The sequence below is a fragment of the Phyllobates terribilis genome, unplaced genomic scaffold (assembly GCF_046119375.1).
Source record: "Phyllobates terribilis strain yellow unplaced genomic scaffold, ASM4611937v1 Scaffold_405__1_contigs__length_1709751, whole genome shotgun sequence".
Lineage (NCBI taxonomy): Eukaryota > Metazoa > Chordata > Amphibia > Anura > Dendrobatidae > Phyllobates > Phyllobates terribilis.
Window position 1 is genome coordinate 1,637,467 of NW_027363165.1, and position 72,089 is coordinate 1,709,555.

Genomic DNA, 72,089 nt, shown 5'->3' on the forward strand with positions numbered 1-72,089 from the left:
ATAAATACAATTTAATAAAGCATAGGATAAAACAACATAAATACAATTTAATAAAGCATGGGTTAAAACAACATAAATACAATTTAATAAAGCATAGTACAAAACAACATAAATACAATTTAATAAAGCATAGGATAAAACAACATAAATACAATTTAATAAAGCATAGGATAAAACAACATAAATACAATTTAATAAAGCATGGGTTAAAACAACATAAATACAATTTAATAAAGCATAGGATAAAACAACATAAACACAATTTAATAAAGCATAGGATAAAACAACATAAATACAATTTAATAAAGCATAGGATAAAGCAACATAAATGCAGTTTAATAAAGCATACGATAAAACAACATAAATACAATTTAATAAAGCATAGGATAAAACAACATGAATACAATTTAATTAAGCATAGGATAAAACATAAATACAATTTAATAAAGCATAGGATAAAACAACATTAATACAATTTAATAAAGCATAGGATAAAACAACATAAATACAATTTAATAAAGCATAGGATAAAACAACATAAATACAATTTATTAAAGCATAGGATAAAACAACATAAATACAATTTAATAAAGCATAGGATAAAACAACATAAATACAATTTAATAAAGCATGGGTTAAAACAACATAAATACAATATAATAAAGCATAGGACGAAACTACATAAATACAATTTAATAAAGCATAGGATAAAACAACATAAATACAATTTAATAAAGCATCGGATAAAACCACATAAATACAATTTAATAAAGCATAGGATAAAACAACATAAATACAATTTAATAAAGCATAGGTTAAAACAACATAAATACAATTTAATAAAGCATAGGATAAAACAACATAAATACAATTTAATAAAGCATAGGTTAAAACAACATAAATACAATTTAATAAAGCATAGGATAAAACAACATAAATACAATTTAATGAAGCATAGGATAAAACAACATAAATACAATTTAATAAAGCATAGGAGAAAACAACATAAATACAATTTAATAAAGCATAGGATAAAATAAAATAAATACAATTTAATGAAGCATAGGATAAAACAACATAAATACAATTTAATAAAGCATAGGAGAAAACAACATTAATACAATTTAATAAAGCATAGGATAAAACAACATAAATACAATTTAATAAAGCATGGGATAAAACAACATAAATACAATTTAATAAAGCAAAGGATAAAACAACATAAATACAATTTAATAAATCATAGGTTAAAACAACATAAATACAATTTAATAAAGCATAGGATAAAACAACATAAATACAATTTAATAAATCTTAGGTTAAAACAACATAAATACAATTTAATAAAGCATAGGATAAAACAACATAAATACAATTTAATAAATCATAGGTTAAAACAACATAAATACAATTTAATAAAGCATAAGACAAAACAAAATGAATACAATTTAATAAAGCATAGGATAAAACAACATAAATACAATTTAATAAAGCATGGGTTAAAACAACATAATTACAATTTAATAAAGCATAGTACAAAACAACATAAATACAATTTAATAAATCATAGGTTAAAACAACATAAATACAATTTAATAAAGCATGGGATAAAACAACATCAATAAAATTTAATAAAGCATAGGATAAAACAACATAAATACAATTTAATAAAGCATAGGATAAAACAACATAAATACAATTTAATAAAGCATAGGATAAAACAACATAAATACAATTTAATAAAGCATAGGATAAAACAACATAAATACAATTTAATAAAGCATGGGTTAAGACAACACAAATACAACTTAATAAAGCATAGGTTAAAACAACATAAATACAATTTAATAAAGCATAGGACAAAACAAAATAAATACAATTTAATAAAGCATAGGATAAAACAACATAAATACATTTTAATAAATCATAGGTTAAAACAACATAAATACAATTTAATAAAGCATAGGACAAAACAGAATAAATACAATTTAATAAAGCATAGGATAAAACAACATAAATACAATTTAATAAAGCATGGGTTAAAACAACATAAATACAATTTAATAAAGCATAGTACAAAACAACATAAATACAATTTAATAAATCATAGGTTAAAACAACATAAATACAATTTAATAAAGCATGGGATAAAACAACATCAATACAATTTAATAAAGCATAGGATAAAACAACATAAATACAATTTAATAAAGCATAGGATAAAACAACATAAATACAATTTAATAAAGCATAGGATAAAAAAACATAAATACAATTTAATAAAGCATGGGTTAAAACAACACAAATACAACTTAATAAAGCATAGGTTAAAACAACATAAATACAATTTAATAAAGCATAGGACAAAACAAAATAAATACAATTTAATAAAGCATAGGATAAAACAACATAAATACAATTCAATAAAGCATGGGTTAAAACAACATAAATACAATTTAATAAAGCATAGTACAAAACAACATAAATACAATTTAATAAAGCATAGGATAAAACAACATAAATACAATTTAATAAAGCATAGGATAAAACAACATAAATACAATTTAATAAAGCATGGGTTAAAACAACATAAATACAATTTAATAAAGCATAGGATAAAACAACATAAACACCATTTAATAAAGCATAGGATAAAACAACATAAATAAAATTTAATAAAGCATAGGATAAAGCAACATAAATGCAGTTTAATAAAGCATACGATAAAACAACATAAATACAATTTAATAAAGCATAGGATAAAACAACATGAATACAATTTAATAAAGCATAGGATAAAACATAAATACAATTTAATAAAGCATAGGATAAAACAACATAAATACAATTTAATAAAGCATACGATAAAACAACATAAATACAATTTAATAAAGCATAGGATAAAACAACATAAATACAATTTATTAAAGCATAGGATAAAACAACATAAATACAATTTAATAAAGCATAGGATAAAACAACATAAATACAATTTAATAAAGCATGGGTTAAAACAACATAAATACAATTTAATAAAGCATAGGACGAAACTACATAAATACAATCTAATAAAGCATAGGATAAAACAACATAAATACAATTTAATAAAGCATCGGATAAAACCACATAAATACAATTTAATAAAGCATAGGATAAAACAACATAAATACAATTTAATAAAGCATAGGTTAAAACAACATACATACAATTTAATAAAGCATAGGATAAAACAACATAAATACAATTTAATAAAGCATAGGATAAAACAACATAAATACAATTTAATAAAGCATAGGAGAAAACAACATAAATACAATTTAATAAAGCATAGGATAAAATAAAATAAATACAATTTAATGAAGCATAGGATAAAACAACATAAATACAATTTAATAAAGCATAGGAGAAAACAACATTAATACAATTTAATAAAGCAAAGGATAAAACAACATAAATACAATTTAATAAAGCATGGGATAAAACAACATAAACAAAATTTAATAAAGCATAGGATAAAACAACATAAATACAATTTAATAAATCATAGGTTAAAACAACATAAATACAATTTAATAAAGCATAGGATAAAACAACATAAATACAATTTAATAAATCTTAGGTTAAAACAACATAAATACAATTTAATAAAGCATAGGATAAAACAACATAAATACAATTTAATAAATCATAGGTTAAAACAACATAAATACAATTTAATAAAGCATAAGACAAAACAAAATAAATACAATTTAATAAAGCATAGGATAAAACAACATAAATACAATTTAATAAAGCATGGGTTAAAACAACATAATTACAATTTAATAAAGCATAGTACAAAACAACATAAATACAATTTAATAAATCATAGGTTAAAACAACATAAATACAATTTAATAAAGCATGGGATAATACAACATCAATAAAATTTAATAAAGCATAGGATAAAACAACATAAATACAATTTAATAAAGCATAGGATAAAACAACATAAATACAATTTAATAAAGCATAGGATAAAACAACATAAATACAATTTAATAAATCTTAGGTTAAAACAACATAAATACAATTTATTAAAGCATAGGATAAAACAACATAAATACAATTTAATAAATCATAGGTTAAAACAACATAAATACAATTTAATAAAGCATAAGACAAAACAAAATAAATACAATTTAATAAAGCATAGGATAAAACAACATAAATACAATTTAATAAAGCATGGGTTAAAACACCATAAATACAATTTAATAAAGCATAGTACAAAACAACATAAATACAATTTAATAAATCATAGGTTAAAACAACATAAATACAATTTAATAAAGCATGGGATAAAACAACATCAATAAAATTTAATAAAGCATAGGATAAAACAACATAAATACAATTTAATAAAGCATAGGATAAAACAACATAAATACAATTTAATAAAGCATAGGATAAAACAACATAAATACAATTTAATAAAGCATGGGTTAAGACAACACAAATACAATTTAATAAAGCATAGGATAAAACAACATAATACAATTTAATAAAGCATAGGATAAAGCAACATAATACAATTTAATAAAGCATAGGATAAAACAACATAAAAACAATTTAATAAAGCATAGGAAAAAACCAGATAAATACAATTTAATAAAGCATAGGATAAAACAACATAAATACAATTTAATAAAGCATAGGATAAAACAACATAAATACAATTTAATAAAGCATAATATAAAACAACATAAATGCAATTTAATGAAGCATGGGTTAAAACAACATAAATACAATTTAATAAAGCATAGGACAAAACAACATAAATACAATTTAATAAAGCATAGGATAAAACAACATAAATACAATTTAATAAAGCATAGGATAAAACCACATAATTACAATTTAATAAAGCATGGGATAAAACAACATAAATACATTTTAATAAAGCATAGGATAAAACAAGATAAATACAATTTAATAAAGCATAGGATAAAACAACATAAATACAATTTAATAAAGCAAAGGATAAAACAACATAAATACAATTTAATAAATCTTAGGTTAAAACAACATAAATACAATTTATTAAAGCATAGGATAAAACAACATAAATACAATTTAATAAATCATAGGAGAAAACAACATTAATACAATTTAATAAAGCATAGGATAAAACAACATAAATACAATTTAATAAAGCATGGGATAAAACAACATAAACAAAATTTAATAAAGCATAGGATAAAACAACATAAATACAATTTAATAAATCATAGGTTAAAACAACATAAATACAATTTAATAAAGCATAGGATAAAACAACATAAATACAATTTAATAAATCTTAGGTTAAAACAACATAAATACAATTTAATAAAGCATAGGATAAAACAACATAATTACAATTTAATAAATCATAGCTTAAAACAACATAAATACAATTTAATAAAGCATAAGACAAAACAAAATAAATACAATTTAATAAAGCATAGGATAAAACAACATAAATACAATTTAATAAAGCATGGGTTAAAACAACATAAATACAATTTAATAAAGCATAGTACAAAACAACATAAATACAATTTAATAAATCATAGGTTAAAACAACATAAATACAATTTAATAAAGCATGGGATAAAACAACATCAATAAAATTTAATAAAGCATAGGATAAAAAAACATAAATACAATTTAATAAAGCATAGGATAAAACAACATAAATACAATTTAATAAAGCATAGGATAAAACAACATAAATACATTTTAATAAATCATAGGTTAAAACAACATAAATACAATTTAATAAAGCATAGGACAAAACAGAATAAATACAATTTAATAAAGCATAGGATAAAACAACATAAATATAATTTAATAAAGCATGGGTTAAAACAACATAAATACAATTTAATAAAGCATAGTACAAAACAACATAAATACAATTTAATAAATCATAGGTTAAAACAACATAAATACAATTTAATAAAGCATGGGATAAAACAACATCAATACAATTTAATAAAGCATAGGATAAAACAAAATAAATTCAATTTAATAAAGCATAGGATAAAACAACATAAATACAATTTAATAAAGCATAGGATAAAAAAACATAAATACAATTTAATAAAGCATGGGTTAAAACAACACAAATACAACTTAATAAAGCATAGGTTAAAACAACATAAATACAATTTAATAAAGCATAGGACAAAACAAAATAAATACAATTTAATAAAGCATAGGATAAAACAACATAAATACAATTTAATAAAGCATAGGATAAAAAAACATAAATACAATTTAATAAAGCATGGGTTAAAACAACACAAATACAACTTAATAAAGCATAGGTTAAAACAACATAAATACAATTTAATAAAGCATAGGACAAAACAAAATAAATACAATTTAATAAAGCATAGGACAAAACAAAATAAATGCAATTTAATAAAGCATAGGATAAAACAACATAAATACAATTTAATAAAGCATGGGTTAAAACAACATAAATACAATTTAATAAAGCATAGTACAAAACAACATAAATACAATTTAATAAAGCATAGGATAAAACAACATAAATACAATTTAATAAAGCATAGGATAAAACAACATAAATACAATTTAATAAAGCATGGGTTAAAACAACATAAATACAATTTAATAAAGCATAGGATAAAACAACATAAACACAATTTAATAAAGCATAGGATAAAACAACATAAATACAATTTATTAAAGCATAGGATAAAACAACATAAATACAATTTAATAAAGCATAGGATAAAACAACATAAATACAATTTAATAAAGCATGGGTTAAAACAACATAAATACAATATAATAAAGCATAGGACGAAACTACATAAATACAATTTAATAAAGCATAGGATAAAACAACATAAATACAATTTAATAAATCTTAGGTTAAAACAACATAAATACAATTTAATAAAGCATAGGATAAAACAACATAAATACAATTTAATAAATCATAGGTTAAAACAACATAAATACAATTTAATAAAGCATAAGACAAAACAAAATAAATACAATTTAATAAAGCATAGGATAAAACAACATAAATACAATTTAATAAAGCATGGGTTAAAACAACATAATTACAATTTAATAAAGCATAGTACAAAACAACATAAATACAATTTAATAAATCATAGGTTAAAACAACATAAATACAATTTAATAAAGCATGGGATAATACAACATCAATAAAATTTAATAAAGCATAGGATAAAACAACATAAATACAATTTAATAAAGCATAGGATAAAACAACATAAATACAATTTAATAAAGCATAGGATAAAACAACATAAATACAATTTAATAAATCTTAGGTTAAAACAACATAAATACAATTTATTAAAGCATAGGATAAAACAACATAAATACAATTTAATAAATCATAGGTTAAAACAACATAAATACAATTTAATAAAGCATAAGACAAAACAAAATAAATACAATTTAATAAAGCATAGGATAAAACAACATAAATACAATTTAATAAAGCATGGGTTAAAACACCATAAATACAATTTAATAAAGCATAGTACAAAACAACATAAATACAATTTAATAAATCATAGGTTAAAACAACATAAATACAATTTAATAAAGCATGGGATAAAACAACATCAATAAAATTTAATAAAGCATAGGATAAAACAACATAAATACAATTTAATAAAGCATAGGATAAAACAACATAAATACAATTTAATAAAGCATAGGATAAAACAACATAAATACAATTTAATAAAGCATGGGTTAAGACAACACAAATACAATTTAATAAAGCATAGGATAAAACAACATAATACAATTTAATAAAGCATAGGATAAAGCAACATAATACAATTTAATAAAGCATAGGATAAAACAACATAAAAACAATTTAATAAAGCATAGGAAAAAACCAGATAAATACAATTTAATAAAGCATAGGATAAAACAACATAAATACAATTTAATAAAGCATAGGATAAAACAACATAAATACAATTTAATAAAGCATAATATAAAACAACATAAATGCAATTTAATGAAGCATGGGTTAAAACAACATAAATACAATTTAATAAAGCATAGGACAAAACAACATAAATACAATTTAATAAAGCATAGGATAAAACAACATAAATACAATTTAATAAAGCATAGGATAAAACCACATAATTACAATTTAATAAAGCATGGGATAAAACAACATAAATACATTTTAATAAAGCATAGGATAAAACAAGATAAATACAATTTAATAAAGCATAGGATAAAACAACATAAATACAATTTAATAAAGCAAAGGATAAAACAACATAAATACAATTTAATAAATCTTAGGTTAAAACAACATAAATACAATTTATTAAAGCATAGGATAAAACAACATAAATACAATTTAATAAATCATAGGAGAAAACAACATTAATACAATTTAATAAAGCATAGGATAAAACAACATAAATACAATTTAATAAAGCATGGGATAAAACAACATAAACAAAATTTAATAAAGCATAGGATAAAACAACATAAATACAATTTAATAAATCATAGGTTAAAACAACATAAATACAATTTAATAAAGCATAGGATAAAACAACATAAATACAATTTAATAAATCTTAGGTTAAAACAACATAAATACAATTTAATAAAGCATAGGATAAAACAACATAAATACAATTTAATAAAGCATGGGTTAAAACAACATAAATACAATTTAATAAAGCATAGTACAAAACAACATAAATACAATTTAATAAATCATAGGTTAAAACAACATAAATACAATTTAATAAAGCATGGGATAAAACAACATCAATAAAATTTAATAAAGCATAGGATAAAAAAACATAAATACAATTTAATAAAGCATAGGATAAAACAACATAAATACAATTTAATAAAGCATAGGATAAAACAACATAAATACAATTTAATAAAGCAAAGGATAAAACAACATAAATACAATTTAATAAATCTTAGGTTAAAACAACATAAATACAATTTAATAAAGCATAGGATAAAACAACATAAATACATTTTAATAAATCATAGGTTAAAACAACATAAATACAATTTAATAAAGCATAGGACAAAACAGAATAAATACAATTTAATAAAGCATAGGATAAAACAACATAAATATAATTTAATAAAGCATGGGTTAAAACAACATAAATACAATTTAATAAAGCATAGTACAAAACAACATAAATACAATTTAATAAATCATAGGTTAAAACAACATAAATACAATTTAATAAAGCATGGGATAAAACAACATCAATACAATTTAATAAAGCATAGGATAAAACAAAATAAATTCAATTTAATAAAGCATAGGATAAAACAACATAAATACAATTTAATAAAGCATAGGATAAAAAAACATAAATACAATTTAATAAAGCATGGGTTAAAACAACACAAATACAACTTAATAAAGCATAGGTTAAAACAACATAAATACAATTTAATAAAGCATAGGACAAAACAAAATAAATACAATTTAATAAAGCATAGGATAAAACAACATAAATACAATTTAATAAAGCATAGGATAAAAAAACATAAATACAATTTAATAAAGCATGGGTTAAAACAACACAAATACAACTTAATAAAGCATAGGTTAAAACAACATAAATACAATTTAATAAAGCATAGGACAAAACAAAATAAATACAATTTAATAAAGCATAGGACAAAACAAAATAAATGCAATTTAATAAAGCATAGGATAAAACAACATAAATACAATTTAATAAAGCATGGGTTAAAACAACATAAATACAATTTAATAAAGCATAGTACAAAACAACATAAATACAATTTAATAAAGCATAGGATAAAACAACATAAATACAATTTAATAAAGCATAGGATAAAACAACATAAATACAATTTAATAAAGCATGGGTTAAAACAACATAAATACAATTTAATAAAGCATAGGATAAAACAACATAAACACAATTTAATAAAGCATAGGATAAAACAACATAAATACAATTTATTAAAGCATAGGATAAAACAACATAAATACAATTTAATAAAGCATAGGATAAAACAACATAAATACAATTTAATAAAGCATGGGTTAAAACAACATAAATACAATATAATAAAGCATAGGACGAAACTACATAAATACAATTTAATAAAGCATAGGATAAAACAACATAAATACAATTTAATAAAGCATCGGATAAAACCACATAAATACAATTTAATAAAGCATAGGATAAAACAACATAAATACAATTTAATAAAGCATAGGTTAAAACAACATAAATACAATTTAATAAAGCATAGGATAAAACAACATAAATACAATTAAATAAAGCATAGGTTAAAACAACATAAATACAATTTAATAAAGCATAGGATAAAACAACATAAATACAATTTAATGAAGCATAGGATAAAACAACATAAATACAATTTAATAAAGCATAGGAGAAAACAACATAAATACAATTTAATAAAGCATAGGATAAAATAAAATAAATACAATTTAATGAAGCATAGGATAAAACAACATAAATACAATTTAATAAAGCATAGGAGAAAACAACATTAATACAATTTAATAAAGCATAGGATAAAACAACATAAATACAATTTAATAAAGCATGGGATAAAACAACATAAATACAATTTAATAAAGCATAGGATAAAACAACATAAATACAATTTAATAAATCATAGGTTAAAACAACATAAATACAATTTAATAAAGCATAGGATAAAACAACATAAATACAATTTAATAAATCTTAGGTTAAAACAACATAAATACAATTTAATAAAGCATAGGATAAAACAACATAAATACAATTTAATAAATCATAGGTTAAAACAACATAAATACAATTTAATAAAGCATAAGACAAAACAAAATAAATACAATTTAATAAAGCATAGGATAAAACAACATAAATACAATTTAATAAAGCATGGGTTAAAATAACATAATTACAATTTAATAAAGCATAGTACAAAACAACATAAATACAATTTAATAAATCATAGGTTAAAACAACATAAATACAATTTAATAAAGCATGGGATAAAACAACATCAATAAAATTTAATAAAGCATAGGATAAAACAACATAAATACAATTTAATAAAGGATAGGATAAAACAACATAAATACAATTTAATAAAGCATAGGATAAAACAACATAAATACAATTTAATAAAGCATAGGATAAAACAACATAAATACAATTTAATAAAGCATGGGTTAAGACAACACAAATACAATTTAATAAAGCATAGGTTAAAACAACATAAATACAATTTAATAAAGCATAGGACAAAACAAAATAAATACAATTTAATAAAGCATAGGATAAAACAACATAAATACATTTTAATAAATCATAGGTTAAAATAACATAAATACAATTTAATAAAGCATAGGACAAAACAGAATAAATACAATTTAATAAAGCATAGGATAAAACAACATAAATACAATTTAATAAAGCATGGGTTAAAACAACATAAATACAATTTAATAAAGCATAGTACAAAACAACATAAATACAATTTAATAAATCATAGGTTAAAACAACATAAATACAATTTAATAAAGCATGGGATAAAACAACATCAATACAATTTAATAAAGCATAGGATAAAACAACATAAATACAATTTAATAAAGCATAGGATAAAACAACATAAAAACAATTTAATAAAGCATAGGATAAAAAAACATAAATACAATTTAATAAAGCATGGGTTAAAACAACACAAATACAACTTAATAAAGCATAGGTTAAAACAACATAAATACAATTTAATAAAGCATAGGACAAAACAAAATAAATACAATTTAATAAAGCATAGGATAAAACAACATAAATACAATTCAATAAAGCATGGGTTAAAACAACATAAATACAATTTAATAAAGCATAGTACAAAACAACATAAATACAATTTAATAAAGCATAGGATAAAACAACATAAATACAATTTAATAAAGCATAGGATAAAACAACATAAATACAATTTAATAAAGCATGGGTTAAAACAACATAAATACAATTTAATAAAGCATAGGATAAAACAACATAAACACAATTTAATAAAGCATAGGATAAAACAACATAAATACAATTTAATAAAGCATAGGATAAAGCAACATAAATGCAGTTTAATAAAGCATACGATAAAACAACATAAATACAATTTAATAAAGCATAGGATAAAACAACATGAATACAATTTAATAAAGCATAGGATAAAACATAAATACAATTTAATAAAGCATAGGATAAAACAACATAAATACAATTTAATAAAGCATACGATAAAACAACATAAATACAATTTAATAAAGCATAGGATAAAACAACATAAATACAATTTATTAAAGCATAGGATAAAACAACATAAATACAATTTAATAAAGCATAGGATAAAACAACATAAATACAATTTAATAAAGCATGGGTTAAAACAACATAAATACAATTTAATAAAGCATAGGACGAAACTACATAAATACAATCTAATAAAGCATAGGATAAAACAACATAAATACAATTTAATAAAGCATCGGATAAAACCACATAAATACAATTTAATAAAGCATAGGATAAAACAACATAAATACAATTTAATAAAGCATAGGTTAAAACAACATAAATACAATTTAATAAAGCATAGGATAAAACAACATAAATACAATTTAATAAAGCATAGGATAAAACAACATAAATACAATTTAATAAAGCATAGGAGAAAACAACATAAATACAATTTAATAAAGCATAGGATAAAATAAAATAAATACAATTTAATGAAGCATAGGATAAAACAACATAAATACAATTTAATAAAGCATAGGAGAAAACAACATTAATACAATTTAATAAAGCAAAGGATAAAACAACATAAATACAATTTAATAAAGCATGGGATAAAACAACATAAACAAAATTTAATAAAGCATAGGATAAAACAACATAAATACAATTTAATAAATCATAGGTTAAAACAACATAAATACAATTTAATAAAGCATAGGATAAAACAACATAAATACAATTTAATAAATCTTAGGTTAAAACAACATAAATACAATTTAATAAAGCATAGGATAAAACAACATAAATACAATTTAATAAATCATAGGTTAAAACAACATAAATACAATTTAATAAAGCATAAGACAAAACAAAATAAATACAATTTAATAAAGCATAGGATAAAACAACATAAATACAATTTAATAAAGCATGGGTTAAAACAACATAATTACAATTTAATAAAGCATAGTACAAAACAACATAAATACAATTTAATAAATCATAGGTTAAAACAACATAAATACAATTTAATAAAGCATGGGATAAAACAACATCAATAAAATTTAATAAAGCATAGGATAAAACAACATAAATACAATTTAATAAAGCATAGGATAAAACAACATAAATACAATTTAATAAAGCATAGGATAAAACAACATAAATACAATTTAATAAATCTTAGGTTAAAACAACATAAATACAATTTATTAAAGCATAGGATAAAACAACATAAATACAATTTAATAAATCATAGGTTAAAACAACATAAATACAATTTAATAAAGCATAAGACAAAACAAAATAAATACAATTTAATAAAGCATAGGATAAAACAACATAAATACAATTTAATAAAGCATGGGTTAAAACACCATAAATACAATTTAATAAAGCATAGTACAAAACAACATAAATACAATTTAATAAATCATAGGTTAAAACAACATAAATACAATTTAATAAAGCATGGGATAAAACAACATCAATAAAATTTAATAAAGCATAGGATAAAACAACATAAATACAATTTAATAAAGCATAGGATAAAACAACATAAATACAATTTAATAAAGCATAGGATAAAACAACATAAATACAATTTAATAAAGCATAGGATAAAACAACATAAATACAATTTAATAAAGCATGGGTTAAGACAACACAAATACAATTTAATAAAGCATAGGATAAAACAACATAATACAATTTAATAAAGCATAGGATAAAACAACATAATACAATTTAATAAAGCATAGGATAAAACAACATAAAAACAATTTAATAAAGCATAGGATAAAACCAGATAAATACAATTTAATAAAGCATAGGATAAAACAACATAAATACAATTTAATAAAGCATAGGATAAAACAACATAAATACAATTTAATAAAGCATAAGATAAAACAACATAAATGCAATTTAATGAAGCATGGGTTAAAACAACATAAATACAATTTAATAAAGCATAGGACAAAACAACATAAATACAATTTAATAAAGCATAGGATAAAACAACATAAATACAATTTAATAAAGCATAGGATAAAACCACATAAATACAATTTAATAAAGCATGGGATAAAACAACATAAATACATTTTAATAAAGCATAGGATAAAACAAGATAAATACAATTTAATAAAGCATAGGATAAAACAACATAAATACAATTTAATAAAGCAAAGGATAAAACAACATAAATACAATTTAATAAATCTTAGGTTAAAACAACATAAATACAATTTATTAAAGCATAGGATAAAACAACATAAATACAATTTAATAAATCATAGGAGAAAACAACATTAATACAATTTAATAAAGCATAGGATAAAACAACATAAATACAATTTAATAAAGCATGGGATAAAACAACATAAACAAAATTTAATAAAGCATAGGATAAAACAACATAAATACAATTTAATAAATCATAGGTTAAAACAACATAAATACAATTTAATAAAGCATAGGATAAAACAACATAAATACAATTTAATAAATCTTAGGTTAAAACAACATAAATACAATTTAATAAAGCAGAGGATAAAACAACATAATTACAATTTAATAAATCATAGCTTAAAACAACATAAATACAATTTAATAAAGCATAAGACAAAACAAAATAAATACAATTTAATAAAGCATAGGATAAAACAACATAAATACAATTTAATAAAGCATGGGTTAAAACAACATAAATACAATTTAATAAAGCATAGTACAAAACAACATAAATACAATTTAATAAATCATAGGTTAAAACAACATAAATACAATTTAATAAAGCATGGGATAAAACAACATCAATAAAATTTAATAAAGCATAGGATAAAAAAACATAAATACAATTTAATAAAGCATAGGATAAAACAACATAAATACAATTTAATAAAGCATAGGATAAAACAACATAAATACAATTTAATAAAGCAAAGGATAAAACAACATAAATACAATTTAATAAATCTTAGGTTAAAACAACATAAATACAATTTAATAAAGCATAGGATAAAACAACATAAATACATTTTAATAAATCATAGGTTAAAACAACATAAATACAATTTAATAAAGCATAGGACAAAACAGAATAAATACAATTTAATAAAGCATAGGATAAAACAACATAAATATAATTTAATAAAGCATGGGTTAAAACAACATAAATACAATTTAATAAAGCATAGTACAAAACAACATAAATACAATTTAATAAATCATAGGTTAAAACAACATAAATACAATTTAATAAAGCATGGGATAAAATAACATCAATACAATTTAATAAAGCATAGGATAAAACAAAATAAATTCAATTTAATAAAGCATAGGATAAAACAACATAAATACAATTTAATAAAGCATAGGATAAAAAAACATAAATACAATTTAATAAAGCATGGGTTAAAACAACACAAATACAACTTAATAAAGCATAGGTTAAAACAACATAAATACAATTTAATAAAGCATAGGACAAAACAAAATAAATACAATTTAATAAAGCATAGGATAAAACAACATAAATACAATTTAATAAAGCATAGGATAAAAAAACATAAATACAATTTAATAAAGCATGGGTTAAAACAACACAAATACAACTTAATAAAGCATAGGTTAAAACAACATAAATACAATTTAATAAAGCATAGGACAAAACAAAATAAATACAATTTAATAAAGCATAGGACAAAACAAAATAAATACAATTTAATAAAGCATAGGATAAAACAACATAAATACAATTTAATAAAGCATGGGTTAAAACAACATAAATACAATTTAATAAAGCATAGTACAAAACAACATAAATACAATTTAATAAAGCATAGGATAAAACAACATAAATACAATTTAATAAAGCATAGGATAAAACAACATAAATACAATTTAATAAAGCATGGGTTAAAACAACATAAATACAATTTAATAAAGCATAGGATAAAACAACATAAACACAATTTAATAAAGCATAGGATAAAACAACATAAATACAATTTAATAAAGCATAGGATAAAGCAACATAAATGCAGTTTAATAAAGCATACGATAAAACAACATAAATACAATTTAATAAAGCATAGGATAAAACAACATGAATACAATTTAATTAAGCATAGGATAAAACATAAATACAATTTAATAAAGCATAGGATAAAACAACATAAATACAATTTAATAAAGCATACGATAAAACAACATAAATACAATTTAATAAAGCATAGGATAAAATAACATAAATACAATTTATTAAAGCATAGGATAAAACAACATAAATACAATTTAATAAAGCATAGGTTAAAACAACATAAATACAATTTAATAAAGCATAGGATAAAACAACATAAATACAATTTAATGAAGCATAGGATAAAACAACATAAATACAATTTAATAAAGCATAGGAGAAAACAACATAAATACAATTTAATAAAGCATAGGATAAAATAAAATAAATACAATTTAATGAAGCATAGGATAAAACAACATAAATACAATTTAATAAAGCATAGGAGAAAACAACATTAATACAATTTAATAAAGCATAGGATAAAACAACATAAATACAATTTAATAAAGCATGGGATAAAACAACATAAATACAATTTAATAAAGCATAGGATAAAACAACATAAATACAATTTAATAAATCATAGGTTAAAACATCATAAATACAATTTAATAAAGCATAGGATAAAACAACATAAATACAATTTAATAAATCTTAGGTTAAAACAACATAAATACAATTTAATAAAGCATAGGATAAAACAACATAAATACAATTTAATAAATCATAGGTTAAAACAACATAAATACAATTTAATAAAGCATAAGACAAAACAAAATAAATACAATTTAATAAAGCATAGGATAAAACAACATAAATACAATTTAATAAAGCATGGGTTAAAACAACATAATTACAATTTAATAAAGCATAGTACAAAACAACATAAATACAATTTAATAAATCATAGGTTAAAACAACATAAATACAATTTAATAAAGCATGGGATAAAACAACATCAATAAAATTTAATAAAGCATAGGATAAAACAACATAAATACAATTTAATAAAGCATAGGATAAAACAACATAAATACAATTTAATAAAGCATAGGATAAAACAACATAAATACAATTTAATAAAGCATAGGATAAAACAACATAAATACAATTTAATAAAGCATGGGTTAAGACAACACAAATACAATTTAATAAAGCATAGGTTAAAACAACATAAATACAATTTAATAAAGCATAGGACAAAACAAAATAAATACAATTTAATAAAGCATAGGATAAAACAACATAAATACATTTTAATTAATCATAGGTTAAAACAACATAAATACAATTTAATAAAGCATAGGACAAAACAGAATAAATACAATTTAATAAAGCATAGGATAAAACAACATAAATACAATTTAATAAAGCATGGGTTAAAACAACATAAATACAATTTAATAAAGCATAGTACAAAACAACATAAATACAATTTAATAAATCATAGGTTAAAACAACATAAATACAATTTAATAAAGCATGGGATAAAACAACATCAATACAATTTAATAAAGCATAGGATAAAACAACATAAATACAATTTAATAAAGCATAGGATAAAACAACATAAATACAATTTAATAAAGCATAGGATAAAACAACATAAATACAATTTAATAAAGCATGGGTTAAAACAACACAAATACAACTTAATAAAGCATAGGTTAAAACAACATAAATACAATTTAATAAAGCATAGGACAAAACAAAATAAATACAATTTAATAAAGCATAGGATAAAACAACATAAATACAATTTAATAAAGCATAGGATAAAAAAACATAAATACAATTTAATAAAGCATGGGTTAAAACAACACAAATACAACTTAATAAAGCATAGGTTAAAACAACATAAATACAATTTAATAAAGCATAGGACAAAACAAAATAAATACAATTTAATAAAGCATAGGACAAAACAAAATAAATACAATTTAATAAAGCATAGGATAAAACAACATAAATACAATTTAATAAAGCATGGGTTAAAACAACATAAATACAATTTAATAAAGCATAGTACAAAACAACATAAATACAATTTAATAAAGCATAGGATAAAACAACATAAATACAATTTAATAAAGCATAGGATAAAACAACATAAATACAATTTAATAAAGCATGGGTTAAAACAACATAAATACAATTTAATAAAGCATAGGATAAAACAACATAAACACAATTTAATAAAGCATAGGATAAAACAACATAAATACAATTTAATAAAGCATAGGATAAAGCAACATAAATGCAGTTTAATAAAGCATACGATAAAACAACATAAATACAATTTAATAAAGCATAGGATAAAACAACATGAATACAATTTAATTAAGCATAGGATAAAACATAAATACAATTTAATAAAGCATAGGATAAAACAACATAAATACAATTTAATAAAGCATACGATAAAACAACATAAATACAATTTAATAAAGCATAGGATAAAATAACATAAATACAATTTATTAAAGCATAGGATAAAACAACATAAATACAATTTAATAAAGCATAGGTTAAAACAACATAAATACAATTTAATAAAGCATAGGATAAAACAACATAAATACAATTTAATGAAGCATAGGATAAAACAACATAAATACAATTTAATAAAGCATAGGAGAAAACAACATAAATACAATTTAATAAAGCATAGGATAAAATAAAATAAATACAATTTAATGAAGCATAGGATAAAACAACATAAATACAATTTAATAAAGCATAGGAGAAAACAACATTAATACAATTTAATAAAGCATAGGATAAAACAACATAAATACAATTTAATAAAGCATGGGATAAAACAACATAAATACAATTTAATAAAGCATAGGATAAAACAACATAAATACAATTTAATAAATCATAGGTTAAAACATCATAAATACAATTTAATAAAGCATAGGATAAAACAACATAAATACAATTTAATAAATCTTAGGTTAAAACAACATAAATACAATTTAATAAAGCATAGGATAAAACAACATAAATACAATTTAATAAATCATAGGTTAAAACAACATAAATACAATTTAATAAAGCATAAGACAAAACAAAATAAATACAATTTAATAAAGCATAGGATAAAACAACATAAATACAATTTAATAAAGCATGGGTTAAAACAACATAATTACAATTTAATAAAGCATAGTACAAAACAACATAAATACAATTTAATAAATCATAGGTTAAAACAACATAAATACAATTTAATAAAGCATGGGATAAAACAACATCAATAAAATTTAATAAAGCATAGGATAAAACAACATAAATACAATTTAATAAAGCATAGGATAAAACAACATAAATACAATTTAATAAAGCATAGGATAAAACAACATAAATACAATTTAATAAAGCATAGGATAAAACAACATAAATACAATTTAATAAAGCATGGGTTAAGACAACACAAATACAATTTAATAAAGCATAGGTTAAAACAACATAAATACAATTTAATAAAGCATAGGACAAAACAAAATAAATACAATTTAATAAAGCATAGGATAAAACAACATAAATACATTTTAATTAATCATAGGTTAAAACAACATAAATACAATTTAATAAAGCATAGGACAAAACAGAATAAATACAATTTAATAAAGCATAGGATAAAACAACATAAATACAATTTAATAAAGCATGGGTTAAAACAACATAAATACAATTTAATAAAGCATAGTACAAAACAACATAAATACAATTTAATAAATCATAGGTTAAAACAACATAAATACAATTTAATAAAGCATGGGATAAAACAACATCAATACAATTTAATAAAGCATAGGATAAAACAACATAAATACAATTTAATAAAGCATAGGATAAAACAACATAAATACAATTTAATAAAGCATAGGATAAAACAACATAAATACAATTTAATAAAGCATGGGTTAAAACAACACAAATACAACTTAATAAAGCATAGGTTAAAACAACATAAATACAATTTAATAAAGCATAGGACAAAACAAAATAAATACAATTTAATAAAGCATAGGATAAAACAACATAAATACAATTCAATAAAGCATGGGTTAAAACAACATAAATACAATTTAATAAAGCATAGTACAAAACAACATAAATACAATTTAATAAAGCATAGGATAAAACAACATAAATACAATTTAATAAAGCATAGGATAAAACAACATAAATACAATTTAATAAAGCATGGGTTAAAACAACATAAATACAATTTAATAAAGCATAGGATAAAACAACATAAATACAATTTAATAAAGCATAGGACAAAACAAAATAAATACAATTTAATAAAGCATAGGATAAAACAACATAAATACAATTCAATAAAGCATGGGTTAAAACAACATAAATACAATTTAATAAAGCATAGTACAAAACAACATAAATACAATTTAATAAAGCATAGGATAAAACAACATAAATACAATTTAATAAAGCATAGGATAAAACAACATAAACACAATTTAATAAAGCATAGGATAAAACAACATAAATACAATTTAATAAAGCATAGGATAAAGCAACATAAATGCAGTTTAATAAAGCATACGATAAAACAACATAAATACAATTTAATAAAGCATAGGATAAAACAACATGAATACAATTTAATAAAGCATAGGATAAAACATAAATACAATTTAATAAAGCATAGGATAAAACAACATAAATACAATTTAATAAAGCATACGATAAAACAACATAAATACAATTTAATAAAGCATAGGATAAAACAACATAAATACAATTTATTAAAGCATAGGATAAAACAACATAAATACAATTTAATAAAGCATAGGATAAAACAACATAAATACAATTTAATAAAGCATGGGTTAAAACAACATAAATACAATTTAATAAAGCATAGGACGAAACTACATAAATACAATCTAATAAAGCATAGGATAAAACAACATAAATACAATTTAATAAAGCATCGGATAAAACCACATAAATACAATTTAATAAAGCATAGGATAAAACAACATAAATACAATTTAATAAAGCATAGGTTAAAACAACATAAATACAATTTAATAAAGCATAGGATAAAACAACATAAATACAATTTAATAAAGCATAGGATAAAACAACATAAATACAATTTAATAAAGCATAGGAGAAAACAACATAAATACAATTTAATAAAGCATAGGATAAAATAAAATAAATACAATTTAATGAAGCATAGGATAAAACAACATAAATACAATTTAATAAAGCATAGGAGAAAACAACATTAATACAATTTAATAAAGCATAGGATAAAACAACATAAATACAATTTAATAAAGCATGGGATAAAACAACATAAATACAATTTAATAAAGCATAGGATAAAACAACATAAATACAATTTAATAAATCATAGGTTAAAACATCATAAATACAATTTAATAAAGCATAGGATAAAACAACATAAATACAATTTAATAAATCTTAGGTTAAAACAACATAAATACAATTTAATAAAGCATAGGATAAAACAACATAAATACAATTTAATAAATCATAGGTTAAAACAACATAAATACAATTTAATAAAGCATAAGACAAAACAAAATAAATACAATTTAATAAAGCATAGGATAAAACAACATAAATACAATTTAATAAAGCATGGGTTAAAACAACATAATTACAATTTAATAAAGCATAGTACAAAACAACATAAATACAATTTAATAAATCATAGGTTAAAACAACATAAATACAATTTAATAAAGCATGGGATAAAACAACATCAATAAAATTTAATAAAGCATAGGATAAAACAACATAAATACAATTTAATAAAGCATAGGATAAAACAACATAAATACAATTTAATAAAGCATAGGATAAAACAACATAAATACAATTTAATAAAGCATAGGATAAAACAACATAAATACAATTTAATAAAGCATGGGTTAAGACAACACAAATACAATTTAATAAAGCATAGGTTAAAACAACATAAATACAATTTAATAAAGCATAGGACAAAACAAAATAAATACAATTTAATAAAGCATAGGATAAAACAACATAAATACATTTTAATTAATCATAGGTTAAAACAACATAAATACAATTTAATAAAGCATAGGACAAAACAGAATAAATACAATTTAATAAAGCATAGGATAAAACAACATAAATACAATTTAATAAAGCATGGGTTAAAACAACATAAATACAATTTAATAAAGCATAGTACAAAACAACATAAATACAATTTAATAAATCATAGGTTAAAACAACATAAATACAATTTAATAAAGCATGGGATAAAACAACATCAATACAATTTAATAAAGCATAGGATAAAACAACATAAATACAATTTAATAAAGCATAGGATAAAACAACATAAATACAATTTAATAAAGCATAGGATAAAACAACATAAATACAATTTAATAAAGCATGGGTTAAAACAACACAAATACAACTTAATAAAGCATAGGTTAAAACAACATAAATACAATTTAATAAAGCATAGGACAAAACAAAATAAATACAATTTAATAAAGCATAGGATAAAACAACATAAATACAATTCAATAAAGCATGGGTTAAAACAACATAAATACAATTTAATAAAGCATAGTACAAAACAACATAAATACAATTTAATAAAGCATAGGATAAAACAACATAAATACAATTTAATAAAGCATAGGATAAAACAACATAAATACAATTTAATAAAGCATGGGTTAAAACAACATAAATACAATTTAATAAAGCATAGGATAAAACAACATAAATACAATTTAATAAAGCATAGGACAAAACAAAATAAATACAATTTAATAAAGCATAGGATAAAACAACATAAATACAATTCAATAAAGCATGGGTTAAAACAACATAAATACAATTTAATAAAGCATAGTACAAAACAACATAAATACAATTTAATAAAGCATAGGATAAAACAACATAAATACAATTTAATAAAGCATAGGATAAAACAACATAAACACAATTTAATAAAGCATAGGATAAAACAACATAAATACAATTTAATAAAGCATAGGATAAAGCAACATAAATGCAGTTTAATAAAGCATACGATAAAACAACATAAATACAATTTAATAAAGCATAGGATAAAACAACATGAATACAATTTAATAAAGCATAGGATAAAACATAAATACAATTTAATAAAGCATAGGATAAAACAACATAAATACAATTTAATAAAGCATACGATAAAACAACATAAATACAATTTAATAAAGCATAGGATAAAACAACATAAATACAATTTATTAAAGCATAGGATAAAACAACATAAATACAATTTAATAAAGCATAGGATAAAACAACATAAATACAATTTAATAAAGCATGGGTTAAAACAACATAAATACAATTTAATAAAGCATAGGACGAAACTACATAAATACAATCTAATAAAGCATAGGATAAAACAACATAAATACAATTTAATAAAGCATCGGATAAAACCACATAAATACAATTTAATAAAGCATAGGATAAAACAACATAAATACAATTTAATAAAGCATAGGTTAAAACAACATAAATACAATTTAATAAAGCATAGGATAAAACAACATAAATACAATTTAATAAAGCATAGGATAAAACAACATAAATACAATTTAATAAAGCATAGGAGAAAACAACATAAATACAATTTAATAAAGCATAGGATAAAATAAAATAAATACAATTTAATGAAGCATAGGATAAAACAACATAAATACAATTTAATAAAGCATAGGAGAAAACAACATTAATACAATTTAATAAAGCAAAGGATAAAACAACATAAATACAATTTAATAAAGCATGGGATAAAACAACATAAACAAAATTTAATAAAGCATAGGATAAAACAACATAAATACAATTTAATAAATCATAGGTTAAAACAACATAAATACAATTTAATAAAGCATAGGATAAAACAACATAAATACAATTTAATAAATCTTAGGTTAAAACAACATAAATACAATTTAATAAAGCATAGGATAAAACAACATAAATACAATTTAATAAATCATAGGTTAAAACAACATAAATACAATTTAATAAAGCATAAGACAAAACAAAATAAATACAATTTAATAAAGCATAGGATAAAACAACATAAATACAATTTAATAAAGCATGGGTTAAAACAACATAATTACAATTTAATAAAGCATAGTACAAAACAACATAAATACAATTTAATAAATCATAGGTTAAAACAACATAAATACAATTTAATAAAGCATGGGATAAAACAACATCAATAAAATTTAATAAAGCATAGGATAAAACAACATAAATACAATTTAATAAAGCATAGGATAAAACAACATAAATACAATTTAATAAAGCATAGGATAAAACAACATAAATACAATTTAATAAAGCATAGGATAAAACAACATAAATACAATTTAATAAAGCATGGGTTAAGACAACACAAATACAATTTAATAAAGCATAGGTTAAAACAACATAAATACAATTTAATAAAGCATAGGACAAAACAAAATAAATACAATTTAATAAAGCATAGGATAAAACAACATAAATACAATTTAAGAAAGCATGGGTTAAAACAACATAAATACAATTTATTAAAGCATAGTACAAAACAACATAAATACATTTTAATAAAGCATAGGATAAAACAACATAAATACAATTTAATAAAGCATAGGATAAAACAACATAAATACAATTTAATAAAGCATAGGATAAAACAACATAAATACAATTTAATAAAGCAAAGGATAAAACAACATAAATGCAATTTAATGAAGCATGGGTTAAAACAACATAAATACAATTTAATAAAGCATAGGACAAAACAACATAAATACAATTTAATAAAGCATAGGATAAAACAACATAAATACAATTTAATAAAGCATAGGATAAAACCACATAAATACAATTTAATAAAGCATAGGATAAAACAACATAAATACAATTTAATAAAGCATAGGTTAAAACAACATAAATACAATTTAATAAAGCATAGGATAAAACAACATAAATACAATTTAATAAAGCATAGGTTAAAACAACATAAATACAATTTAATAAAGCATAGGATAAAACAACATAAATACAATTTAATAAAGCATAGGATAAACAACATAAATACAATTTAATGAAGCATAGGATAAAACAACATAAATACAATTAAATAAAGCATAGGAGAAAACAACATAAATACAATTTATTAAAGCATAGGATTAAATAACATAAATACAATTTAATGAAGCATAGGATAATACAACATAAATACAATTTAATAAAGCATAGGAGAAAACAACATAAATACAATTTAATAAAGCATAGGATAAAACAACATAAATACAATTTAATAAAGCATGGGATAAAACAACATAAACAAAATTTAATAAAGCATAGGATAAAACAACATAAATACAATTTAATAAATCATAGGTTAAAACAACATAAATACAATTTAATAAAGCATAGGATAAAACAACATAAATACAATTTAATAAATCATAGGTTAAAACAACATAAATACAATTTAATAAAGCATAGGATAAAACAATATAAATACAATTTAATAAATCATAGGTTAAAACAACATAAATACAATTTAATAAAGCATAGGACAAAACAAAATAAATACAATTTAATAAAGCATAGGATAAAACAACATAAATACAATTTAATAAAGCATGGGTTAAAACAACATAAATACAATTTAATAAAGCATAGTACAAAACAACATAAATACAATTTAATAAATCATAGGTTAAAACAACCTAAATACAATATAATAAAGCATGGGATAAAACAACATAAATCCAATTTAATAAAGCATAGGATAAAACAACATACATAAAATTTAATAAAGCATACGATAAAACAACATAAATACAATTTAATAAAACATAGGATAAAACAACATAAATACAATTTAATAAAGCATAGGGTAAAACAACATAAATACAATTTAATAAAGCATAGCTTAAAACAACATCAATGCAATTTAATAAAGCATAGGATAAAACAACATAAACACAATTTAATAAAGCATAGGATAAAACAACATAAATACAATTTAATAAAGCATACGATAAAACAACATAAATACAATTTAATAAAGCATAGGATAAAATAACATAAATACAATTTATTAAAGCATAGGATAAAACAACATAAATACAATTTAATAAAGCATAGGTTAAAACAACATAAATACAATTTAATAAAGCATAGGATAAAACAACATAAATACAATTTAATGAAGCATAGGATAAAACAACATAAATACAATTTAATAAAGCATAGGAGAAAACAACATAAATACAATTTAATAAAGCATAGGATAAAATAAAATAAATACAATTTAATGAAGCATAGGATAAAACAACATAAATACAATTTAATAAAGCATGGGTTAAAACAACATAAATACAATTTAATAAAGCATAGGATAAAACAACATAAATACAATTTAATAAAGCATAGGATAAAACAACATAAATACAATTTAATAAAGCATAGGATAAAACAACATAAATACAATTTAATAAAGCATAGGATAAAACAACATAAATACAATTTAATAAAGCATGGGTTAAGACAACACAAATACAATTTAATAAAGCATAGGATAAAACAACATAATACAATTTAATAAAGCATAGGATAAAACAACATAATACAATTTAATAAAGCATAGGATAAAACAACATAAAAACAATTTAATAAAGCATAGGATAAAACCAGATAAATACAATTTAATAAAGCATAGGATAAAACAACATAAATACAATTTAATAAAGCATAGGATAAAACAACATAAATACAATTTAATAAAGCATAAGATAAAACAACATAAATGCAATTTAATGAAGCATGGGTTAAAACAACATAAATACAATTTAATAAAGCATAGGACAAAACAACATAAATACAATTTAATAAAGCATAGGATAAAACAACATAAATACAATTTAATAAAGCATAGGATAAAACCACATAAATACAATTTAATAAAGCATGGGATAAAACAACATAAATACATTTTAATAAAGCATAGGATAAAACAAGATAAATACAATTTAATAAAGCATAGGATAAAACAACATAAATACAATTTAATAAAGCAAAGGATAAAACAACATAAATACAATTTAATAAATCTTAGGTTAAAACAACATAAATACAATTTATTAAAGCATAGGATAAAACAACATAAATACAATTTAATAAATCATAGGAGAAAACAACATTAATACAATTTAATAAAGCATAGGATAAAACAACATAAATACAATTTAATAAAGCATGGGATAAAACAACATAAACAAAATTTAATAAAGCATAGGATAAAACAACATAAATACAATTTAATAAATCATAGGTTAAAACAACATAAATACAATTTAATAAAGCATAGGATAAAACAACATAAATACAATTTAATAAATCTTAGGTTAAAACAACATAAATACAATTTAATAAAGCAGAGGATAAAACAACATAATTACAATTTAATAAATCATAGCTTAAAACAACATAAATACAATTTAATAAAGCATAAGACAAAACAAAATAAATACAATTTAATAAAGCATAGGATAAAACAACATAAATACAATTTAATAAAGCATGGGTTAAAACAACATAAATACAATTTAATAAAGCATAGTACAAAACAACATAAATACAATTTAATAAATCATAGGTTAAAACAACATAAATACAATTTAATAAAGCATGGGATAAAACAACATCAATAAAATTTAATAAAGCATAGGATAAAAAAACATAAATACAATTTAATAAAGCATAGGATAAAACAACATAAATACAATTTAATAAAGCATAGGATAAAACAACATAAATACAATTTAATAAAGCAAAGGATAAAACAACATAAATACAATTTAATAAATCTTAGGTTAAAACAACATAAATACAATTTAATAAAGCATAGGATAAAACAACATAAATACATTTTAATAAATCATAGGTTAAAACAACATAAATACAATTTAATAAAGCATAGGACAAAACAGAATAAATACAATTTAATAAAGCATAGGATAAAACAACATAAATATAATTTAATAAAGCATGGGTTAAAACAACATAAATACAATTTAATAAAGCATAGTACAAAACAACATAAATACAATTTAATAAATCATAGGTTAAAACAACATAAATACAATTTAATAAAGCATGGGATAAAATAACATCAATACAATTTAATAAAGCATAGGATAAAACAAAATAAATTCAATTTAATAAAGCATAGGATAAAACAACATAAATACAATTTAATAAAGCATAGGATAAAAAAACATAAATACAATTTAATAAAGCATGGGTTAAAACAACACAAATACAACTTAATAAAGCATAGGTTAAAACAACATAAATACAATTTAATAAAGCATAGGACAAAACAAAATAAATACAATTTAATAAAGCATAGGATAAAACAACATAAATACAATTTAATAAAGCATAGGATAAAAAAACATAAATACAATTTAATAAAGCATGGGTTAAAACAACACAAATACAACTTAATAAAGCATAGGTTAAAACAACATAAATACAATTTAATAAAGCATAGGACAAAACAAAATAAATACAATTTAATAAAGCATAGGACAAAACAAAATAAATACAATTTAATAAAGCATAGGATAAAACAACATAAATACAATTTAATAAAGCATGGGTTAAAACAACATAAATACAATTTAATAAAGCATAGTACAAAACAACATAAATACAATTTAATAAAGCATAGGATAAAACAACATAAATACAATTTAATAAAGCATAGGATAAAACAACATAAATACAATTTAATAAAGCATGGGTTAAAACAACATAAATACAATTTAATAAAGCATAGGATAAAACAACATAAACACAATTTAATAAAGCATAGGATAAAACAACATAAATACAATTTAATAAAGCATAGGATAAAGCAACATAAATGCAGTTTAATAAAGCATACGATAAAACAACATAAATACAATTTAATAAAGCATAGGATAAAACAACATGAATACAATTTAATTAAGCATAGGATAAAACATAAATACAATTTAATAAAGCATAGGATAAAACAACATAAATACAATTTAATAAAGCATACGATAAAACAACATAAATACAATTTAATAAAGCATAGGATAAAATAACATAAATACAATTTATTAAAGCATAGGATAAAACAACATAAATACAATTTAATAAAGCATAGGTTAAAACAACATAAATACAATTTAATAAAGCATAGGATAAAACAACATAAATACAATTTAATGAAGCATAGGATAAAACAACATAAATACAATTTAATAAAGCATAGGAGAAAACAACATAAATACAATTTAATAAAGCATAGGATAAAATAAAATAAATACAATTTAATGAAGCATAGGATAAAACAACATAAATACAATTTAATAAAGCATAGGAGAAAACAACATTAATACAATTTAATAAAGCATAGGATAAAACAACATAAATACAATTTAATAAAGCATGGGATAAAACAACATAAATACAATTTAATAAAGCATAGGATAAAACAACATAAATACAATTTAATAAATCATAGGTTAAAACATCATAAATACAATTTAATAAAGCATAGGATAAAACAACATAAATACAATTTAATAAATCTTAGGTTAAAACAACATAAATACAATTTAATAAAGCATAGGATAAAACAACATAAATACAATTTAATAAATCATAGGTTAAAACAACATAAATACAATTTAATAAAGCATAAGACAAAACAAAATAAATACAATTTAATAAAGCATAGGATAAAACAACATAAATACAATTTAATAAAGCATGGGTTAAAACAACATAATTACAATTTAATAAAGCATAGTACAAAACAACATAAATACAATTTAATAAATCATAGGTTAAAACAACATAAATACAATTTAATAAAGCATGGGATAAAACAACATCAATAAAATTTAATAAAGCATAGGATAAAACAACATAAATACAATTTAATGAAGCATAGGATAAAACAACATAAATACAATTTAATAAAGCATAGGAGAAAACAACATAAATACAATTTAATAAAGCATAGGATAAAATAAAATAAATACAATTTAATAAAGCATAGGATAAAACAACATAAATACAATTTAATAAAGCATGGGTTAAAACAACATAAATACAATTTAATAAAGCATAGTACAAAACAACATAAATACAATTTAATAAATCATAGGTTAAAACAACATAAATACAATTTAATAAAGCATGGGATAAAACAACATCAATACAATTTAATAAAGCATAGGATAAAACAACATAAATACAATTTAATAAAGCATAGGATAAAACAACATAAATACAATTTAATAAAGCATAGGATAAAACAACATAAATACAATTTAATAAAGCATGGGTTAAAACAACACAAATACAACTTAATAAAGCATAGGTTAAAACAACATAAATACAATTTAATAAAGCATAGGACAAAACAAAATAAATACAATTTAATAAAGCATAGGATAAAACAACATAAATACAATTCAATAAAGCATGGGTTAAAACAACATAAATACAATTTAATAAAGCATAGTACAAAACAACATAAATACAATTTAATAAAGCATAGGATAAAACAACATAAATACAATTTAATAAAGCATAGGATAAAACAACATAAATACAATTTAATAAAGCATGGGTTAAAACAACATAAATACAATTTAATAAAGCATAGGATAAAACAACATAAATACAATTTAATAAAGCATAGGACAAAATAAAATAAATACAATTTAATAAAGCATAGGATAAAACAACATAAATACAATTCAATAAAGCATGGGTTAAAACAACATAAATACAATTTAATAAAGCATAGTACAAAACAACATAAATACAATTTAATAAAGCATAGGATAAAACAACATAAATACAATTTAATAAAGCATAGGATAAAACAACATAAACACAATTTAATAAAGCATAGGATAAAACAACATAAATACAATTTAATAAAGCATAGGATAAAGCAACATAAATGCAGTTTAATAAAGCATACGATAAAACAACATAAATACAATTTAATAAAGCATAGGATAAAACAACATGAATACAATTTAATAAAGCATAGGATAAAACATAAATACAATTTAATAAAGCATAGGATAAAAGAACATAAATACAATTTAATAAAGCATACGATAAAACAACATAAATACAATTTAATAAAGCATAGGATAAAACAACATAAATACAATTTATTAAAGCATAGGATAAAACAACATAAATACAATTTAATAAAGCATAGGATAAAACAACATAAATACAATTTAATAAAGCATGGGTTAAAACAACATAAATACAATTTAATAAAGCATAGGACGAAACTACATAAATACAATCTAATAAAGCATAGGATAAAACAACATATATACAATTTAATAAAGCATCGGATAAAACCACATAAATACAATTTAATAAAGCATAGGATAAAACAACATAAATACAATTTAATAAAGCATAGGTTAAAACAACATAAATACAATTTAATAAAGCATAGGATAAAACAACATAAATACAATTTAATAAAGCATAGGATAAAACAACATAAATACAATTTAATAAAGCATAGGAGAAAACAACATAAATACAATTTAATAAAGCATAGGATAAAATAAAATAAATACAATTTAATGAAGCATAGGATAAAACAACATAAATACAATTTAATAAAGCATAGGAGAAAACAACATTAATACAATTTAATAAAGCAAAGGATAAAACAACATAAATACAATTTAATAAAGCATGGGATAAAACAACATAAACAAAATTTAATAAAGCATAGGATAAAACAACATAAATACAATTTAATAAATCATAGGTTAAAACAACATAAATACAATTTAATAAAGCATAGGATAAAACAACATAAATACAATTTAATAAATCTTAGGTTAAAACAACATAAATACAATTTAATAAAGCATAGGATAAAACAACATAAATACAATTTAATAAATCATAGGTTAAAACAACATAAATACAATTTAATAAAGCATAAGACAAAACAAAATAAATACAATTTAATAAAGCATAGGATAAAACAACATAAATACAATTTAATAAAGCATGGGTTAAAACAACATAATTACAATTTAATAAAGCATAGTACAAAACAACATAAATACAATTTAATAAATCATAGGTTAAAACAACATAAATACAATTTAATAAAGCATGGGATAAAACAACATCAATAAAATTTAATAAAGCATAGGATAAAACAACATAAATACAATTTAATAAAGCATAGGATAAAACAACATAAATACAATTTAATAAAGCATAGGATAAAACAACATAAATACAATTTAATAAAGCATAGGATAAAACAACATAAATACAATTTAATAAAGCATGGGTTAAGACAACACAAATACAATTTAATAAAGCATAGGTTAAAACAACATAAATACAATTTAATAAAGCATAGGACAAAACAAAATAAATACAATTTAATAAAGCATAGGATAAAACAACATAAATACAATTTAAGAAAGCATGGGTTAAAACAACATAAATACAATTTATTAAAGCATAGTACAAAACAACATAAATACATTTTAATAAAGCATAGGATAAAACAACATAAATACAATTTAATAAAGCATAGGATAAAACAACATAAATACAATTTAATAAAGCATAGGATAAAACAACATAAATACAATTTAATAAAGCAAAGGATAAAACAACATAAATGCAATTTAATGAAGCATGGGTTAAAACAACATAAATACAATTTAATAAAGCATAGGACAAAACAACATAAATACAATTTAATAAAGCATAGGATAAAACAACATAAATACAATTTAATAAAGCATAGGATAAAACCACATAAATACAATTTAATAAAGCATAGGATAAAACAACATAAATACAATTTAATAAAGCATAGGTTAAAACAACATAAATACAATTTAATAAAGCATAGGATAAAACAACATAAATACAATTTAATAAAGCATAGGTTAAAACAACATAAATACAATTTAATAAAGCATAGGATAAAACAACATAAATACAATTTAATAAAGCATAGGATAAACAACATAAATACAATTTAATGAAGCATAGGATAAAACAACATAAATACAATTAAATAAAGCATAGGAGAAAACAACATAAATACAATTTATTAAAGCATAGGATTAAATAACATAAATACAATTTAATGAAGCATAGGATAATACAACATAAATACAATTTAATAAAGCATAGGAGAAAACAACATAAATACAATTTAATAAAGCATAGGATAAAACAACATAAATACAATTTAATAAAGCATGGGATAAAACAACATAAACAAAATTTAATAAAGCATAGGATAAAACAACATAAATACAATTTAATAAATCATAGGTTAAAACAACATAAATACAATTTAATAAAGCATAGGATAAAACAACATAAATACAATTTAATAAATCATAGGTTAAAACAACATAAATACAATTTAATAAAGCATAGGATAAAACAATATAAATACAATTTAATAAATCATAGGTTAAAACAACATAAATACAATTTAATAAAGCATAGGACAAAACAAAATAAATACAATTTAATAAAGCATAGGATAAAACAACATAAATACAATTTAATAAAGCATGGGTTAAAACAACATAAATACAATTTAATAAAGCATAGTACAAAACAACATAAATACAATTTAATAAATCATAGGTTAAAACAACCTAAATACAATATAATAAAGCATGGGATAAAACAACATAAATCCAATTTAATAAAGCATAGGATAAAACAACATACATAAAATTTAATAAAGCATACGATAAAACAACATAAATACAATTTAATAAAACATAGGATAAAACAACATAAATACAATTTAATAAAGCATAGGGTAAAACAACATAAATACAATTTAATAAAGCATAGCTTAAAACAACATCAATGCAATTTAATAAAGCATAGGATAAAACAACATAAACACAATTTAATAAAGCATAGGATAAAACAACATAAATACAATTTAATAAAGCATACGATAAAACAACATAAATACAATTTAATAAAGCATAGGATAAAATAACATAAATACAATTTATTAAAGCATAGGATAAAACAACATAAATACAATTTAATAAAGCATAGGTTAAAACAACATAAATACAATTTAATAAAGCATAGGATAAAACAACATAAATACAATTTAATGAAGCATAGGATAAAACAACATAAATACAATTTAATAAAGCATAGGAGAAAACAACATAAATACAATTTAATAAAGCATAGGATAAAATAAAATAAATACAATTTAATGAAGCATAGGATAAAACAACATAAATACAATTTAATAAAGCATGGGTTAAAACAACATAAATACAATTTAATAAAGCATAGGATAAAACAACATAAATACAATTTAATAAAGCATAGGATAAAACAACATAAATACAATTTAATAAAGCATAGGATAAAACAACATAAATACAATTTAATAAAGCATAGGATAAAACAACATAAATACAATTTAATAAAGCATGGGTTAAGACAACACAAATACAATTTAATAAAGCATAGGATAAAACAACATAATACAATTTAATAAAGCATAGGATAAAACAACATAATACAATTTAATAAAGCATAGGATAAAACAACATAAAAACAATTTAATAAAGCATAGGATAAAACCAGATAAATACAATTTAATAAAGCATAGGATAAAACAACATAAATACAATTTAATAAAGCATAGGATAAAACAACATAAATACAATTTAATAAAGCATAAGATAAAACAACATAAATGCAATTTAATGAAGCATGGGTTAAAACAACATAAATACAATTTAATAAAGCATAGGACAAAACAACATAAATACAATTTAATAAAGCATAGGATAAAACAACATAAATACAATTTAATAAAGCATAGGATAAAACCACATAAATACAATTTAATAAAGCATGGGATAAAACAACATAAATACATTTTAATAAAGCATAGGATAAAACAAGATAAATACAATTTAATAAAGCATAGGATAAAACAACATAAATACAATTTAATAAAGCAAAGGATAAAACAACATAAATACAATTTAATAAATCTTAGGTTAAAACAACATAAATACAATTTATTAAAGCATAGGATAAAACAACATAAATACAATTTAATAAATCATAGGAGAAAACAACATTAATACAATTTAATAAAGCATAGGATAAAACAACATAAATACAATTTAATAAAGCATGGGATAAAACAACATAAACAAAATTTAATAAAGCATAGGATAAAACAACATAAATACAATTTAATAAATCATAGGTTAAAACAACATAAATACAATTTAATAAAGCATAGGATAAAACAACATAAATACAATTTAATAAATCTTAGGTTAAAACAACATAAATACAATTTAATAAAGCAGAGGATAAAACAACATAATTACAATTTAATAAATCATAGCTTAAAACAACATAAATACAATTTAATAAAGCATAAGACAAAACAAAATAAATACAATTTAATAAAGCATAGGATAAAACAACATAAATACAATTTAATAAAGCATGGGTTAAAACAACATAAATACAATTTAATAAAGCATAGTACAAAACAACATAAATACAATTTAATAAATCATAGGTTAAAACAACATAAATACAATTTAATAAAGCATGGGATAAAACAACATCAATAAAATTTAATAAAGCATAGGATAAAAAAACATAAATACAATTTAATAAAGCATAGGATAAAACAACATAAATACAATTTAATAAAGCATAGGATAAAACAACATAAATACAATTTAATAAAGCAAAGGATAAAACAACATAAATACAATTTAATAAATCTTAGGTTAAAACAACATAAATACAATTTAATAAAGCATAGGATAAAACAACATAAATACATTTTAATAAATCATAGGTTAAAACAACATAAATACAATTTAATAAAGCATAGGACAAAACAGAATAAATACAATTTAATAAAGCATAGGATAAAACAACATAAATATAATTTAATAAAGCATGGGTTAAAACAACATAAATACAATTTAATAAAGCATAGTACAAAACAACATAAATACAATTTAATAAATCATAGGTTAAAACAACATAAATACAATTTAATAAAGCATGGGATAAAATAACATCAATACAATTTAATAAAGCATAGGATAAAACAAAATAAATTCAATTTAATAAAGCATAGGATAAAACAACATAAATACAATTTAATAAAGCATAGGATAAAAAAACATAAATACAATTTAATAAAGCATGGGTTAAAACAACACAAATACAACTTAATAAAGCATAGGTTAAAACAACATAAATACAATTTAATAAAGCATAGGACAAAACAAAATAAATACAATTTAATAAAGCATAGGATAAAACAACATAAATACAATTTAATAAAGCATAGGATAAAAAAACATAAATACAATTTAATAAAGCATGGGTTAAAACAACACAAATACAACTTAATAAAGCATAGGTTAAAACAACATAAATACAATTTAATAAAGCATAGGACAAAACAAAATAAATACAATTTAATAAAGCATAGGACAAAACAAAATAAATACAATTTAATAAAGCATAGGATAAAACAACATAAATACAATTTAATAAAGCATGGGTTAAAACAACATAAATACAATTTAATAAAGCATAGTACAAAACAACATAAATACAATTTAATAAAGCATAGGATAAAACAACATAAATACAATTTAATAAAGCATAGGATAAAACAACATAAATACAATTTAATAAAGCATGGGTTAAAACAACATAAATACAATTTAATAAAGCATAGGATAAAACAACATAAACACAATTTAATAAAGCATAGGATAAAACAACATAAATACAATTTAATAAAGCATAGGATAAAGCAACATAAATGCAGTTTAATAAAGCATACGATAAAACAACATAAATACAATTTAATAAAGCATAGGATAAAACAACATGAATACAATTTAATTAAGCATAGGATAAAACATAAATACAATTTAATAAAGCATAGGATAAAACAACATAAATACAATTTAATAAAGCATACGATAAAACAACATAAATACAATTTAATAAAGCATAGGATAAAATAACATAAATACAATTTATTAAAGCATAGGATAAAACAACATAAATACAATTTAATAAAGCATAGGTTAAAACAACATAAATACAATTTAATAAAGCATAGGATAAAACAACATAAATACAATTTAATGAAGCATAGGATAAAACAACATAAATACAATTTAATAAAGCATAGGAGAAAACAACATAAATACAATTTAATAAAGCATAGGATAAAATAAAATAAATACAATTTAATGAAGCATAGGATAAAACAACATAAATACAATTTAATAAAGCATAGGAGAAAACAACATTAATACAATTTAATAAAGCATAGGATAAAACAACATAAATACAATTTAATAAAGCATGGGATAAAACAACATAAATACAATTTAATAAAGCATAGGATAAAACAACATAAATACAATTTAATAAATCATAGGTTAAAACATCATAAATACAATTTAATAAAGCATAGGATAAAACAACATAAATACAATTTAATAAATCTTAGGTTAAAACAACATAAATACAATTTAATAAAGCATAGGATAAAACAACATAAATACAATTTAATAAATCATAGGTTAAAACAACATAAATACAATTTAATAAAGCATAAGACAAAACAAAATAAATACAATTTAATAAAGCATAGGATAAAACAACATAAATACAATTTAATAAAGCATGGGTTAAAACAACATAATTACAATTTAATAAAGCATAGTACAAAACAACATAAATACAATTTAATAAATCATAGGTTAAAACAACATAAATACAATTTAATAAAGCATGGGATAAAACAACATCAATAAAATTTAATAAAGCATAGGATAAAACAACATAAATACAATTTAATAAAGCATAGGATAAAACAACATAAATACAATTTAATAAAGCATAGGATAAAACAACATAAATACAATTTAATAAAGCATAGGATAAAACAACATAAATACAATTTAATAAAGCATGGGTTAAGACAACACAAATACAATTTAATAAAGCATAGGTTAAAACAACATAAATACAATTTAATAAAGCATAGGACAAAACAAAATAAATACAATTTAATAAAGCATAGGATAAAACAACATAAATACATTTTAATTAATCATAGGTTAAAACAACATAAATACAATTTAATAAAGCATAGGACAAAACAGAATAAATACAATTTAATAAAGCATAGGATAAAACAACATAAATACAATTTAATAAAGCATGGGTTAAAACAACATAAATACAATTTAATAAAGCATAGTACAAAACAACATAAATACAATTTAATAAATCATAGGTTAAAACAACATAAATACAATTTAATAAAGCATGGGATAAAACAACATCAATACAATTTAATAAAGCATAGGATAAAACAACATAAATACAATTTAATAAAGCATAGGATAAAACAACATAAATACAATTTAATAAAGCATAGGATAAAACAACATAAATACAATTTAATAAAGCATGGGTTAAAACAACACAAATACAACTTAATAAAGCATAGGTTAAAACAACATAAATACAATTTAATAAAGCATAGGACAAAACAAAATAAATACAATTTAATAAAGCATAGGATAAAACAACATAAATACAATTCAATAAAGCATGGGTTAAAACAACATAAATACAATTTAATAAAGCATAGTACAAAACAACATAAATACAATTTAATAAAGCATAGGATAAAACAACATAAATACAATTTAATAAAGCATAGGATAAAACAACATAAATACAATTTAATAAAGCATGGGTTAAAACAACATAAATACAATTTAATAAAGCATAGGATAAAACAACATAAATACAATTTAATAAAGCATAGGACAAAATAAAATAAATACAATTTAATAAAGCATAGGATAAAACAACATAAATACAATTCAATAAAGCATGGGTTAAAACAACATAAATACAATTTAATAAAGCATAGTACAAAACAACATAAATACAATTTAATAAAGCATAGGATAAAACAACATAAATACAATTTAATAAAGCATAGGATAAAACAACATAAACACAATTTAATAAAGCATAGGATAAAACAACATAAATACAATTTAATAAAGCATAGGATAAAGCAACATAAATGCAGTTTAATAAAGCATACGATAAAACAACATAAATACAATTTAATAAAGCATAGGATAAAACAACATGAATACAATTTAATAAAGCATAGGATAAAACATAAATACAATTTAATAAAGCATAGGATAAAAGAACATAAATACAATTTAATAAAGCATACGATAAAACAACATAAATACAATTTAATAAAGCATAGGATAAAACAACATAAATACAATTTATTAAAGCATAGGATAAAACAACATAAATACAATTTAATAAAGCATAGGATAAAACAACATAAATACAATTTAATAAAGCATGGGTTAAAACAACATAAATACAATTTAATAAAGCATAGGACGAAACTACATAAATACAATCTAATAAAGCATAGGATAAAACAACATATATACAATTTAATAAAGCATCGGATAAAACCACATAAATACAATTTAATAAAGCATAGGATAAAACAACATAAATACAATTTAATAAAGCATAGGTTAAAACAACATAAATACAATTTAATAAAGCATAGGATAAAACAACATAAATACAATTTAATAAAGCATAGGATAAAACAACATAAATACAATTTAATAAAGCATAGGAGAAAACAACATAAATACAATTTAATAAAGCATAGGATAAAATAAAATAAATACAATTTAATGAAGCATAGGATAAAACAACATAAATACAATTTAATAAAGCATAGGAGAAAACAACATTAATACAATTTAATAAAGCAAAGGATAAAACAACATAAATACAATTTAATAAAGCATGGGATAAAACAACATAAACAAAATTTAATAAAGCATAGGATAAAACAACATAAATACAATTTAATAAATCATAGGTTAAAACAACATAAATACAATTTAATAAAGCATAGGATAAAACAACATAAATACAATTTAATAAATCTTAGGTTAAAACAACATAAATACAATTTAATAAAGCATAGGATAAAACAACATAAATACAATTTAATAAATCATAGGTTAAAACAACATAAATACAATTTAATAAAGCATAAGACAAAACAAAATAAATACAATTTAATAAAGCATAGGATAAAACAACATAAATACAATTTAATAAAGCATGGGTTAAAACAACATAATTACAATTTAATAAAGCATAGTACAAAACAACATAAATACAATTTAATAAATCATAGGTTAAAACAACATAAATACAATTTAATAAAGCATGGGATAAAACAACATCAATAAAATTTAATAAAGCATAGGATAAAACAACATAAATACAATTTAATAAAGCATAGGATAAAACAACATAAATACAATTTAATAAAGCATAGGATAAAACAACATAAATACAATTTAATAAAGCATAGGATAAAACAACATAAATACAATTTAATAAAGCATGGGTTAAGACAACACAAATACAATTTAATAAAGCATAGGTTAAAACAACATAAATACAATTTAATAAAGCATAGGACAAAACAAAATAAATACAATTTAATAAAGCATAGGATAAAACAACATAAATACAATTTAAGAAAGCATGGGTTAAAACAACATAAATACAATTTATTAAAGCATAGTACAAAACAACATAAATACATTTTAATAAAGCATAGGATAAAACAACATAAATACAATTTAATAAAGCATAGGATAAAACAACATAAATACAATTTAATAAAGCATGGGTTAAAACAACATAAATACAATTTAATAAAGCATAGGATAAAACAACATAAATACAATTTAATAAAGCAAAGGATAAAACAACATAAATGCAATTTAATGAAGCATGGGTTAAAACAACATAAATACAATTTAATAAAGCATAGGACAAAACAACATAAATACAATTTAATAAAGGATAGGATAAAACAACATAAATACAATTTAATAAAGCATAGGATAAAACCACATAAATACAATTTAATAAAGCATAGGATAAAACAACATAAATACAATTTAATAAAGCATAGGTTAAAACAACATAAATACAATTTAATAAAGCATAGGATAAAACAACATAAATACAATTTAATAAAGCATAGGTTAAAACAACATAAATACAATTTAATAAAGCATAGGATAAAACAACATAAATACAATTTAATAAAGCATAGGATAAACAACATAAATACAATTTAATGAAGCATAGGATAAAACAACATAAATACAATTAAATAAAGCATAGGAGAAAACAACATAAATACAATTTATTAAAGCATAGGATTAAATAACATAAATACAATTTAATGAAGCATAGGATAATACAACATAAATACAATTTAATAAAGCATAGGAGAAAACAACATAAATACAATTTAATAAAGCATAGGATAAAACAACATAAATACAATTTAATAAAGCATGGGATAAAACAACATTAACAAAATTTAATAAAGCATAGGATAAAACAACATAAATACAATTTAATAAATCATAGGTTAAAACAACATAAATACAATTTAATAAAGCATAGGATAAAACAACATAAATACAATTTAATAAATCATAGGTTAAAACAACATAAATACAATTTAATAAAGCATAGGATAAAACAATATAAATACAATTTAATAAATCATAGGTTAAAACAACATAAATACAATTTAATAAAGCATAGGACAAAACAAAATAAATACAATTTAATAAAGCATAGGATAAAACAACATAAATACAATTTAATAAAGCATGGGTTAAAACAACATAAATACAATTTAATAAAGCATAGTACAAAACAACATAAATACAATTTAATAAATCATAGGTTAAAACAACCTAAATACAATATAATAAAGCATGGGATAAAACAACATAAATCCAATTTAATAAAGCATAGGATAAAACAACATACATAAAATTTAATAAAGCATACGATAAAACAACATAAATACAATTTAATAAAACATAGGATAAAACAACATAAATACAATTTAATAAAGCATAGGGTAAAACAACATAAATACAATTTAATAAAGCATAGCTTAAAACAACATCAATGCAATTTAATAAAGCATAGGATAAAACAACATAAACACAATTTAATAAAGCATAGGATAAAACAACATAAATACAATTTAATAAAGCATACGATAAAACAACATAAATACAATTTAATAAAGCATAGGATAAAATAACATAAATACAATTTATTAAAGCATAGGATAAAACAACATAAATACAATTTAATAAAGCATAGGTTAAAACAACATAAATACAATTTAATAAAGCATAGGATAAAACAACATAAATACAATTTAATGAAGCATAGGATAAAACAACATAAATACAATTTAATAAAGCATAGGAGAAAACAACATAAATACAATTTAATAAAGCATAGGATAAAATAAAATAAATACAATTTAATGAAGCATAGGATAAAACAACATAAATACAATTTAATAAAGCATGGGTTAAAACAACATAAATACAATTTAATAAAGCATAGTACAAAACAACATAAATACAATTTAATAAATCATAGGTTAAAACAACATAAATACAATTTAATAAAGCATGGGATAAAACAACATCAATACAATTTAATAAAGCATAGGATAAAACAACATAAATACAATTTAATAAAGCATAGGATAAAACAACATAAAAACAATTTAATAAAGCATAGGATAAAAAAACATAAATACAATTTAATAAAGCATGGGTTAAAACAACACAAATACAACTTAATAAAGCATAGGTTAAAACAACATAAATACAATTTAATAAAGCATAGGACAAAACAAAATAAATACAATTTAATAAAGCATAGGATAAAACAACATAAATACAATTCAATAAAGCATGGGTTAAAACAACATAAATACAATTTAATAAAGCATAGTACAAAACAACATAAATACAATTTAATAAAGCATAGGATAAAACAACATAAATACAATTTAATAAAGCATAGGATAAAACAACATAAATACAATTTAATAAAGCATGGGTTAAAACAACATAAATACAATTTAATAAAGCATAGGATAAAACAACATAAACACAATTTAATAAAGCATAGGATAAAACAACATAAATACAATTTAATAAAGCATAGGATAAAGCAACATAAATGCAGTTTAATAAAGCATACGATAAAACAACATAAATACAATTTAATAAAGCATAGGATAAAACAACATGAATACAATTTAATAAAGCATAGGATAAAACATAAATACAATTTAATAAAGCATAGGATAAAACAACATAAATACAATTTAATAAAGCATACGATAAAACAACATAAATACAATTTAATAAAGCATAGGATAAAACAACATAAATACAATTTATTAAAGCATAGGATAAAACAACATAAATACAATTTAATAAAGCATAGGATAAAACAACATAAATACAATTTAATAAAGCATGGGTTAAAACAACATAAATACAATTTAATAAAGCATAGGACGAAACTACATAAATACAATCTAATAAAGCATAGGATAAAACAACATAAATACAATTTAATAAAGCATCGGATAAAACCACATAAATACAATTTAATAAAGCATAGGATAAAACAACATAAATACAATTTAATAAAGCATAGGTTAAAACAACATAAATACAATTTAATAAAGCATAGGATAAAACAACATAAATACAATTTAATAAAGCATAGGATAAAACAACATAAATACAATTTAATAAAGCATAGGAGAAAACAACATAAATACAATTTAATAAAGCATAGGATAAAATAAAATAAATACAATTTAATGAAGCATAGGATAAAACAACATAAATACAATTTAATAAAGCATAGGAGAAAACAACATTAATACAATTTAATAAAGCAAAGGATAAAACAACATAAATACAATTTAATAAAGCATGGGATAAAACAACATAAACAAAATTTAATAAAGCATAGGATAAAACAACATAAATACAATTTAATAAATCATAGGTTAAAACAACATAAATACAATTTAATAAAGCATAGGATAAAACAACATAAATACAATTTAATAAATCTTAGGTTAAAACAACATAAATACAATTTAATAAAGCATAGGATAAAACAACATAAATACAATTTAATAAATCATAGGTTAAAACAACATAAATACAATTTAATAAAGCATAAGACAAAACAAAATAAATACAATTTAATAAAGCATAGGATAAAACAACATAAATACAATTTAATAAAGCATGGGTTAAAACAACATAATTACAATTTAATAAAGCATAGTACAAAACAACATAAATACAATTTAATAAATCATAGGTTAAAACAACATAAATACAATTTAATAAAGCATGGGATAAAACAACATCAATAAAATTTAATAAAGCATAGGATAAAACAACATAAATACAATTTAATAAAGCATAGGATAAAACAACATAAATACAATTTAATAAAGCATAGGATAAAACAACATAAATACAATTTAATAAATCTTAGGTTAAAACAACATAAATACAATTTATTAAAGCATAGGATAAAACAACATAAATACAATTTAATAAATCATAGGTTAAAACAACATAAATACAATTTAATAAAGCATAAGACAAAACAAAATAAATACAATTTAATAAAGCATAGGATAAAACAACATAAATACAATTTAATAAAGCATGGGTTAAAACAACATAAATACAATTTAATAAATCATAGGTTAAAACAACATAAATACAATTTAATAAAGCATGGGATAAAACAACATCAATAAAATTTAATAAAGCATAGGATAAAACAACATAAATACAATTTAATAAAGCATAGGATAAAACAACATAAATACAATTTAATAAAGCATAGGATAAAACAACATAAATACAATTTAATAAAGCATAGGATAAAACAACATAAATACAATTTAATAAAGCATGGGTTAAGACAACACAAATACAATTTAATAAAGCATAGGATAAAACAACATAATACAATTTAATAAAGCATAGGATAAAACAACATAATACAATTTAATAAAGCATAGGATAAAACAACATAAAAACAATTTAATAAAGCATAGGATAAAACCAGATAAATACAATTTAATAAAGCATAGGATAAAACAACATAAATACAATTTAATAAAGCATAGGATAAAACAACATAAATACAATTTAATAAAGCATAAGATAAAACAACATAAATGCAATTTAATGAAGCATGGGTTAAAACAACATAAATACAATTTAATAAAGCATAGGACAAAACAACATAAATACAATTTAATAAAGCATAGGATAAAACAACATAAATACAATTTAATAAAGCATAGGATAAAACCACATAAATACAATTTAATAAAGCATGGGATAAAACAACATAAATACATTTTAATAAAGCATAGGATAAAACAAGATAAATACAATTTAATAAAGCATAGGATAAAACAACATAAATACAATTTAATAAAGCAAAGGATAAAACAACATAAATACAATTTAATAAATCTTAGGTTAAAACAACATAAATACAATTTATTAAAGCATAGGATAAAACAACATAAATACAATTTAATAAATCATAGGAGAAAACAACATTAATACAATTTAATAAAGCATAGGATAAAACAACATAAATACAATTTAATAAAGCATGGGATAAAACAACATAAACAAAATTTAATAAAGCATAGGATAAAACAACATAAATACAATTTAATAAATCATAGGTTAAAACAACATAAATACAATTTAATAAAGCATAGGATAAAACAACATAAATACAATTTAATAAATCTTAGGTTAAAACAACATAAATACAATTTAATAAAGCAGAGGATAAAACAACATAATTACAATTTAATAAATCATAGCTTAAAACAACATAAATACAATTTAATAAAGCATAAGACAAAACAAAATAAATACAATTTAATAAAGCATAGGATAAAACAACATAAATACAATTTAATAAAGCATGGGTTAAAACAACATAAATACAATTTAATAAAGCATAGTACAAAACAACATAAATACAATTTAATAAATCATAGGTTAAAACAACATAAATACAATTTAATAAAGCATGGGATAAAACAACATCAATAAAATTTAATAAAGCATAGGATAAAAAAACATAAATACAATTTAATAAAGCATAGGATAAAACAACATAAATACAATTTAATAAAGCATAGGATAAAACAACATAAATACAATTTAATAAAGCAAAGGATAAAACAACATAAATACAATTTAATAAATCTTAGGTTAAAACAACATAAATACAATTTAATAAAGCATAGGATAAAACAACATAAATACATTTTAATAAATCATAGGTTAAAACAACATAAATACAATTTAATAAAGCATAGGACAAAACAGAATAAATACAATTTAATAAAGCATAGGATAAAACAACATAAATATAATTTAATAAAGCATGGGTTAAAACAACATAAATACAATTTAATAAAGCATAGTACAAAACAACATAAATACAATTTAATAAATCATAGGTTAAAACAACATAAATACAATTTAATAAAGCATGGGATAAAATAACATCAATACAATTTAATAAAGCATAGGATAAAACAAAATAAATTCAATTTAATAAAGCATAGGATAAAACAACATAAATACAATTTAATAAAGCATAGGATAAAAAAACATAAATACAATTTAATAAAGCATGGGTTAAAACAACACAAATACAACTTAATAAAGCATAGGTTAAAACAACATAAATACAATTTAATAAAGCATAGGACAAAACAAAATAAATACAATTTAATAAAGCATAGGATAAAACAACATAAATACAATTTAATAAAGCATAGGATAAAAAACATAAATACAATTTAATAAAGCATGGGTTAAAACAACACAAATACAACTTAATAAAGCATAGGTTAAAACAACATAAATACAATTTAATAAAGCATAGGACAAAACAAAATAAATACAATTTAATAAAGCATAGGACAAAACAAAATAAATACAATTTAATAAAGCATAGGATAAAACAACATAAATACAATTTAATAAAGCATGGGTTAAAACAACATAAATACAATTTAATAAAGCATAGTACAAAACAACATAAATACAATTTAATAAAGCATAGGATAAAACAACATAAATACAATTTAATAAAGCATAGGATAAAACAACATAAATACAATTTAATAAAGCATGGGTTAAAACAACATAAATACAATTTAATAAAGCATAGGATAAAACAACATAAACACAATTTAATAAAGCATAGGATAAAACAACATAAATACAATTTAATAAAGCATAGGATAAAGCAACATAAATGCAGTTTAATAAAGCATACGATAAAACAACATAAATACAATTTAATAAAGCATAGGATAAAACAACATGAATACAATTTAATTAAGCATAGGATAAAACATAAATACAATTTAATAAAGCATAGGATAAAACAACATAAATACAATTTAATAAAGCATACGATAAAACAACATAAATACAATTTAATAAAGCATAGGATAAAATAACATAAATACAATTTATTAAAGCATAGGATAAAACAACATAAATACAATTTAATAAAGCATAGGTTAAAACAACATAAATACAATTTAATAAAGCATAGGATAAAACAACATAAATACAATTTAATGAAGCATAGGATAAAACAACATAAATACAATTTAATAAAGCATAGGAGAAAACAACATAAATACAATTTAATAAAGCATAGGATAAAATAAAATAAATACAATTTAATGAAGCATAGGATAAAACAACATAAATACAATTTAATAAAGCATAGGAGAAAACAACATTAATACAATTTAATAAAGCATAGGATAAAACAACATAAATACAATTTAATAAAGCATGGGATAAAACAACATAAATACAATTTAATAAAGCATAGGATAAAACAACATAAATACAATTTAATAAATCATAGGTTAAAACATCATAAATACAATTTAATAAAGCATAGGATAAAACAACATAAATACAATTTAATAAATCTTAGGTTAAAACAACATAAATACAATTTAATAAAGCATAGGATAAAACAACATAAATACAATTTAATAAATCATAGGTTAAAACAACATAAATACAATTTAATAAAGCATAAGACAAAACAAAATAAATACAATTTAATAAAGCATAGGATAAAACAACATAAATACAATTTAATAAAGCATGGGTTAAAACAACATAATTACAATTTAATAAAGCATAGTACAAAACAACATAAATACAATTTAATAAATCATAGGTTAAAACAACATAAATACAATTTAATAAAGCATGGGATAAAACAACATCAATAAAATTTAATAAAGCATAGGATAAAACAACATAAATACAATTTAATAAAGCATAGGATAAAACAACATAAATACAATTTAATAAAGCATAGGATAAAACAACATAAATACAATTTAATAAAGCATAGGATAAAACAACATAAATACAATTTAATAAAGCATGGGTTAAGACAACACAAATACAATTTAATAAAGCATAGGTTAAAACAACATAAATACAATTTAATAAAGCATAGGACAAAACAAAATAAATACAATTTAATAAAGCATAGGATAAAACAACATAAATACATTTTAATTAATCATAGGTTAAAACAACATAAATACAATTTAATAAAGCATAGGACAAAACAGAATAAATACAATTTAATAAAGCATAGGATAAAACAACATAAATACAATTTAATAAAGCATGGGTTAAAACAACATAAATACAATTTAATAAAGCATAGTACAAAACAACATAAATACAATTTAATAAATCATAGGTTAAAACAACATAAATACAATTTAATAAAGCATGGGATAAAACAACATCAATACAATTTAATAAAGCATAGGATAAAACAACATAAATACAATTTAATAAAGCATAGGATAAAACAACATAAATACAATTTAATAAAGCATAGGATAAAACAACATAAATACAATTTAATAAAGCATGGGTTAAAACAACACAAATACAACTTAATAAAGCATAGGTTAAAACAACATAAATACAATTTAATAAAGCATAGGACAAAACAAAATAAATACAATTTAATAAAGCATAGGATAAAACAACATAAATACAATTCAATAAAGCATGGGTTAAAACAACATAAATACAATTTAATAAAGCATAGTACAAAACAACATAAATACAATTTAATAAAGCATAGGATAAAACAACATAAATACAATTTAATAAAGCATAGGATAAAACAACATAAATACAATTTAATAAAGCATGGGTTAAAACAACATAAATACAATTTAATAAAGCATAGGATAAAACAACATAAATACAATTTAATAAAGCATAGGACAAAACAAAATAAATACAATTTAATAAAGCATAGGATAAAACAACATAAATACAATTCAATAAAGCATGGGTTAAAACAACATAAATACAATTTAATAAAGCATAGTACAAAACAACATAAATACAATTTAATAAAGCATAGGATAAAACAACATAAATACAATTTAATAAAGCATAGGATAAAACAACATAAACACAATTTAATAAAGCATAGGATAAAACAACATAAATACAATTTAATAAAGCATAGGATAAAGCAACATAAATGCAGTTTAATAAAGCATACGATAAAACAACATAAATACAATTTAATAAAGCATAGGATAAAACAACATGAATACAATTTAATAAAGCATAGGATAAAACATAAATACAATTTAATAAAGCATAGGATAAAACAACATAAATACAATTTAATAAAGCATACGATAAAACAACATAAATACAATTTAATAAAGCATAGGATAAAACAACATAAATACAATTTATTAAAGCATAGGATAAAACAACATAAATACAATTTAATAAAGCATAGGATAAAACAACATAAATACAATTTAATAAAGCATGGGTTAAAACAACATAAATACAATTTAATAAAGCATAGGACGAAACTACATAAATACAATCTAATAAAGCATAGGATAAAACAACATAAATACAATTTAATAAAGCATCGGATAAAACCACATAAATACAATTTAATAAAGCATAGGATAAAACAACATAAATACAATTTAATAAAGCATAGGTTAAAACAACATAAATACAATTTAATAAAGCATAGGATAAAACAACATAAATACAATTTAATAAAGCATAGGATAAAACAACATAAATACAATTTAATAAAGCATAGGAGAAAACAACATAAATACAATTTAATAAAGCATAGGATAAAATAAAATAAATACAATTTAATGAAGCATAGGATAAAACAACATAAATTCAATTTAATAAAGCATAGGAGAAAACAACATTAATACAATTTAATAAAGCAAAGGATAAAACAACATAAATACAATTTAATAAAGCATGGGATAAAACAACATAAACAAAATTTAATAAAGCATAGGATAAAACAACATAAATACAATTTAATAAATCATAGGTTAAAACAACATAAATACAATTTAATAAAGCATAGGATAAAACAACATAAATACAATTTAATAAATCTTAGGTTAAAACAACATAAATACAATTTAATAAAGCATAGGATAAAACAACATAAATACAATTTAATAAATCATAGGTTAAAACAACATAAATACAATTTAATAAAGCATAAGACAAAACAAAATAAATACAATTTAATAAAGCATAGGATAAAACAACATAAATACAATTTAATAAAGCATGGGTTAAAACAACATAATTACAATTTAATAAAGCATAGTACAAAACAACATAAATACAATTTAATAAATCATAGGTTAAAACAACATAAATACAATTTAATAAAGCATGGGATAAAACAACATCAATAAAATTTAATAAAGCATAGGATAAAACAACATAAATACAATTTAATAAAGCATAGGATAAAACAACATAAATACAATTTAATAAAGCATAGGATAAAACAACATAAATACAATTTAATAAAGCATAGGATAAAACAACATAAATACAATTTAATAAAGCATGGGTTAAGACAACACAAATACAATTTAATAAAGCATAGGTTAAAACAACATAAATACAATTTAATAAAGCATAGGACAAAACAAAATAAATACAATTTAATAAAGCATAGGATAAAACAACATAAATACAATTTAAGAAAGCATGGGTTAAAACAACATAAATACAATTTATTAAAGCATAGTACAAAACAACATAAATACATTTTAATAAAGCATAGGATAAAACAACATAAATACAATTTAATAAAGCATAGGATAAAACAACATAAATACAATTTAATAAAGCATGGGTTAAAACAACATAAATACAATTTAATAAAGCATAGGATAAAACAACATAAATACAATTTAATAAAGCAAAGGATAAAACAACATAAATGCAATTTAATGAAGCATGGGTTAAAACAACATAAATACAATTTAATAAAGCATAGGACAAAACAACATAAATACAATTTAATAAAGCATAGGATAAAACAACATAAATACAATTTAATAAAGCATAGGATAAAACCACATAAATACAATTTAATAAAGCATAGGATAAAACAACATAAATACAATTTAATAAAGCATAGGTTAAAACAACATAAATACAATTTAATAAAGCATAGGATAAAACAACATAAATACAATTTAATAAAGCATAGGTTAAAACAACATAAATACAATTTAATAAAGCATAGGATAAAACAACATAAATACAATTTAATAAAGCATAGGATAAACAACATAAATACAATTTAATGAAGCATAGGATAAAACAACATAAATACAATTAAATAAAGCATAGGAGAAAACAACATAAATACAATTTATTAAAGCATAGGATTAAATAACATAAATACAATTTAATGAAGCATAGGATAATACAACATAAATACAATTTAATAAAGCATAGGAGAAAACAACATAAATACAATTTAATAAAGCATAGGATAAAACAACATAAATACAATTTAATAAAGCATGGGATAAAACAACATAAACAAAATTTAATAAAGCATAGGATAAAACAACATAAATACAATTTAATAAATCATAGGTTAAAACAACATAAATACAATTTAATAAAGCATAGGATAAAACAACATAAATACAATTTAATAAATCATAGGTTAAAACAACATAAATACAATTTAATAAAGCATAGGATAAAACAATATAAATACAATTTAATAAATCATAGGTTAAAACAACATAAATACAATTTAATAAAGCATAGGACAAAACAAAATAAATACAATTTAATAAAGCATAGGATAAAACAACATAAATACAATTTAATAAAGCATGGGTTAAAACAACATAAATACAATTTAATAAAGCATAGTACAAAACAACATAAATACAATTTAATAAATCATAGGTTAAAACAACCTAAATACAATATAATAAAGCATGGGATAAAACAACATAAATCCAATTTAATAAAGCATAGGATAAAACAACATACATAAAATTTAATAAAGCATACGATAAAACAACATAAATACAATTTAATAAAACATAGGATAAAACAACATAAATACAATTTAATAAAGCATAGGGTAAAACAACATAAATACAATTTAATAAAGCATAGCTTAAAACAACATCAATGCAATTTAATAAAGCATAGGATAAAACAACATAAACACAATTTAATAAAGCATAGGATAAAACAACATAAATACAATTTAATAAAGCATACGATAAAACAACATAAATACAATTTAATAAAGCATAGGATAAAATAACATAAATACAATTTATTAAAGCATAGGATAAAACAACATAAATACAATTTAATAAAGCATAGGTTAAAACAACATAAATACAATTTAATAAAGCATAGGATAAAACAACATAAATACAATTTAATGAAGCATAGGATAAAACAACATAAATACAATTTAATAAAGCATAGGAGAAAACAACATAAATACAATTTAATAAAGCATAGGATAAAATAAAATAAATACAATTTAATGAAGCATAGGATAAAACAACATAAATACAATTTAATAAAGCATAGGAGAAAACAACATTAATACAATTTAATAAAGCATAGGATAAAACAACATAAATACAATTTAATAAAGCATGGGATAAAACAACATAAATACAATTTAATAAAGCATAGGATAAAACAACATAAATACAATTTAATAAATCATAGGTTAAAACAACATAAATACAATTTAATAAAGCATAGGATAAAACAACATAAATACAATTTAATAAATCTTAGGTTAAAACAACATAAATACAATTTAATAAAGCATAGGATAAAACAACATAAATACAATTTAATAAATCATAGGTTAAAACAACATAAATACAATTTAATAAAGCATAAGACAAAACAAAATAAATACAATTTAATAAAGCATAGGATAAAACAACATAAATACAATTTAATAAAGCATGGGTTAAAACAACATAATTACAATTTAATAAAGCATAGTACAAAACAACATAAATACAATTTAATAAATCATAGGTTAAAACAACATAAATACAATTTAATAAATCATGGGATAAAACAACATCAATAAAATTTAATAAAGCATAGGATAAAACAACATAAATACAATTTAATAAAGCATAGGATAAAACAACATAAATACAATTTAATAAAGCATAGGATAAAACAACATAAATACAATTTAATAAAGCATAGGATAAAACAACATAAATACAATTTAATAAAGCATGGGTTAAGACAACACAAATACAATTTAATAAAGCATAGGTTAAAACAACATAAATACAATTTAATAAAGCATAGGACAAAACAAAATAAATACAATTTAATAAAGCATAGGATAAAACAACATAAATACATTTTAATTAATCATAGGTTAAAACAACATAAATACAATTTAATAAAGCATAGGACAAAACAGAATAAATACAATTTAATAAAGCATAGGATAAAACAACATAAATACAATTTAATAAAGCATGGGTTAAAACAACATAAATACAATTTAATAAAGCATAGTACAAAACAACATAAATACAATTTAATAAATCATAGGTTAAAACAACATAAATACAATTTAATAAAGCATGGGATAAAACAACATCAATACAATTTAATAAAGCATAGGATAAAACAACATAAATACAATTTAATAAAGCATAGGATAAAACAACATAAATACAATTTAATAAAGCATAGGATAAAACAACATAAATACAATTTAATAAAGCATGGGTTAAAACAACACAAATACAACTTAATAAAGCATAGGTTAAAACAACATAAATACAATTTAATAAAGCATAGGACAAAACAAAATAAATACAATTTAATAAAGCATAGGATAAAACAACATAAATACAATTCAATAAAGCATGGGTTAAAACAACATAAATACAATTTAATAAAGCATAGTACAAAACAACATAAATACAATTTAATAAAGCATAGGATAAAACAACATAAATACAATTTAATAAAGCATAGGATAAAACAACATAAATACAATTTAATAAAGCATGGGTTAAAACAACATAAATCCAATTTAATAAAGCATAGGATAAAACAACATACATAAAATTTAATAAAGCATACGATAAAACAACATAAATACAATTTAATAAAACATAGGATAAAACAACATAAATACAATTTAATAAAGCATAGGGTAAAACAACATAAATACAATTTAATAAAGCATAGCTTAAAACAACATCAATGCAATTTAATAAAGCATAGGATAAAACAACATAAACACAATTTAATAAAGCATAGGATAAAACAACATAAATACAATTTAATAAAGCATACGATAAAACAACATAAATACAATTTAATAAAGCATAGGACAAAACAACATAAATACAATTTAATAAAGCATAGGATAAAACATCATCAATACAATTTAATAAAGCATGGGTTAAAACAACATAAATGCAATTTAATAAAGCATAGGATAAAACAACATAAATACAATTTAATAATTCATAGGATAAAACCACATAAATACAATTTAATAAAGCATAGGATAAAACAACATAAATACAATTTAATAAAGCATAGGATAAAACCACATAAATACAATTTAATAAAGCATAGGATAAAACAACATGAATACAATTTAATAAAGCATAGGATAAAACAACATAGATGCAATTTAATAAAGCATAGGATAAAACAACATAAATACTATTTAATAAAGCATAGGATAAAACCACATAAATACAATTTATTAAAGCATAGGATAAAACAACATAAATACAATTTAATAAAGCATAGGATAAAACAACATAAATACAATTTAATAAAGCATAGGATAAAACAACATAAATACAATTTAATAAAGCATAGGATAAAACAACATAAATACAATCTAATAAAGCATACGATAAAACAACATAAATACAATTTAATAAAGCATGGGTTAAAACAGCATAAATACAATTTAATAAAGCATAGGTTAAAACAACATAAATACAATTTAATGAAACATAGGATAAAACAACATAAATACAATTTAATAAAGCATTGGATAAAACAACATGAATACAATTTAATAAAGCATGGGTTAAAACAGCATAAATACAATTTAATAAAGCATAGGTTAAAACAACATAAATACAATTTAATGAAACTTAGGATAAAACAACATAAATACAATTTAATAAAGCACAGGTTAAAACAACATAAATACAATTTATTAAAGCATAGGATAAAACAACATAAAAACAATTTAATAAAGCATAGGTTAAAACAAAATAAATACAATTTAATAAAGCATAGGATGAAACCACGTAAATACAATTTAATATAACATAGGATAAAACAACATAAATACAATTTAATAAAGCATAGGTTAAAACAACATAAATACAATTTAATAAAGCATAGGATAAAACAACATAGATACAATTTAATAAAGCATAGGAAAAAACAACATAAATGCAATTTAATAAAGCATAGGATAAAACTACATCAATACAATTTAATAAAGCATAGGATAAAACAACATGAATACAATTTAATAAAGCATAGGATAAAACAACATAAATACAATTTAATAAAGCATAGGATAAAACAACATTAATACAATTTAATAAAGCATAGGTTAAAGCAACATAAGTACAATTTAATAAAGCATAGGATAAAACAACATAAATACAATTTAATAAAGTGTAGGTTAAAACAACATAAATACAATTTAATGAAGCATAGGTTAAAACAACATAAATACAATTTAATAAAGCATAGGATAAAACAACATAAATACAATTTAATAAAGCATAGAACAAAATAACATAAATACAATTTAATAAAGCATAAGATAAAACAACATAAATACAATTTACTGAAGCATGGGTTAAAATAACATAAATACAATTTAATAAAGCATAGGACAAAACAACATAAATACGATTTAATAAAGCATAGGATAAAACAACATAAATACAATTTAATAAAGCATAGGATAAAAGAACATAAATACAATTTAATAAAACATGGGTTAAAACAACATAAATACAATTTAATAAAGCATAGGATAAAACAACATAAACACAATTTAATTAAGCATAGGATAAAACAACATAAATACATTTTAATGATGCATAGGATAAAACAACATAAATACAATTTAATAAAGCATAGGATAAAACAACATAAATACAATTTAATAAAGCATAGGATAAAACAACATAAATACAATTTAATAAAGCATAGGATAAAACAACATAAATGAAGTTTAATAAAGCAGACGATAAAACAAGATAAATACAATTTAATAAAACATAGGACAAAACAACATAAATACAATTTAATAAAGCATAGGATAAAACAACATAAACACAATTTAATAAAGCATAGGATAAAACAACATAAATACAATTTAATAAAGCATACGATAAAACATCATAAATACAATTTAATAAAGCATAGGATAAAACAACATAAATACAATTTAATAAAGCATAGGATAAAACAACATAAATACAATTTAATAAAGCATAGGATAAGACAACATACATACAATTTAATAAAGCATAGGATAAAACAACATAAATACAATTTAATAAAGCATAGGATAAAACAACATAAATACAATTTAATAAAGCTTAGGATAAAACAACATAAATACAATTTAATAAAGCATAGGCTAAAACAACATAAATACAATTTAATAAAGCATAGGACAAAACAACATAAATACAATTTAATAAAGCATAAGATAAAACAACATAAATACAATTTACTGAAGCATGGGTTAAAACAACATAAATACAATTTAAGAAAGCATAGGACAAAACAACATAAATACAATTTAATAAAGCATAGGTTAAAACAACATAAATACAATTTAATAAAGCATAGGCCAAAACAACATAAATACAATTTAATAAAGCATAGGATAAAACAACATATATACAATTTAATAAAGCATAGGATAAAACAACATAAATACAATTTAATAAAGCATGGGTTAAAACAACATAAATACAATTTAATAAAGCATAGAACAAAATAACATAAATACAATTTAATAAAGCATAAGATAAAACAACATAAATAGAATTTACTGAAGCATGGGTTAAAATAACATAAATACAATTTAATAAAGCATAGGACAAAACAACATAAATACAATTTATTAAAGCATAGGATAAAACAACATAAAAACAATTTAATAAAGCATAGGTTAAAACAAAATAAATACAATTTAATAAAGCATAGGATGAAACCACGTAAATACAATTTAATATAACATAGGATAAAACAACATAAATACAATTTAATAAAGCATAGGTTAAAACAACATAAATACAATTTAATAAAGCATAGGATAAAACAACATAGATACAATTTAATAAAGCATAGGAAAAAACAACATAAATGCAATTTAATAAAGCATATCATAAAACTACATCAATACAATTTAATGAAGCATAGGATAAAACAACATAAATACAATTTAATAAAGCATAGGATAAAACAACATAAATACAATTTAATAAAGCATAGGATAAAACAACATTAATACAATTTAATAAAGCATAGGTTAAAGCAACATAAGTACAATTTAATAAAGCATAGGATAAAACAACATAAATACAATTTAATAAAGTGTAGGTTAAAACAACATAAATACAATTTAATAAAGCATAGGACAAAACAACATAAATACAATTTAATAAAGCATAGGATAAAACATCATCAATACAATTTAATAAAGCATGGGTTAAAACAACATAAATGCAATTTAATAAAGCATAGGATAAAACAACATAAATACAATTTAATAATTCATAGGATAAAACCACATAAATACAATTTAATAAAGCATAGGATAAAACAACATAAATACAATTTAATAAAGCATAGGATAAAACCACATAAATACAATTTAATAAAGCATAGGATAAAACAACATGAATACAATTTAATAAAGCATAGGATAAAACAACATAGATGCAATTTAATAAAGCATAGGATAAAACAACATAAATACTATTTAATAAAGCATAGGATAAAACCACATAAATACAATTTATTAAAGCATAGGATAAAACAACATAAATACAATTTAATAAAGCATAGGATAAAACAACATAAATACAATTTAATAAAGCATAGGATAAAACAACATAAATACAATTTAATAAAGCATAGGATAAAACAACATAAATACAATCTAATAAAGCATACGATAAAACAACATAAATACAATTTAATAAAGCATGGGTTAAAACAGCATAAATACAATTTAATAAAGCATAGGTTAAAACAACATAAATACAATTTAATGAAACATAGGATAAAACAACATAAATACAATTTAATAAAGCATTGGATAAAACAACATGAATACAATTTAATAAAGCATGGGTTAAAACAGCATAAATACAATTTAATAAAGCATAGGTTAAAACAACATAAATACAATTTAATGAAACTTAGGATAAAACAACATAAATACAATTTAATAAAGCACAGGTTAAAACAACATAAATACAATTTATTAAAGCATAGGATAAAACAACATAAAAACAATTTAATAAAGCATAGGTTAAAACAAAATAAATACAATTTAATAAAGCATAGGATGAAACCACGTAAATACAATTTAATATAACATAGGATAAAACAACATAAATACAATTTAATAAAGCATAGGTTAAAACAACATAAATACAATTTAATAAAGCATAGGATAAAACAACATAGATACAATTTAATAAAGCATAGGAAAAAACAACATAAATGCAATTTAATAAAGCATAGGATAAAACTACATCAATACAATTTAATAAAGCATAGGATAAAACAACATAAATACAATTTAATAAAGCATAGGATAAAACAACATAAATACAATTTAATAAAGCATAGGATAAAACAACATTAATACAATTTAATAAAGCATAGGTTAAAGCAACATAAGTACAATTTAATAAAGCATAGGATAAAACAACATAAATACAATTTAATAAAGTGTAGGTTAAAACAACATAAATACAATTTAATGAAGCATAGGTTAAAACAACATAAATACAATTTAATAAAGCATAGGATAAAACAACATAAATACAATTTAATAAAGCATAGAACAAAATAACATAAATACAATTTAATAAAGCATAAGATAAAACAACATAAATACAATTTACTGAAGCATGGGTTAAAATAACATAAATACAATTTAATAAAGCATAGGACAAAACAACATAAATACGATTTAATAAAGCATAGGATAAAACAACATAAATACAATTTAATAAAGCATAGGATAAAAGAACATAAATACAATTTAATAAAACATGGGTTAAAACAACATAAATACAATTTAATAAAGCATAGGATAAAACAACATAAACACAATTTAATTAAGCATAGGATAAAACAACATAAATACATTTTAATGATGCATAGGATAAAACAACATAAATACAATTTAATAAAGCATAGGATAAAACAACATAAATACAATTTAATAAAGCATAGGATAAAACAACATAAATACAATTTAATAAAGCATAGGATAAAACAACATAAATGAAGTTTAATAAAGCAGACGATAAAACAAGATAAATACAATTTAATAAAACATAGGACAAAACAACATAAATACAATTTAATAAAGCATAGGATAAAACAACATAAACACAATTTAATAAAGCATAGGATAAAACAACATAAATACAATTTAATAAAGCATACGATAAAACATCATAAATACAATTTAATAAAGCATAGGATAAAACAACATAAATACAATTTAATAAAGCATAGGATAAAACAACATAAATACAATTTAATAAAGCATAGGATAAGACAACATACATACAATTTAATAAAGCATAGGATAAAACAACATAAATACAATTTAATAAAGCATAGGATAAAACAACATAAATACAATTTAATAAAGCTTAGGATAAAACAACATAAATACAATTTAATAAAGCATAGGCTAAAACAACATAAATACAATTTAATAAAGCATAGGACAAAACAACATAAATACAATTTAATAAAGCATAAGATAAAACAACATAAATACAATTTACTGAAGCATGGGTTAAAACAACATAAATACAATTTAAGAAAGCATAGGACAAAACAACATAAATACAATTTAATAAAGCATAGGTTAAAACAACATAAATACAATTTAATAAAGCATAGGCCAAAACAACATAAATACAATTTAATAAAGCATAGGATAAAACAACATATATACAATTTAATAAAGCATAGGATAAAACAACATAAATACAATTTAATAAAGCATGGGTTAAAACAACATAAATACAATTTAATAAAGCATAGAACAAAATAACATAAATACAATTTAATAAAGCATAAGATAAAACAACATAAATAGAATTTACTGAAGCATGGGTTAAAATAACATAAATACAATTTAATAAAGCATAGGACAAAACAACATAAATACAATTTATTAAAGCATAGGATAAAACAACATAAAAACAATTTAATAAAGCATAGGTTAAAACAAAATAAATACAATTTAATAAAGCATAGGATGAAACCACGTAAATACAATTTAATATAACATAGGATAAAACAACATAAATACAATTTAATAAAGCATAGGTTAAAACAACATAAATACAATTTAATAAAGCATAGGATAAAACAACATAGATACAATTTAATAAAGCATAGGAAAAAACAACATAAATGCAATTTAATAAAGCATAGGATAAAACTACATCAATACAATTTAATGAAGCATAGGATAAAACAACATAAATACAATTTAATAAAGCATAGGATAAAACAACATAAATACAATTTAATAAAGCATAGGATAAAACAACATTAATACAATTTAATAAAGCATAGGTTAAAGCAACATAAGTACAATTTAATAAAGCATAGGATAAAACAACATAAATACAATTTAATAAAGTGTAGGTTAAAACAACATAAATACAATTTAATGAAGCATAGGTTAAAACAACATAAATACAATTTAATAAAGCATAGGATAAAACAACATAAATACAATTTAATAAAGCATAGAACAAAATAACATAAATACAATTTAATAAAGCATAAGATAAAACAACATAAATACAATTTACTGAAGCATGGGTTAAAATAACATAAATACAATTTAATAAAGCATAGGACAAAACAACATAAATACAATTTAATAAAGCATAGGATAAAACAACATAAATACAATTTAATAAAGCATAGGATAAAAGAACATAAATACAATTTAATAAAACATGGGTTAAAACAACATAAATACAATTTAATAAAGCATAGGATAAAACAACATAAACACAATTTAATTAAGCATAGGATAAAACAACATAAATACATTTTAATGATGCATAGGATAAAACAACATAAATACAATTTAATAAAGCATAGGATAAAACAACATAAATACAATTTAATAAAGCATAGGATAAAACAACATAAATGAAGTTTAATAAAGCAGACGATAAAACAAGATAAATACAATTTAATAAAACATAGGACAAAACAACATAAATACAATTTAATAAAGCATAGGATAAAACAACATAAACACAATTTAATAAAGCATAGGATAAAACAACATAAATACAATTTAATAAAGCATACGATAAAACATCATAAATACAATTTAATAAAGCATAGGATAAAACAACATAAATACAATTTAATAAAGCATATGATAAAACAACATAAATACAATTTAATAAAGCATAGGATAAGACAACATACATACAATTTAATAAAGCATAGGATAAAACAACATAAATACAATTTAATAAAGCATAGGATAAAACAACATAAATACAATTTAATAAAGCTTAGGATAAAACAACATAAATACAATTTAATAAAGCATAGGCTAAAACAACATAAATACAATTTAATAAAGCATAGGACAAAACAACATAAATACAATTTAATAAAGCATAAGATAAAACAACATAAATACAATTTACTGAAGCATGGGTTAAAACAACATAAATACAATTTAAGAAAGCATAGGACAAAACAACATAAATACAATTTAATAAAGCATAGGTTAAAACAACATAAATACAATTTAATAAAGCATAGGCCAAAACAACATAAATACAATTTAATAAAGCATAGGATAAAACAACATATATACAATTTAATAAAGCATAGGATAAAACAACATAAATACAATTTAATAAAGCATGGGTTAAAACAACATAAATACAATTTAATAAAGCATAGAACAAAATAACATAAATACAATTTAATAAAGCATAAGATAAAACAACATAAATACAATTTACTGAAGCATGGGTTAAAATAACATAAATACAATTTAATAAAGCATAGGACAAAACAACATAAATACAATTTAATAAAGCATAGGATAAAACAACATAAATACAATTTAATAAAGCATAGGATAAAACAACATAAATACAATTTAATAAAACATAGGTTAAAACAACATAAATACAATTTAATAAAGCATAGGATAAAACAACATAAACACAATTTAATTAAGCATAGGATAAAACAACATAAATACATTTTAATGAAGCATAGGATAAAACAACATAAACACAATTTAATAAAGCATAGCATAAAACAGCATAAATACAATTTAATAAAGCATAGGATAAAACAACATAAATGCAGTTTAATAAAGCATACGATAAAACAAGATAAATACAATTTAATAAAGCATAGGATAAAACAACATAAACACAATTTAATAAAGCATAGGATAAAACAACATAAATACAATTTAATAAAGCATACGATAAAACAACATAAATACAATTTAATAAAGCATAGGATAAAACAAAATAAATACAATTTAATAAAGCATAGGTTGAAACAACATAAATACAATTTAATAAAGCATAGGATAAAACAACATAAATACAATGTAATAAAGCATAGGATAAAACAACATAAATACAATTTAATAAAGCATAGGATAAGACAACATACATACAATTTAATAAAGCATAGGATAAAACAACATAAATACAATTTAATAAAGCATAGGATAAAACAACATAAATACAATTTAATAAAGCTTAGGATAAAACAACATAAATACAATTTAATAAAGCATAGGCTAAAACAACATAAATACAATTTAATAAAGCATAGGACAAAACAACATAAATACAATTTAATAAAGCATAAGATAAAACAACATAAATACAATTTACTGAAGCATGGGTTAAAACAACATAAATACAATTTAAGAAAGCATAGGACAAAACAACATAAATACAATTTAATAAAGCATAGGTTAAAACAACATAAATACAATTTAATAAAGCATAGGCCAAAACAACATAAATACAATTTAATAAAGCATAGGATAAAACAACATATATACAATTTAATAAAGCATAGGATAAAACAACATAAATACAATTTAATAAAGCATGGGTTAAAACAACATAAATACAATTTAATAAAGCATAGAACAAAATAACATAAATACAATTTAATAAAGCATAAGATAAAACAACATAAATAGAATTTACTGAAGCATGGGTTAAAATAACATAAATACAATTTAATAAAGCATAGGACAAAACAACATAAATACAATTTATTAAAGCATAGGATAAAACAACATAAAAACAATTTAATAAAGCATAGGTTAAAACAAAATAAATACAATTTAATAAAGCATAGGATGAAACCACGTAAATACAATTTAATATAACATAGGATAAAACAACATAAATACAATTTAATAAAGCATAGGTTAAAACAACATAAATACAATTTAATAAAGCATAGGATAAAACAACATAGATACAATTTAATAAAGCATAGGAAAAAACAACATAAATGCAATTTAATAAAGCATAGGATAAAACTACATCAATACAATTTAATGAAGCATAGGATAAAACAACATAAATACAATTTAATAAAGCATAGGATAAAACAACATAAATACAATTTAATAAAGCATAGGATAAAACAACATTAATACAATTTAATAAAGCATAGGTTAAAGCAACATAAGTACAATTTAATAAAGCATAGGATAAAACAACATAAATACAATTTAATAAAGTGTAGGTTAAAACAACATAAATACAATTTAATGAAGCATAGGTTAAAACAACATAAATACAATTTAATAAAGCATAGGATAAAACAACATAAATACAATTTAATAAAGCATAGAACAAAATAACATAAATACAATTTAATAAAGCATAAGATAAAACAACATAAATACAATTTACTGAAGCATGGGTTAAAATAACATAAATACAATTTTATAAAGCATAGGACAAAACAACATAAATACAATTTAATAAAGCATAGGATAAAACAACATAAATACAATTTAATAAAGCATAGGATAAAAGAACATAAATACAATTTAATAAAACATGGGTTAAAACAACATAAATACAATTTAATAAAGCATAGGATAAAACAACATAAACACAATTTAATTAAGCATAGGATAAAACAACATAAATACATTTTAATGATGCATAGGATAAAACAACATAAATACAATTTAATAAAGCATAGGATAAAACAACATAAATACAATTTAATAAAGCATAGGATAAAACAACATAAATGAAGTTTAATAAAGCAGACGATAAAACAAGATAAATACAATTTAATAAAACATAGGACAAAACAACATAAATACAATTTAATAAAGCATAGGATAAAACAACATAAACACAATTTAATAAAGCATAGGATAAAACAACATAAATACAATTTAATAAAGCATACGATAAAACATCATAAATACAATTTAATAAAGCATAGGATAAAACAACATAAATACAATTTAATAAAGCATAGGATAAAACAACATAAATACAATTTAATAAAGCATAGGATAAGACAACATACATACAATTTAATAAAGCATAGGATAAAACAACATAAATACAATTTAATAAAGCATAGGATAAAACAACATAAATACAATTTAATAAAGCTTAGGATAAAACAACATAAATACAATTTAATAAAGCATAGGCTAAAACAACATAAATACAATTTAATAAAGCATAGGACAAAACAACATAAATACAATTTAATAAAGCATAAGATAAAACAACATAAATACAATTTACTGAAGCATGGGTTAAAACAACATAAATACAATTTAAGAAAGCATAGGACAAAACAACATAAATACAATTTAATAAAGCATAGGTTAAAACAACATAAATACAATTTAATAAAGCATAGGCCAAAACAACATAAATACAATTTAATAAAGCATAGGATAAAACAACATAAATACAATTTAATAAAGCATAGGATAAAACAACATAAATACAATTTAATAAAACATAGGTTAAAACAACATAAATACAATTTAATAAAGCATAGGATAAAACAACATAAACACAATTTAATTAAGCATAGGATAAAACAACATAAATACATTTTAATGAAGCATAGGATAAAACAACATAAACACAATTTAATAAAGCATAGCATAAAACAGCATAAATACAATTTAATAAAACATAGGATAAAACAACATAAATGCAGTTTAATAAAGCATACGATAAAACAAGATAAATACAATTTAATAAAGCATAGGATAAAACAACATAAACACAATTTAATAAAGCATAGGATAAAACAACATAAATACAATTTAATAAAGCATACGATAAAACAACATAAATACAATTTAATAAAGCATAGGATAAAACAAAATAAATACAATTTAATAAAGCATAGGTTGAAACAACATAAATACAATTTAATAAAGCATAGGATAAAACAACATAAATACAATGTAATAAAGCATAGGATAAAACAGCATAAATACAATTTAATAAAGCATAGGTTAAAACAACATAAATACAATTTAATAAAGCATAGGATAAAACAACATAAATACAATTTAATAAAGCATATGTTAAAACAACATAAATACAATTTAATAAAGCATAGGATAAAACAACATAAATACAATTTAATAAAGCATAGGATAAAACAACATAAATACAATTTAATAAAGCATAGGTTAAAACAGCATAAATACAATTTAATAAAGCATAGGTTAAAACAAACTAAATACAATTTAATAAAGCATATTTTAAAACAACAGAAATACAATTTATTAAAGCATAGGATAAAACAACATAAATACAATTTAATAAAGCATAGGATAAAACAGCGTAAATACAATTTAATAAAGCATAGGACAAAACAACATAAATACAATTTAATAAAGCATAAGATAAAACAACATAAATACAATTTACTGAAGCATGGGTTAAAACAACATAAATACAATTTAAGAAAGCATAGGACAAAACAACATAAATACAATTTAATAAAGCATAGGTTAAAACAACATAAATACAATTTAATAAAGCATAGGCCAAAACAACATAAATACAATTTAATAAAGCATAGGATAAAACAACATATATACAATTTAATAAAGCATAGGATAAAACAACATAAATACAATTTAATAAAGCATGGGTTAAAACAACATAAATACAATTTAATAAAGCATAGAACAAAATAACATAAATACAATTTAATAAAGCATAAGATAAAACAACATAAATACAATTTACTGAAGCATGGGTTAAAATAACATAAATACAATTTAATAAAGCATAGGACAAAACAACATAAATACAATTTAATAAAGCATAGGATAAAACAACATAAATACAATTTAATAAAGCATAGGATAAAACAACATAAATACAATTTAATAAAACATAGGTTAAAACAACATAAATACAATTTAATAAAGCATAGGATAAAACAACATAAACACAATTTAATTAAGCATAGGATAAAACAACATAAATACATTTTAATGAAGCATAGGATAAAACAACATAAACACAATTTAATAAAGCATAGGATAAAACAGCATAAATACAATTTAATAAAGCATAGGATAAAACAACATAAATGCAGTTTAATAAAGCATACGATAAAAAAAGATAAATACAATTTAATAAAGCATAGGATAAAACAACATAAACACAATTTAATAAAGCATAGGATAAAACAACATAAATACAATTTAATAAAGCATACGATAAAACAACATAAATACAATTTAATAAAGCATAGGATAAAACAAAATAAATACAATTTAATAAAGCATAGGTTGAAACAACATAAATACAATTTAATAAAGCATAGGATAAAAGAACATAAATACAATTTAATAAAACATGGGTTAAAACAACATAAATACAATTTAATAAAGCATAGGATAAAACAACATAAACACAATTTAATTAAGCATAGGATAAAACAACATAAATACATTTTAATGATGCATAGGATAAAACAACATAAATACAATTTAATAAAGCATAGGATAAAACAACATAAATACAATTTAATAAAGCATAGGATAAAACAACATAAATTAAGTTTAATAAAGCAGACGATAAAACAAGATAAATACAATTTAATAAAACATAGGAAAAAACAACATAAATTCAATTTAATAAAGCATAGGATAAAACAACATAAACACAATTTAATAAAGCATAGGATAAAACAACATAAATACAATTTAATAAAGCATACGATAAAACATCATAAATACAATTTAATAAAGCATAGGATAAAACAACATAAATACAATTTAATAAAGCATAGGATAAAACAACATAAATACAATTTAATAAAGCATAGGATAAGACAACATACATACAATTTAATAAAGCATAGGATAAAACAACATAAATACAATTTAATAAAGCATAGGATAAAACAACATAAATACAATTTAATAAAGCTTAGGATAAAACAACATAAATACAATTTAATAAAGCATAGGCTAAAACAACATAAATACAATTTAATAAAGCATAGGACAAAACAACATAAATACAATTTAATAAAGCATAAGATAAAACAACATAAATACAATTTACTGAAGCATGGGTTAAAACAACATAAATACAATTTAAGAAAGCATAGGACAAAACAACGTAAATACAATTTAATAAAGCATAGGTTAAAACAACATAAATACAATTTAATAAAGCATAGGCCAAAACAACATAAATACAATTTAATAAAGCATAGGATAAAACAACATATATACAATTTAATAAAGCATAGGATAAAACAACATAAATACAATTTAATAAAGCATGGGTTAAAACAACATAAATACAATTTAATAAAGCATAGAACAAAATAACATAAATACAATTTAATAAAGCATAAGATAAAACAACATAAATACAATTTACTGAAGCATGGGTTAAAATAACATAAATACAATTTAATAAAGCATAGGACAAAACAACATAAATACAATTTAATAAAGCATAGGATAAAACAACATAAATACAATTTAATAAAGCATAGGATAAAACAACATAAATACAATTTAATAAAACATAGGTTAAAACAACATAAATACAATTAAATAAAGCATAGGATAAAACAACATAAACACAATTTAATTAAGCATAGGATAAAACAACATAAATACATTTTAATGAAGCATAGGATAAAACAACATAAACACAATTTAATAAAGCATAGCATAAAACAGCATAAATACAATTTAATAAAGCATAGGATAAAACAACATAAATGCAGTTTAATAAAGCATACGATAAAACAAGATAAATACAATTTAATAAAGCATAGGATAAAACAACATAAACACAATTTAATAAAGCATAGGATAAAACAACATAAATACAATTTAATAAAGCATACGATAAAACAACATAAATACAATTTAATAAAGCATAGGATAAAACAAAATAAATACAATTTAATAAAGCATAGGTTGAAACAACATAAATACAATTTAATAAAGCATAGGATAAAACAACATAAATACAATGTAATAAAGCATAGGATAAAACAGCATAAATACAATTTAATAAAGCATAGGTTAAAACAACATAAATACAATTTAATAAAGCATAGGATAAAACAACATAAATACAATTTAATAAAGCATATGTTAAAACAACATAAATACAATTTAATAAAGCATAGGATAAAACAACATAAATACAATTTAATAAAGCATAGGATAAAACAACATAAATACAATTTAATAAAGCATAGGTTAAAACAGCATAAATACAATTTAATAAAGCATAAGTTAAAACAAACTAAATACAATTTAATAAAGCATATTTTAAAACAACAGAAATACAATTTATTAAAGCATAGGATAAAACAACATAAATACAATTTAATAAAGCATAGGATAAAACAGCGTAAATACAATTTAATAAAGCATAGGACAAAACAACATAAATACAATTTAATAAAGCATAAGATAAAACAACATAAATACAATTTACTGAAGCATGGGTTAAAACAACATAAATACAATTTAAGAAAGCATAGGACAAAACAACATAAATACAATTTAATAAAGCATAGGTTAAAACAACATAAATACAATTTAATAAAGCATAGGCCAAAACAACATAAATACAATTTAATAAAGCATAGGATAAAACAACATATATACAATTTAATAAAGCATAGGATAAAACAACATAAATACAATTTAATAAAGCATGGGTTAAAACAACATAAATACAATTTAATAAAGCATAGAACAAAATAACATAAATACAATTTAATAAAGCATAAGATAAAACAACATAAATACAATTTACTGAAGCATGGGTTAAAATAACATAAATACAATTTAATAAAGCATAGGACAAAACAACATAAATACAATTTAATAAAGCATAGGATAAAACAACATAAATACAATTTAATAAAGCATAGGATAAAACAACATAAATACAATTTAATAAAACATAGGTTAAAACAACATAAATACAATTTAATAAAGCATAGGATAAAACAACATAAACACAATTTAATTAAGCATAGGATAAAACAACATAAATACATTTTAATGAAGCATAGGATAAAACAACATAAACACAATTTAATAAAGCATAGGATAAAACAGCATAAATACAATTTAATAAAGCATAGGATAAAACAACATAAATGCAGTTTAATAAAGCATACGATAAAACAAGATAAATACAATTTAATAAAGCATAGGATAAAACAACATAAACACAATTTAATAAAGCATAGGATAAAACAACATAAATACAATTTAATAAAGCATACGATAAAACAACATAAATACAATTTAATAAAGCATAGGATAAAACAAAATAAATACAATTTAATAAAGCATAGGTTGAAACAACATAAATACAATTTAATAAAGCATAGGATAAAACAACATAAATACAATGTAATAAAGCATAGGATAAAACAGCATAAATACAATTTAATAAAGCATAGGTTAAAACAACATAAATACAATTTAATAAAGCATAGGATAAAACAACATAAATACAATTTAATAAAGCATATGTTAAAACAACATAAATACAATTTAATAAAGCATAGGATAAAACAACATAAATACAATTTAATAAAGCATAGGATAAAACAACATAAATACAATTTAATAAAGCATAGGTTAAAACAGCATAAATACAATTTAATAAAGCATAGGTTAAAACAAACTAAATACAATTTAATAAAGCATATTTTAAAACAACAGAAATACAATTTATTAAAGCATAGGATAAAACAACATAAATACAATTTAATAAAGCATAGGATAAAACAGCGTAAATACAATTTAATAAAGCATAGGACAAAACAACATAAATACAATTTAATAAAGCATAGGATAAAACAACATAGATACAAATTAATAAAGCATAGGAAAAAACAACATAAATACAATTTAATAAAGCATAGGATAAAACAACATAAATACAATTTAATAAAGCATTGGATAAAACAACATAAATACAATTTAATAAAGCATAGGATAAAACAACATAAATACAATTTAATAAAGCATGGGTTAAAACAACATAATACAATTTAATAAAGCATAGGATAAAACAACATAAA